At 35.4% G+C, this 62,014-nt stretch overlaps 1 protein-coding gene and 1 pseudogene across 4 annotated transcripts; both read right to left on the bottom strand.

Annotated features, from left to right (window-relative positions):
* Positions 1-19,290: 19,290 nt before the first annotated feature.
* On the bottom strand, positions 19,291-22,033 carry LOC142609063 (protein FAR1-RELATED SEQUENCE 5-like; annotated as a pseudogene).
* Positions 22,034-22,424: 391 nt separating this feature from the next.
* LOC142610698 (protein DETOXIFICATION 25-like) lies at positions 22,425-61,484 on the bottom strand. Of its 4 annotated transcripts, XM_075782603.1 has the most exons (11): positions 61,409-61,484; positions 61,193-61,284; positions 35,249-35,498; positions 34,563-35,104; positions 30,672-30,758; positions 30,526-30,582; positions 30,183-30,421; positions 29,915-30,033; positions 26,654-26,740; positions 26,238-26,332; positions 22,425-22,606 (listed from the first exon to the last, which is right to left on the bottom strand). In XM_075782603.1, exons 3-10 carry the CDS (start codon positions 35,492-35,494, stop codon positions 26,270-26,272), a joined length of 1,440 nt encoding a protein of 479 aa, XP_075638718.1. In that variant the 5' UTR covers positions 35,495-35,498; positions 61,193-61,284; positions 61,409-61,484; the 3' UTR covers positions 22,425-22,606; positions 26,238-26,269. The 4 variants fall into 4 exon arrangements, with proteins under 4 accessions (XP_075638718.1, XP_075638715.1, XP_075638717.1 ...); XM_075782600.1 differs by lacking the exon at positions 22,425-22,606 and having other exon boundaries at positions 25,880-26,332; XM_075782602.1 differs by lacking the exon at positions 22,425-22,606 and having other exon boundaries at positions 25,880-26,332; positions 61,193-61,266.
* Between the last annotated feature and the right edge of the window lie 530 nt (positions 61,485-62,014).

Raw genomic sequence — 62,014 nt, 5'->3', positions numbered from 1 at the left:
CATTTATAAATATCAAAATAAAGAGAACATGATTAAACAAAGAGAAATTGGCTAAAAACACATTCATTTATCAAAATTTAATTGTTTTTAGTTGGATTTCCATATCATTTTTTTTAAAAAAATGGGAAATACTTTGAAATCATCATCAATTTTTATTTTTATCACTATAGCTTATACCGCCCAAAATATATAGCAATAAAAAGACCTACAAATTATGAGTATTAACACAAAATAAAAATATAGCTTGCTTCATAAATAATCAATTAGAATGTTTCTTTTTCTCTTTCTTTATTTCTAAAACAAAATACATTGATGATTTTTCCAAACCAAAATGACAAACACCCAAAGACCCAAAACGAATCACAACTTTCACAAAATCCATAACGTCCGATTCCAACATCAAAACCATAAGCTACCGTCATTGAATAAAAAACGTAAGCTCCCTTCCTTAGTCATAGCCTACTCATACGGTTGGGATCAAATGATGCTACAATGTTGGAGTTATGTAGGTGTCATTGAAAGGTTGAAGATATATGACATCGTTTTTTGTCTGAATGTATTTGAGATGGGATGGTATGAAAGGTTGTGAGCAAGTGTATATAAAGGAGTAGAAGTGAAAAAGGTGAACGGAAATGCAAAGAGTTTTTTTTTGTGTATGTGAGAGAGGAAAAGTCTTGAAACATTGAATCAAATGAAACAAATAGTATTCTTAAAACATCGAATAAAAAATGTAACAAAAAGTAGTCTTAAACATTGAACCTAGGGTTGTAAATGAACCAAGCCGATCATGAACAACTCCGGCTCGGCTTGATAAAAAACTTGTTCATATTTGTTTGTTTATAAATAAGCCAAGCTTGAGCCTTAGTTTTAGGCTCGTTTAATAAACAAGTGGAGCCCAAGTAAAAAATTTGTTCACAAATAAGCTTGTGAGCTATTAGACTTGATACACAACAATTCAAGCATAAACTTATATACAAGTTTATATGTGTTAGTTAAATATACTCATTGCACATATCTTAATAATGACATGGCCAACATGAAACCGCTATCTATATTACCTTAATTTTTTCCTTCCCTTTAGACTGATCAAGAACCACTTTAGACTATAATTATATTTAAAAATAAATAAATAATTAAGTAGGTCACATATGATCCTTTCCTATCAATCATCTAAAGTAAAGTTATGAAACATGTTAATATTTTCTCATTCATAATAGTTACAAACAGACATTTTTTTTTTTAGTCCTTTATCATCTAACGTGAATGTAAAAATTGTATTTTGAACAATTGTTAATGCTGTAGACAAGGAAAGATGAATGAATGAATTTAATTATGTAAATTATTAATTTGAAAAATATGTTAGGACATATGTGATTCAATGTTAAGAACATATGTCATTATTTTATGTAACTGACTAATCCTTTGACAAAATACACTTTACTTGTAATTGAATAGATCTAGGATGTGTTTGATACTTCAAGAAACCTTGTTTCAAGTTCAAGTGTTAAAGCCATGCAAGTTTGTCCAAGATTCAAGTGTGAAAAGTGTTGTTCATTAAAGCTCAACAGCTAGCATCTATCAAGCCTTGAAGAGTTGTTCCAGCCCGTGGCTTGACAGCAGCTCGACAGATAGGGTATCTATCGAGGTTTATGAAACTCAGAATTTCTGGTTTGTTTTTCATCTAATCCGTGATTGTATGTTTGGGTTTTCTTTTCTCACATCCCTAGACATATATAAGTCTTATTTTGAAGGCCATCAAATAAGAGAATACAAGGAGAATATATGCAAAAGGTGACTGATGCCTTATTCTCTTTGAAAGAAGCTACTACGTCTTTGTGCCTTAGGGTTTTGTAACCAAGTGCTTCTTGATCTTCATTGTTGATGAAGTGAAGAACTTTGCAGCCAACATTTTTCTTCCTAAAGTTGGTGAGTGAGTCACGTACTAAGATTCATGCAAAGGAGTGAGTCACGTACTGGGATTCGTGCATCAAAAGGGTGACGTTCATATATTGAAGATTCCAGAGGTTTTGAAGTGGTAAAAGGTTTCTACTGTAAGTTCATCTACAGGAATTGTAGAGTCTAGGGACAAAAGTTTTATACTAGATCTGAAACTTCTCTTTACTATAGTGGATTGCTTTTCGGGAAGGTTTTTTTACTGTGAAACTAATTGCTTTCATTGGTTTTCCTAGGTTATCATATCTTGTCTTATTTACTTTTCCGATGCATTTATATTTGACATGATATTGATGTTTTTTTGTTTTAACAAGTTTTATTCATAATAAATCTAAATAACAACTTGGGTTTAAAACTTATTAATTCTATCAACCGGGGTCTAAATTTCCCATCAAATAGTATCAGAGCGGGCACACTCTAATTAGGCTTAATCTTTGTGTGTGATCCATTGACCCCTGTTTGTCATGGATAGAGGACAATATTTTATTATACTTCCATTGTTTGATGGTACTAATTATGCATACTAGAAAGTTCGTATGAAAGTTTTTTTGCACGCTCTAGGTGAACAGATATGGCAAGCTGTTGAAGTTGGCTGGATTAAGACAAAGAAATCGTTGGTGGATTGGAATGATGCAACAATTATAGCAGCAAATTTCAACAATAGAGCCTTGAATGCCTTGTTTTGTGGGGTGACCGATGAGGAATTCAAGAAAATATTATCCACGGAAGTTGCCAAGTTAGCATGGACCATTCTTGAGACCACCTATGAAGGTACTAAGGCAGTAAAGACTGTGAAACTTTAAAGACTCACTAGTAGTTTTGAAGATAGTAGTTTTGAAGAAATAAGGATGGATGATGAGTTTTATACTAAACTCAAGGATATTGTGAATTCTGCCTTTAACCTTGGTGAATCTATAGCAAAATCCAAAATTGTTATGAAAATCCTTAGGTTTTTACCTGAAAGATTCTATGTCAAGATCATTGACATTGAAGAAGTGAAGGATATTGATAAACTTCCTTTGATTGAGCTTGTAGGGAACCTTTAAACCTATGAGATGGGATTAGGCTTAAAGGGAAAAGGTGGAAAGAGTAAAAACTTGGCTCTTAAGGGTATAGAGAAAAAGATTGAGGACTCTAAAGATGAAGATGAAGATGAAGATGATGATGAGGAAGAGGATGAGGATCTAACCTTCATAACTGATGAAATTATCAAGCTTCTTCAATTTAGGAAGAAGAATAAGGGCAAACTTCCTAGGAAATCTAAATCCTCTAGGAAGGGTAAGAATGAGAAACCCCTCATCCAATGCCATGAGTGCCAAGGTTTTGGTCATATGAGGATAGAGTGCCCAAACTACCTTATGAAGGAAAAGACCAAGAAGTCAAAAGATAAAGGGTTTCTTGCTACTTGGAGTGACATTAAGAATGATTCTTTTGATGAGTATGTGAATGAATGTAGTCACGTTATGGCCTTTGCTACCTCAACCGATAAGGTGATTGTAGAGACTGCTAGTGACAATGAGAATTCTTCTGATGAGGAAGTACCCAAGAAGTTAACCCTTCAGAAAGCCTATGATAAGTTATGCACTGAATTCATAAATTCTGAAAAGACTTCTCATCATTGTAGAAAAGAGCTTAGTGAAGTAAAAACTGAAAAAGCTGATCCATTAGTCAAACTAGATGAAACTACAAGTTTAGTTGAGACTCTTGTTGTGGAGAACATCTCATTATAAGAGAAAGTCAATAATCTTGAGGTTGAGCTTAGTTAAGCTAGAACTCAAATAGAGAGGATGTCTAGTGCAAAGCTTGATGAGGTATTGAGTGCTCAAAAGCCTAGTTCTGATAAGATTAGCTTAGGATATGCTGTTTCCTTCGGCCCCTTCTCTTCCACGGCTTCTGGATCAAGGACTATCATTGTGCCTTAATCTGAGAAAGGTAATGAAGGTATGAAATCTAAAATTGATTTGGCTAATTCTAAATCCTTTGTTAGACCTCATGTTTGTCACCATTGTAGTGTTTCTAGACACATTCGTCCTAATTGCTATAAGTTGTGTCCTCAAAAGCAAGTGTTCAAATGGTCACATGTTTCCTTTTAAAGACTTATACCATTGTTTGGAGAGTTATTAAAAGTTTTGAACTTTTTAACTCAATTTTAGGAGAATTTTAATTCTTCTTTGTCCCTTAGTAGACATACTAGGACATGTGCTTATTCATCTTCACGGCCAAAGACTCGTGTTGTGTGGGTGAGAAAGGAGTCTAAGACTTAATTGTCTTTTCTGTTTGTCCTCTGCTTTAATTCTTTCTATTTAAAGTAGGGCTCTTTTTGCTTGATTTCTTATCTGCTTTGGAATCATGCTTTCATGCATATGCATCTTTCCTTCATGCTTTTATGTTGTTTGTCTATTTTTGTTTGGTTGTTTAGTTTTTATTTTATTTTGTTTTTGAAAAAAAAAAATACAAAAACAGTGTGTGTTTGTGTACATTGGTACTTGTGTACCTTGAATGGCCAATGAAACAAAGTTTTCTAAACTTTGTATCTTTTGTAACTTAGATGAGTATCTTTATACATAACTAAGCAAGTAAGCTTTGTGGCTTGTGTTTGTGATGAGTAAAATTAAGTAATCTCTTGTGCTTAACACTTGTATCACTCTTTTTGATGGGAAGGATTGAAAAATCATAAGAGAAAGACATAAATAACCATCTCACCACTATTGCCTGCCAATCATGAAATGACATCTGTATGCTTCGGCATAGCAAAAGTGCAATGTCAAAAAGTTTAATATAATTGGGTATTTCTTTTCTCTCTCATATATGCCCATGCATGATATGCTTAATAAAAGGAAATGTGCAAAGATAATTAAAGCAAAAAGAATCAAAATGCTTTATATATGATTGCAAGCGTGTCTTCTAGGAGATTTGAGAGTTATAGGATGTACCTCGAAGGTGATAGTCCCCATCAAGCAGTTATGATCGTGTGTGAGTTAAATTGATTTATTCATATCTTAAATCGTCATAACATGTAGACACTTGTGCAATCTTGCGATGTTTTTAACACACAACACGCAATATTTTTTGCTACTTTTGATATATGTGCAGGTACAATGTGATTTGGCCATCACAAGGAATATATGTGTTAATGTATGCTTATTAAACTGTCTTAACTTATTTTTGAAATATAAAATTGGTTAGACTTGTTTAGTGTGTGTGTGTGTGTTTTGGATCTATGTGCTTAACATTTTTCTTGATGAGAGATATTTTTGAGGGCTTAAAATGTTGCTTGGATCCTTGTTTGTATAGCGTGCTTTTGCATTCATGTTTGTGTTTTTCTCTTATTATAAAAACTATTTTTAAGCAATCTCAACAGCTGCTAGACACCTTTCGACAGTTAGGCTATCTATCGAGATTTTTTAGCTTCTTTTTATCGCAATCTCGATAGTTTCTCAATCCATCGAGAAAGTTCCTGTCTTCTTGATAGCTTCTCAATAGCTGTTTGATCCATCGAGGTCAGCTCGATATCTGCTCGACACCTCTCGATCCATCGAGATCCTTTTGCATGCATTTATATGGATTCCTTTTGCCCCCTTGATCATCTTTATGTTTCTTGGGTGAAGCTTTCTAGCTTCTTGTACCCTTTGTCAATCATGACAAAAATGAGGAGAAATTGTGGTTTCTTTTTAAAGATTCTACATGTTAGGGGGAGAAATACATGTCCTTGTAAGGGGAAGATGTGTTTCATCTTGTTAGGGGGAGTTTTTACCTCCTTGTTATTTTAGGAGCTTCTTTTAGCTTCTTCTTCTTATACACCGGTCTTGTGACCATGTTTACATACATTGTGCTTATCTTTGATATATATATATATATATATATATATATGATGTATGTCTTCTTCACTTACCTTTATATGTGTTGTTTCTTTTCTATCTTTATACACATGTTTCTTATTATTGTATGCAATCTATTATTTCTGTTTCACACTAAGATGCCGTGATAAGTTTTGTTTAAAGTGTTTTAGAAATACAGGTTGTCAAAGTCTACTTGCCATAAACTCTCTTCTTGCAAATTTTTTTAAGAGTTTGTGTTAGGATAGATTTTATTGTACTTAAGAAGTGAGTATGAGTTTAGTGATTTATGACTTCTCTCATATATTCATTTGTTTGTTGTGGTTTTGTCATGGATTGCCAAAGGGGGAGATTGTTAGGACATATGTGATTCAATGTTAGGAATATATGTCACTATTTTATACAATTAGCTAATCTTTTAAAAAAACGTATTTTACTTGTAATTGGGTAGATCTAGGATGTGTTTAATGTTTCAAGAAACTTTGTTTTAAGTAAACAAGTTCAAGTGTTAAAGCCATGCAAGTCTATCCAAAATTCAAGTGTGAAAAGTGTTATTCATTAAACCTCGATAGCTAGCATCTATCGAGCCTTGACAAGCTGTTTCAGCCTGTGGCTCGACAGCAACTCGACAGATAGAGTATCTGTCGAAGTTTATGAAACTCAGAATTTCTGGTCTGTTTTTCATCCAATCTGTGAATGTATGTTTGGACTTTCTTTTCTCACAACCATAGACATATATAAGGCTTATTTTGAAGGCCATCACATAAGAGAATACAAGAAGAACGAATGCAAAAGATGACCAATGCCTTATTCTCTCTGAAAGAAGCCTTTGGGTTTTGTAATCAAATGCTTCTTAATCTTCATTATTGATGAAGTGAAGAACTTTACAACAAACATTTTTCTTCCTAAAGTTGGTGAGTGAATCACGTATTAGGATTCGTGCGAAGGAGTGAGTCACGTACTGGGATTTGTGCGAAGGAGTGAGTTACGTACTGGGATTTGTGCATCGAAAGGGTGAAGTTTATATATTGAAGAGTTCAGAGGTTCTAAAGCAGTAGAAGGTTTCTACTGTAAGTTCATCTATGGGGATTGTAGAGTCTAGAGACAAAGGTTTTGTACTAAATCTGAAACTTCTCTTTATTATAGTGGATTGCTTTCCCGGAAGGTTTCCCTCTAGGTTTTTTACTGTGAAACTAGTTGGTTTCATTAGCTTTCCTGAGTTGTCATATCTTATTTTATTTACTTTTCTGATGCACTTATATTTGACATGATATTGATGTTTGTTTGTTTTAACAAGTTTAATTCATAATAAATCTAAATAACAGTTTTGGTTTAAAACTTGTTAATTCTATCAATCAGGGTCTAAATTTCCTATCATAATAGCTAATCATAAGTAATACTAGATGCATGATAAAATGAGTATACTATTTTCTTTTTCTTTTTTCTTAATTTTAGAGATTTAAGCATTTGATTATCTAATTTTTTTAGATCTTAAGCTCAAAAACTTGACCTGAGCTCGAGTTTGAAGTTGATATTAAGCTTAAGTTTAGCTTGACTAATTAATCAAGCCAAGCCAAGCCAAACTCAAACTTTTTGACTTTCCCAAGAACTCAAGCTCATACACTATTTTTAGGTTTGTCACAAGCTTAAGCTTTTGATTTTTCCTAATGAGCCAAGGTTGAACATACACTATTCGACAAAGATCAACTCGTTTACAACCCTAAATTTGAACCAAATGAAATAAAGAGTCTTTATTTTTAAATTTGTTATAATCTCTTATGTAATTTATGATTATTTCAATTCTCTTTATAGAGTGAGTCACATGGCAGAATCTCATGCTTCCCTGCATGAAGACTGCTTTTATGTGTGTGTGTGTATATATATATATATATAGATGATTGATGATTTCTTATTTTGATTTTATTTTCCTTTTCCGGTTTTTATATGAGAATATTCAAAATCATTCAGACTACATGAATCAAGCAACATGACTTTCTCAAAAAAAAAAAAAATAATAATCAAGCAAAATGTGACTACTCAGTCAGCAATGTATCTAAGCCACAAATGTTATTTATTTATTTATTTATTTTCCTTTTTGACGAATCAGTAAAGAATTTTATTCAAACACAAAATCCGGAGCCCCAAATGGCCCTACCCCCTAATACAACAAATGACAGTGAGAATTTGCATCACAGACACAAAACCAACACATCCACAAGGCAAACCAACCAGATATTGACAAATACTTACAATACCAAACTAAAACTACACTCACAGCCCCAAACAACAGTCATAGATGTAGACACCCCATTTTGTGACCTCCGTCTAACCTCACATCAAGGGTAAAATTGCCACTATAGGACATAAGGAAAAAAAAATCATAATTAAGACTTCTGAATTTTCACTTGATCGATTGAAAACAAATCTAGAAGTCTTTTCAATTAAAATGAAATGTTGTGTGCTTAAATCAGACCATTTGATTAAAACGAAATCAAGATTTAACAATTAATATGCTCCCTCATTATTAGAGATGATCACGCAAGATTATGATTGGTTCTTTAAAGAACTAGTCACAAACCTGTTGCATAAATATATAATATACTAAGAAACTGTAAATGTTAATAAATATTTAATAATTCTATTTATATGACTGCTCATGAATTAGCTAAATGGTCTAGGAATCAAGGTTGATTTAGTTCTTTTGGTACAAGCTGCTGCCCACCTAGTGTGTATAATCATGTAGAAAGGAAGGCTGCCTCTTTTGTTTCCTTCTAATTTTGCTTTCTGTTAAATATAATTTTCAGTTTATTAAAAAAAAAGCAGATTACAATTGAACATTGATAGAAATAAAGAAAAAGCTTCAAAATGATCTGTTGAAAAAACAAAATCAATATTAGAATGTTTGGTGTAGGGCAATATGCATATTAGTTGAAATATTTACTTATAACTTTAAAACCCTAAATAATTTATTATATGGTTTTTTTTATCACTAATATATATATATATATATATATATATATATATATATATATAGTGGTACCTCGAAATCAAACAGCATGCAGCGGTATGCCAAAATAGACAGGTACCAAAACATTCCATTTCAATAGACAAACCAAAACGGAGTCCAAAATAGTATTCATAACATTGGTTTAGACCCTTAGCGTAAATGTTGATTAGCACTTGCCCACTAACTGTGAATTTTCAGGCATTTTGCTCTTCTTCTTTTTTCCCAAATTTCAAACACTACCCCATCTAAATCTGACTTGTTATTCTTAAAATTCAAGCTTTGGGGAGTCTGAGACTCACTCAAACTCATTAATCAATTCACCCCCCCCCCCCCCTCCCCACCCCATACTTTATAAATAGAGGGAGGTTCACAGTATAAAGCACACAATTTTTCCTGGAGATCCAGAGGAAGCTTTTCAGAAAGGTACTGTGGTTGGTAATCCAATTGACTTTGATTTTAAATCCTCTACTTTTTGAGGCCCAAAAACACAACAAAATTCTGCTCATTCATCCTAAACAGGAAGCTAGTAAACCGAATGAAACTGGTATTTCTTATCCATTTGATTGTTCGACCATTTTTATTGCCATTCATTCAGTCAAAAACACATGTTTGTCTTTGATGATATGAGTTGAATAAGGATCAAAGCTTTCTATTTTTTTTTTTCCCCAAATATTCACATTTTGTGTTCAAACATTGTAAATTTGCTTCAAATGTGAATGACGTCATTTTTAAAATTTTTATTTTTTATTATTATAAATTCTAATGACACATTCAATGAATGGATAACATGACATGATGGTGTGGGCATCATACCCACAGGAACAACTGCAACAAGTGAGATGGGTGCTTAACACCTTCCCAACCTGTTACGTAGCCTCCGATCTTAAATCACTAGTTAATCAAATAGGTCTTATCAAACCAATTTTCATTTTTTAAAATGTAACTAGGAAATCAAAGCCATGTATTTTTTAGATTGTACCTAAGAACTGAAGCATTATAATTTTCTTTTTATCATCCATCAAATATAAATTCTCATTTCAATCAATAAAATGAAGAACTTATGTTACTGTAATTTTCTTAACTTTCCATTCAACAAATAAGTGGTAACTCCTAAATATACAACTTTGATCTAGGGGTCAAAGATATTTTAGAACACCGACAATCTGAAGGTGAAGTAAAGGATTGACATTTGACAAATGAATTACGACCAATCAGAATCATAACCCACTTCTTATGTATCTTGAGTCTTAGTTACAAGTGTATTCAAGAATAACGAGAAATTATTAACAAGTAGCGCAAATTGAGCACACAAGGCTGCTCAAGAAAGACTGAAAAATAGGACTTTGATACATGCCGAGCTATCAGAGAATAAATGAATTTTAATACCTAGCTCGACACCTCTCAATTTATTGAGCTACTAAAAAACTGAACAATAATTTCTATTTCAGCCCATGATGACTTGGCCCATCTTCAAATTTGTGCACTAAGGTTGCAGCACATATAAAAAGTATATTTTCTGGTCTTTATCATACATATAGAGAGACACATACATACCAGGAGCTGCTACGACATTTTGTGCACTTAGGGTTTTGTACCAAGCTACTTTTGGTTCATCAAAGTGTGATTTGAAGAACATTGCAAAAGTTACAACAATCAAGCGGTTGTTGTGGTGTTAGATAGGAATAGGAGATTCGCGCAAAGAAGTCTTTTGTAAGAAGTAGTCCAACAAGGGATTGGAGCTACACTTCCTTATTGATAAATAGGTTCTAATGAGGTAGTTACTTCAAAATAAGATAAGGGATTCCTTGTACTTGTGATCTCTATTCTTGTTAGTGTATTCTCCAGGAGTTGTGGCATAAAATTCATTTAGTGGGGTTTTTCCTGCAAGGGTTTTCCCCATCGTGATCAAATTGTCATGTTAAACTTATTTTTCGCTGCATATAAGTTAGTTTGGTAATTTGATTATGCCTTAATTGGATTTTCATGTAATTTTATTAAATTAATCAAATTGGGTAATTAGTTAATTTAAATAGGGTCAATCTATAAGCCAACAGAAAGTTTGCTGGATACTAAAATTAGCTTTGGCCATACCAACACCTTCCGGTGTGGTTCCTTGTTACAACTTTACTCCAGTCACTAGCCTTGCCTTCAACATCCCCTTCCTTGTGGTTTCATAATTGGACTCCGTACATGTTCAAAGGAGTGCAATTCATTCGATTACAAGTAGATCAAAGATGTGTCATTGTTTAGATAAATGAATTTCGGTGAACTTGGAGGAAGCCTCAAAAAGCTAAGAAAGAAGTGAATGGATACAAGGTCCTTTGAACCAAATTATGAACTCAAATTTGAAATGAGAGGTCGAATACATTAGCTTGTTGCTAGTAACCAAAATGTCATCGAAATACACATGGTCGATTTGATTGGATGGAAGGCATTGGTAACAAGAGAGCACAATACGGATGAAAGTCATTGGTAACAAGCAAGGTTTGTATCTGTTAATGGTAAATACGTTGTGAATTAAAGATAGGGAGGGGGAATGAGTTGGGCAAGAGAGCTAGTTAAATCAGCAATCAAATTAATCCCTTTTGCCCATCACAAAAAAAATTAATTCCTTTTGAATTTTGAAGGGAAGAGGGAAAAGGGGATAAAGAAATTGTTATGTGTCGAGAGTTGAGAGGAGAGTGAAGTCATGAGATGTGGAGTAGAGTGGGTGGGAGACTTTAGAGAGTTCAGGCCGAGAAAGGGGTGAAAAATTAGCAACTGCTAGATGTGGATTAGATTAAGTGGAAAGTCCTAAGAAGTGAGGACAAGCCCGGTGAAGAGAGTTGAAGCCAAGAATGGGGAGATTATAGTGTGGTGTAGGAGACCATTTATAGGGTATGGATTAAATTTAGAATTTGAAAGTGAGGAGTTATCAAATTTGGAATTTGAATTGGTCCAGAAAGAGGACATTTTATTGCCAAAACATAAAAACGTATTGGAGAAAATAATTTGATGAAGAACATGATGATGAGGATACCCATGCCTGCAATGTCATCATGCAGATACCACACATTTAGAAAGATAAGCACAAGGGTGGAAGGTGCAACTGAGAAGTTAGGAAGTTTGTAAGGCCAGAGTCATTCTCCCCTCCCCTTAGAGCAACACTATCTTGTTGACCTGATCCTTGATAAGAAAATATGAGGGATGAAATTCAAAGACTCTTTACTAGACTAATGTACATAAAGTAAAGATTTCATGTAGGGAACATGGATAACATTAAATAACTAGAAAGAAGAGAAAGGACAGCAAATAGAAGTAGAGCCAATGTGAGAAATTCGAAAGTCTTTACCATTACAAATTATTAGAGGTGTTAAATTTTATGAAGTGCAGAAAGAGTATAGAGAAGAGAGAGAACACAAGGCTTATGTAAAGGCCTACATCCACAGAGAGAAAGCCTTGACGGATACATCTTCACTATAATATTAATTCACTTAGTTACAATGAACCCTAAGTAGGGTTTATATAGGGAGAGAGAGTTCAGGTTAGGCATACATGGGCTTACAATAGAATTGGGCCTATACACACAAACTAATTGCTAGGGCTGTCCACGGGTTGGGCTAGGTCAGTTTTTGACCCAACCTGGACTCGACCTACCATAAAAATCGGTCGAGTCGCTTTCGGGTGATGGTGAGCGTTGGTCGGGCCAGGTTGGTCGCCATAATTAAAAAGGCATCGAAATTTGAAAAAAAGCGTCATCGAAAATTGGAAAAATCTCGCCAGAAAATGGAAATCTTTCCAGAAACTGGAAAACCTCACCGAAAACTGGAAAAACTCACCAGAAACTGGATTTTTTTTCCTTTCTAAAATCAGCTTTTTTCCCCCCTTCTAAAAATTGTTGGGATTTGGCTGGATCTAGCTAAATCCCACTGGATCTAGCCAAATCAAGTCGAGATCTTGCTGGATCTGGTTGAGATCTCGCCGGATCTGGCTTATTTTTGCAAGATTTGGTCGGATTTTTTAAAACTTCGATCAGGTTCGGGTTGCTCGAGTTTTGGAGATGCAAACCCACCACTTGACCCACTAGTGTCGGTTTTTAAGAATGGAAACCCGCAGCAGACCCACAAGACCTTCGGTTCGGGCCGAAATTAGGTTGACGTCGAGCGGTTTCGTCGGGTTGTCAGGCTCTGGTCGGGTTTGGACAGCCCTACTGACTACCTCTAACACCAACACATAGTTGATCAAGGACGTGATATTTTCCATGATTTGTTGAACTACTTAAGTTTTGGCTTACATGATGAGTGGTGATGATATTAGAAAACCAATCAAACACTTAAGCAACATGGGTGGATGGAAGCATGGTATGGGTATAGTACTAGAATTGGAAGTAGATAGTTGCAGTATGGTTAATACAATTGCAGATTTGACATTGTTGACGTAAATCACGATTTGTGGTACTTAGTGTTGCGGTAATTAGAAGATCGAGAGAGCCACTATTTTATCTACGAATTTATCAACGAGAATTACGGCCACATCCAAGGCCATTATGGGCTGGACCAGTGGCAAAGCCATAATTTTTTTCCGAGAGGGCCAATCTAAATATAACAAAATTCTTAAGTACAAACAAAATTATACTTAAGAAAATACTTTTATTCCATAAATATAGTTTGCCCCAACAAAGTTGTCTCATACATTCTTTCATAGTATTACAATAATTTATAATTGATTTTGAAATAAATTTTCCTAATAGTCTATTTTTGTGTATATACCATTAGGCATTCATTTAAAAAGTATTAAGATGATAATTGAACAATTCAAACTATTATTAACAACTTCATTCATATTAAAATATTGGGTAAATTTCACTAACTACCCTTTAGGTTTGGACAAATACCAAGGAGGTCCAGAAGATTACAAAATTGACCATTTCAGTCCTTAAGTCCAAATGGACTCTAACGCTATTATTTATTTTTAGTTTCTCTCTCACCCTCACACGGGTCCTTCTTTCTTCTCACTCTCTTCTCACCTTTTCTTCTCATCACTCTCTCTAACTCCCTCATCCTTCTTCCACTCTCAAACCTCTCTTTGACTCTCGTGTACCTTTCTTCTCTCTATCGTGTTCTTTGCGACGTTGTGGTGGTGTGGGTAAGTTGTTTTGGTGAGTTTCGGTGTGGATTAGTGTTGGTGAATTTTGGTGTGGATCAGTGTTGGTTCTTGTGGTCTTGGCAACATTGTGCTATGGCTTAGTAGTGGTTCATGGGTTTTGGTGTGGGTTGGCGGTGGAGGTTTGTGATTTTGGTTTGGATTGGTTGTGGGTTGGCGGTGGTGGTTTATGATTTTGGTTTGTATCGATGGTGAGTCGGTGATGGAGGTTTGTGGATTTTGGTTTGGATCGTTGAGGTGGGTTTGCTTTGGTTTGAGCAAAGGTTTTGTGGGTTTCAATAAGTGGTGGCTGGTGGTTGTAAGATCCCAATTTGGCAGAGCTTGCCGTCATGGGTATAGGTTTTTTTAAAAAAATTGTTGATTTGGGTTTGTTTGGGTTTGGGCAGTGAATCATATGATGTTGGATAGTTGGAACTATTTAGGTTTGAGGAGGATGAGTGGGTAGTGATAGGTGGCGTTGTGGTGGACGGCAGTAGTTGGGTTGATCTATGTTATTGGTCTTGCTTTTGTTTTGAAATGTTTTTGATCTAGGCATGTTTGAGGTTCGATGTTGGATGGTTGTTTGTTTGGGTTGATTTGTGTTTGATTGTCTTATTGGTCCTTTGTTGAGTTTGAAATTGAAAGCTCAAATAGTGTGTAAAACACTAATGAATGTTTAGACCCCCCAATTTCAAATTGAACCAACACAAGCTTATACCAAAACAATAGATGTGCGAAATAAAAGGTACAAGAAAAAACCCAAACAAATAAACTCTACACCATAATTAATCACAACACAACAACAATTAAGAGGTAAGAGTAAGGGTTAGAGAGATGCAAACACAAAGATAACATCGGCACGTGTTATCGAAGAAGAAACCAAAGAACTGGGTGAAAAACCTCTCCGCCGCCCTCCAAGCGGTAAAATGATCCACTAGAGAATAAAGTTGGAGTACACGAATAACAAAAAACCCTTTAAGCCTAATCTACCTAATGTACTTGAGCCCTCCAAGCTCCTGCTACCAATTGGTTAAGTTTGACCGTGTCTTCTCTAGCTTTCCGGATCCCACAATAAGCCCATTGCATTAACCAAGTGTATTGGTCATCTCTGAACTGCAAACACCAAAAAACCTCCTTACAGATATGGGTATGGTGAGATAAGGATTTGGCTAATGAACCTCTCAAGGGTATGCTAATGGAGAGGGTAAGAGTAGAGGAATTTGGAAAATCAAAAGTCTAAGATTGTGGATGAGTCAATCTTGGTTTTCTCTAGGGTTTTTCTCTCAAAATTCTCTCTGGAAGCTCTTTACATTTCGTGGGTATAAGAGTATTTATAGTAGGGTACGTGAGGAATGTGAAAAGTCATTTTTTTTTGCAAAATAGGGCATTCTGGCAACTCACTCTCGTGATTGGAACGAGTTGTGAGTTTGAGTCACGAGATAACTGCTAGGCCAGACTGTACTTTTTGTCCTGTAGTGCTCCAACTATTGTGACCTTTTAGCTTCCTGCATACTTCACATGTATGGTATTTTGGCGAGTTGCCAGTCGCGAGTCACTTGCGATATCCAGTCGTGAGAAACCTCTAAATGCACACACACTTGAATTTCTTCACACTCTCTCACACACAATCCTTACATTAATCCCACCTAAATACAGGGTATCTAATTGTTGAAATTAAAAGCAAATTTGGAATGGAATAAAGCCAACACATAGTTGAATAAATTCAACCTTACAAAAACTTTATGGCTAGCTTGAGCTTGACATAGAGAGAGAGTTTCTAGCATGAAGAAGAGAGAGCAAAGAGAAAGGAATGAGAGGATTGAGGTTAACGGTGTTAGATTCCATTTGGACTTAAGAACTGAAATGGTCAGTTTTGTAGTTTTATGGACCTCCTTGATATTTGTCCAAACCTCAGGGTAGTTAGTGAAATTTACCTTTAAATATTTCAAGAAGCAGCAGTATTAATTTAGCCAAAAAGGAAAGAGAAAACATTAGGTCCGGAGCTGGCGTAATACATTGTTTTTACGCCAGCCAATAAAAAAGTGACACGTAGACATTTTTAATAAATTCCTCTCCAAACAGCCAAAAGCTCACGCATCACCTCAGACTAAACAGAAAAACCACTCAGACAAAAGCTCTGCTTCCTCAACCTTCACGCCGAACCTCCACCACCGCTAAAGCCTGATCGCCGGAGCAGAACGACCAGCCCTCAGACAAAAGCTCACGCCTTCACCTCTGCTTCCTTCACGCCGAACCTCCACCACCGCCACCGCCGAACTAGAATGATTTCGAAGAAGAAAGTTCACGCTGTGCCGTCCTTTGCTTGCCCAAACCTCCATCACACCACACACTGAAGCTCACCGCCACAGAGGTCGCCGGAGCTGTGCGTGGAGCTTGGAAACATGCCGGAGCCTCCGTGAGCCACGATCGAAAGGTTTTTTTTTTCATGATTTTCCCTTTTCCCAATTTGGATTTTGAATTATTTTGGTTTTTCTGTTTTCTGGGTTTATAGGTTCATTGTGTTTGGGATTTTGGGTTTTGGAATTGGAGTTTAAGGGTTCTGGAATTGGATTTGGATTTCGAATTATTGATGGGTTTTTCTGGGTTCATGGGTTTCTTTGGAGCCTCATGAATTTTGCTCTGTTTGTGTTTGTGTTTGTGTTTGCTCTGTTTCTTTGAATCTATGAACTGGGATAACTTTCTGTGTTCTGAACTATTAGGCTGTGAATTGATGACCTTGCTCAACTGCCTTCTTTCTTTTTGGTATATGATATATGCTTCTTGTTTCATCGACCGAGTTCTTTTTAATTTTTATTGTTTCTATGTTCTGAACTATTAGGCTGTGTTCTAAACTATTAGGCTCTGATATATGAGTGTCTTTAATTACTATTATTATGATGATGACAATGATGGGGATTTTATAGTTAATTCATGTTAATTTCATGGCCTTGATTAATTTAGGGGCCTCTGTGTTGGTTGGTTGGACTTGGGAGTCTAGGCTAGCAATTAACTGTCTTGTAGTGAGCCACTATAGGGTCATGAATTATACTGTCATTTAACATAGATTAGGCAAAATTTTCTGCTTGACTGAATTGAATCTGAATTTATTTTTTATTTTTTTTATTTTTTTGGGTTGGTAGTTATCTAATCCATTTGTTGAAGATTCAAAAGAATGTTACTTCTTGTATGATTGGGTTTCTGAATTGTTTGATTTCTTTTATAAAAAGAAAAAAAAATTGCTTCTAATTTATATTAGAGAAAGGGAATGTAAGTAAAATGTTTCCTATATATATTTCTTTCAATTTTTCATGTTTCTTTAATTTTCAGTTTGTGTTTCCCTTTTTCTTTTTTTTTTAACCTTGACTTAAAGTTTTGGATTTGCTTTTCTTGGGATCTTGTTCAATTAGTAATCCAGCACTGAAAAGTTATATATTTTTAGTCTCTATATTAGTTGTTTAAGCATTGTACCACTAGGTTGTTTATGCTATCCTATTTGTTGTGTATGGCTCTTCTATGGCAGCTCAATGCTCAAGTCCATGGCATCTAATGGTTCCATCCCCTTGTTCCTTAGTTCTCTCCCTATTTGTAATTAATTTCTTCTTTCTTCTTTTTTGCTTTCTTTTTAATTTTTTGGACTGCTTTGTGCTCTTTGCATAAGGTAGATTTTTATATATACATCTTTCTTGCTAATTATTATATGATGTCCTGTTTGTTTATGTTGTCCTGCTTGTTGTGTATGTCTCTTGTGCTCTTTGTGCTCTTTGCATAAGGTAGATTTTTTTAAAAATTGTGTGTTTGATCCATAAAAGATTCCAATAAAGATGATGAACTTAATAGAAGATAAAATATGTTTTAGCAAATTTGTTAGATGCATGATTGGCTATTTTAGTACACCTAATGCTAAATTTGCTATATGGTTCATTGGTGTCTTTAAAAGAACTTTACGTAAATTTTTATTTAATGAATTAGCTAAAAGTTCTCATTTCAATTTCTCAGGATGTGGAAGACCAAAAGCAGCTGGCAAATGTTTGGCAAAGGACTAGAGATCTTGGTGTCTACAGCTATTAAATAGTTTTCTCTCTTGGAAATTTATATTCATTTTGGCTAAGATTACTGCCTGGTTTGGAACAAGGTCTTGGATTGGTTCCTAAAACAGTCGTGGCCTCTTCTAAGCTTTGAGACAATTTCACATCTGATTATGTAGTAATAGTAATAAAAAGCTGCTCTAAGCTTTTGTCATGTGTGTGATTAATGTATGTATGTTGGAGGTAATTTTGTTACCTTGGCTGGGCTGTTAAAAAGTTATAGAGAACTGTTGGAATAATTTTCAAATTGGGATTTGGAAATGAATGGATTACTTTGAGAAATATTTTATGTATAAAGTTTATTCTAGTTTTTAAAATAGAGTTACAAATGCAAGATTTTAGATTTCAATTTTTCAAGTTCTAGTACGGGAAAAAGGGAAGCTGATTTTTGTTTGCTCAAATAGAGTGATGACCGACGTCCTGTGCAAGTAGAGCTAATGCTATTTTGTGGGCGGGCTATACATTTATCTTTACTGCAAGGCTTATAAACTTAAAGAGTAAAAATAACATCTTAGGCTCTACAGACAGTCATGAATTTTCAAATAATTCAAGTCAACTAATGCTCCTCTACCATACAAACTAAAATACATCTAAAATAAAATCTTTCACAATTTTCTCTATAAAAGTTTCTAATTGAGAATACATTTACCTGAAATAAAACCTATTACAATTTTTTCTATAAGAGTTTCTAATTAAGAATACATTCAACTGAATAAAACCTGTCACAATTTTTCTATAACAGTTTTTAATCGAGAATACATTCACCTAGATAAAACCTGTCACAATTTTTTCTATAACAGTTTCTAATGGAGAATACATTCACCTGAAATAAAACCTATCACAATTTTTTCTATAAGAGTTTCTAATTGAGAATACATTCACTTGAAATAAAAACCTGTCACAATTCAATTCATAAAAGACCATATGATTGACCATACATCTTGAAATAAAATTTGTCACAATTCTTTTAAGAAATTTCTAATTGAGAATACATTCATCTAGAATAAAACCTGTCATAGTTCAATATACAAAAAAGAGGACACTACGTTGGAAATACAAAAAAGAAGATAGTTCTATGTCTATCTACCACAATTTAAACATTATATAACCAAAAAATATTTGCTTTACAATCCACTCTCTTGGACACAAAACTTGTTTGTACATCAACTTTATTGGAATTGTTGTAATGGATCTTGCATAAAAGAATGTACAACAAAATACAAAAAATAAAATTAGAATGAACATAGTTAAAAAAAAATTCAATTTATTCTAATTAAACACTAAGTGATCATACCGTAAATGATGACGGATTGGGATGTATATGCATAGTAGATGATGATGTAGAAGGATATGTCACAGTTGGCAAAGAGTCCTAAAGATGATTGATAAATAAAAAAAAATGAATAAATAACAAAAACATCTATTACAGAACAATTTATACTAAGTAAAAAAATCAAATACATCATATACCTGTACAAAACTTGTGGAGCACAATGTATTTGCTATGACTAACGGGTTCAACCTTGCCATCGAAGACTCCTAATTTAAAAAAGTCAAGGTTTATTTTTGAAAATATCAGCAAATGTATGTATTATCTTGAAATTGAATATATTGTAACTACATAACCTTAGTTTGACTTTGTTGTTGATGCACTGACTCCGAATGTGGTGTCAAGCTTGTATTTGCAACATCTCTACAAGAAGTAAGTTTATAAACCACAAAATTTAAATACTAAATTAATAATACAACTCAATAAAGTCATGTAATTACCTGGAATGTTTATGTGTTGGACAATTGGTTCTCACATGACCCGTTTCTTTGCAAATGCTACATTTTCTCTTCTTCATCAATTGTTTTTCTTTTGGATGCTTTTGTCTCAAAGCTTTAGGCCTTCCTTTTGATGGAACATGTGGAGAGTCTCGCAAAGTCATTGGAAGATTTGATAATACTTGACTATTTAATATAGTATTATCAGGACTTCCTAAATCATCAACATCCTGAACATCTTGCATGGCTAGAAGCTCCTCATGAACTTTTCTTAAAGTTTGTCCAAGATGCTTGTATTGCTTCTCTGATTGTGACCCTACCTCTGCAACTTCCAAAAATTGAAGCATCAAACTATTTCTCATCATGGTAGAAGAAACTTGAGGCTCCACTTGTACTACATCACTAGATATGTCATGCACAATATGCTTCTTGGCATTAATTGTCCATCTTTCTAAAATATAATGTGATGGAAGAAAATGCACAAGAGATTTCTTCACAAAAATAGCTAGGATATGCGTACAAATAATACCAACAAACTCAAACATATGGCATGTACAAATAGCTTTTGTCTCAACAATATCAAGAGACACTTCATAAAATGGACTTTCTCTCCCATGAGCTACCACCTTGTATATCTTCTTCACTCCTTCTTCATGATATTTGGATGCCTTGTATTTTTTACTACAAAATAACTCTTCTTGAAATTTCATAAACATCTTTCTTGTATAAACTTTTGCTGCCTTTGCTTCCAGCTTATAACATGTTTTCAAAATTGGCACTGAATTTTTTGTCTTTACATCTTGCTCTTTCTCTTTAAGATAACGTGCATTCAAAGCTAGCTCATATTGATATACAAAATCACTTATCGTTGTACTCGAACGAACATAATCTTTAAAAAATTTATTCATGCTTTCACTCCTTTGAGTTGTAGACATCCCGGCACAAAATGAGCTTCGTAAGTAAGCTGGAACCCATCTTTCACGCCGCATATAAAGATTTCCCAACCAATCATTATCCCCCAATCCATATTTCTCCATAATCTTACTCCATTCTAACTCAAACTCTTCAATAGTGATTGTATCATGGATGCAATGGTAAAATTCTTCCTGAAAATGTGGATATTTATTATATACATGGGACAACTGTTCTGGAACTTTTTGTAAAAGATGCCACATACACAATCTATGAGTTGCATTTGGCAATACATCTGCAATTGCCTTAGCCATAGCCTTGTCATCGTCTGTTATAATTGTAGAAGGAGGATTTCCAGGCATTGCATTAAGCCAAGTCTTCAACAACCATGTATAAGATTTTGCTGTTTCATTGAAAAGCAAAGCACATCCAAACATCACAGATTAATGATCGTGGTTAACCCCTGTGAAAGGAACAAAAGGCATCTTATAACGATTTGTTTGGTATGTAGTGTCAAAGGTAACGACATCTCCAAAATATTGGTATGCCATTCTTGACCTAGCATCTGCCCAAAAGCAATTACCCATGCACCCATATTCATCAACTTCAATTGCATAAACAAAACCTGGATTTTTACATTGACTCTCAATAAAATATTTGTACATTCCCTGAGCATCTCCATCTTGAAGCAACTTTCTTCTTTTACTACCCAAATAATTTTGAATATCAACTGGAATACATCCAACATTATAATCACCGTCAGATTCTTTACTTAACACATACATTATCTTGCTTGGGGCTATACCTGACTCATTGAGTGTATCTATAACATTCTTTTGGGCACTTGTTATCACTCTATGCCCACGAAGCAAACTTGTACTCTTAGGGGTAAGAAGCTCATGATTATGACTCTCCACAAATTTACATACAATCCATATATCGTCGACTTTCTTTAAACCTATCATTGCTTTGCATCCCACTCTTGTTTCTGCACGCTCTGGACCTGTTTTTTTATTGTCTTCATTACATTGACGCCGGAATCCTTCCTTCGAACAAACATATTCAATTCCAACCCTTATTTTATCTTTATTCTTTCGAGTATGATTTACTCGTATACTAAAACCCTTTTGCCTTGCATATGCATTATAATATGCATGAGCAGCCTCTAAGTTTTCAAATACCATATCAAGATGTGGTTCTGAATGCCTATTGCATGCAAAAGGTTGATTTGAGTCATCCAATGACAAGTCTACATTATTTTGATCTTCGTTTATTTTTGACTCATCATGTACTAAGTCATCCACCATATCACAAAGTGAGACTGTTTCAGGTTCTTTGTTGTTCACACTCATATTTTCAATTCAAGTAATTTTATATTTCAATATGACCTATAAAAAAGAAAAGAAAAGAAAAATTCATAAGCAACAATTAAGAATAAATTTAAAATTTGTACTATTACAATACTAAACTTGCCCAATTTGGCAAACTTGTTCTATTACAAAAATAAAGTTTAATTGGAAAATTTTACGCTAATATTACAATTATCATTGTCAATAGGAGAAAATTGACATTGGTACATATAGCTCCAAGTACATAAAACAGCTATCAAATAGCTCTAAGTACATAAAACAGCTATTAAATAGCTCCAAGTGGTACATATAGCTCCACTCAATAAACTTTATTACATAAAAAAGCTCCAAGTACATCCTTATTTGCACTTTGGTACATATAGAAAGCAAATTGACATTACAAGTAGGAGCAAATTGACATTACAAGTAGGGAGAAAATTGACATTACAAGTAGGAGTAAATTATATTTGAAACTAAAAATATTTTAATGACTATCAAATAAATGATACCAGCTGTGTCCCAGAGGTTGAAGTTGACAGTAGAGAATTCAATTGTGTAAACTTGTTGAAAAGGCACCTGTAAGAAGCAAAATTGAAAGAAATACAAATCCAAGAAAAAAAAAGGAAACAATTCAATCAAGGTTCTAAGTCAAGCTTTAAAAAAAAAAAAAAAAAAAAAGGAAACACAAATTGAAAAATTGAAAGAAATATATATAGGAAACAATTCAGCAAGGATATGTCACAATAAGTAACAAACTCGACTCTGCCCTTCATATAGTGAAGCAGTATGAAAAACAGAATGATACCAAGTCAGGAAAAAAGCAAGTGCTTATAATTCTGACTATCATTGAAGGGACTCTTATACCCAGCTTTACAATTGGTGAACATGCAAGAAAATGTAGCATTTGGTTCATTGGTGAAGTTCTGACTATCATTGGTGTCTTTACGTGAAGTTCTTTTAAAGACACCAATGAACAATATGGCAAATTTAGCATTAAATATACTAAAATAGCCAATCATGCATCTATACAAATTTGCTAAAACATATTTTAGCAAATATTGAGTTCATCATCTTTATCGGAATCTTTTATGGATCAAACACACAATTTTTTTAAAAAAATCTACCTCATGCAAAAAGCACAAAGAGCACAAGAGACATACACAACAAACAGGACAGCATAAACAAACAAGACATCATATATATAATTAGCAAGAAACAGGACAGCATACACCTTATGCCATGGACTTGAGCATTAAGCTGCCATAGAAGAGCCACAGGACAGCATAAACAACCTAGTAGATACAATGCTTAAACAACTTCATTCTTTATATTACTTCCAATCCAACATGTAGTAATTGATTTCCAATTTAATTTTAGGCCTATAGAATGGTACCCATTGTTTACATCTAATTCAGTTGACAAATTGTTCAAAGACTAAACAAATAAATAGACTGCAATTCTTATTCAATGCCTAAAGAAATGGTTATCTTAGACAATTTTGCCTAATCTATGTTAAATGACAGTATAATTCATGACCCTATAGTGGCTCACTACAAGACAGTTAATTGCTAGCCTAGACTCCCAAGTCCAACCAACCAACACAGAGGCCCCTAAATTAATCAAGGCCATGAAATTAACATGAATTAACTATAAAATCCCCATCATTGTCATCATCATAATATTAGTAATTAAAGACACTCATATATCAGAGCCTAATAGTTCAGAACACAACCTAATAGTTCAGAACATAGAAACAATAAAAATTAAAAAGAACCCGGTCGATGAAACAAGAAGCATATATCATATACCAAAAAGAAAGAAGGCAGTTGAGCAAGGTCACCAATTCACAGCCTAATAGTTCAGAACACAGAAAGTTATCCCAGTTCATAGATTCAAAGAAACAGAGAAAACACAAACACAAACACAAACAGAGCAAAATTCATGAGGCTCCAAAGAAACCCATGAACCCAGAAAAACCCATCAATAATTCGAAATCCAAATCCAATTCCAGAACCCTTAAACTCCAATTCCAAAACCCAAAATCCCAAACACAATGAACCCATAAACCCAGAAAATAGAAAAACCAAAATAATTCGAAATCCAAATTGGGAAAAGGGAAAAGGGAAAATCATGAAAAAAAACCTTTCGATCGTGGCTCACGGCAGCTCCGGCATGTTTCCAAGCTCCACGCACAGCTCCGGCGACCTCTGTGGCAGTGAGCTTCGGTGTGTGGTGTGATGGAGGTTTGGGCAAGCAAAGGACGGCACGACGTGAACTTTCTTCTTCGAAATCGTTCTAGTTCGGCGGTGGCGGTGGTGGAGGTTTGGCGTGAAGGAAGCAGAGGTGAAGGAGGTGAAGGCGTGAGCTTTTGTCTGAGGGCTGGTCGTTCTGCTCCGGCGATCAGGCTATAGCGATGGTGGAGGTTCGGCGTGAAGGCTGAGGAAGCAGAGCTTTTGTCTGAGTGGTTTTTCTGTTTTGTCTGAGGTGATGCGTGAGCTTTTGGCTATCTCAAGAGGAATTTAATAAAAATGTCTACGTGTCACTTTTTTATTGGCTAGCGTAAAACCAGTATTTTACGTCAGCTCCGGACCTAATGTTTTCTCAAAAGGAAAAGACCAGCACAAACACAAAGAATCCATTCGTATATAATAGATTTAAATATAATATAATCAATATTATATCCAATAGCACACATCCACAAGCCACTCACACAGAAACACAAATCCTAGCCTTTCATTAAGCACAAATCCATAAGCACACACAAATCACAATGAAGCACAAATCAAAGCCATTAACTACTATTGTAAATTCAAAGATTACAACAAATAGAGATGGGGAGGGAGACATACGATTTGATTTGGCTATTGGTGAGCATTACCACTGATGTGGTCCTCTTGGGTCTTGCCACCCAATAATATTATGCCACCTAGCCATTTTATAAAACTCAGCTCCACATCATCTTACCCATTAACTTAACTATAGTTAACAAATCAAACCAAGGTTAAAACTTAAAACTCAGCTTCACTTACCCACAGCCGGATTTAACCCAAAATCAAATGCCCAAATCAACTCTATTTCCTCTTTCTGCCTCTTTAACTCAAACACTTAAACCCTCTCTGCCTCTTTCTTCCTCTCTCCCTCTAACTCTATTGTATCATGTATTGGGCAAATCCAGTTGAAAACATCACCGGCGGATTCAACAACAACAGCGATCCAGATGGGTGGCCCGTCAGATTCGTGTATCGGAACTGGGAAATGTCCTCAGAAACCATCACCGGCGGCAACAACAACAGCGATCCATCTGCTGCTACTTCTCTGCCTCTTCTTCTAACCACACGTGTCTGGGCATCTCGGCTGGTCGCCACTAGAGCTTCACGAATTCCTTGTGACGATGTGTTTCAGTGACGACAACTCTTCTTTGTCCTGCTTTTCTGTTTCGGAAAGGCTGGAGATCTCGACAATGTCTTGAAGGACCACTGATGAGATGAAGGCATACAAGAGTTCTTTTCAATTTGTAATGTGGGGAACAGGGGAAGATTGTGATTGTGAGTCTTTTAGTTGCTGGGTTCCATGATTTTTGCATTTGATCGTTGTTGTTGATGCTGCAAAGATTGATGTCCCAAAGTTTTGAATAAAGATTGTATTAGTGGTATTTGGTTGTTTATGAACTAACAGTGTGGATAGAGGAAGTTTCTGTTTTTGTTCACTTGTATAATGCCTAATTTGGCTTATGATATTTAATCAAATTTTGTTCAATAAATTTTTTTTTTCCTGAGTGTAAGGCATTAATGCAATTAATTAAGTAGTTCAAGTCATGTTAGTTGTTACTCCTTGATTAATTCACTACCGTTATTAAAAAGTACTTTTCATTAAGGCAAAACAAATAGATATCCTTGTCAAAACCAAATCAAATTACAAGATAAAGAGCATTAATAGAAGTCTCCTCAAATATTTAGCTAAACTAATCCAAAAAAAATTCTACTTTTGCTAGTTTAGTTATCTATTATTTTCGTACACATACATTAGTCTCAATACTTTATCAATATTAAAATTTAATGTAGTGAAGATAGAGGTCCATTCCATGTAGAAATGAGACTATCCTCTTTAAAAACTTTAACTAATTTAGTGAGGCTAATGCATGCTTGTTTCGATTGAGTTTAGATAAATTTTTGCCGAAATATTAAATTAGTGGGAATGCTGTGAACACTCTGAAAAGCCGAAAGAAAGACCATCCATGCTTTAATTAGTTTCCTCTGGCGAATCCAAATACCACCGATTAAGACGTTCAGATGCCTTTTTAACCTATAGAAAAGAAGGCAAAAATAAGTTGTTGATCATATATATATATATATATATATATATATATATATATTGCATGATTGTTGATCATATGTTATAGATATATATATATATATATATATATATATATATATATATATATATATATATATATATTGCATGATTGTTGATCATATGTTATAGCGTGTATATAATAGACCGTAAATTAACACCAGATATGCATTGAACAGTCACTGTGGGAATTCATACAACAATGATAATTGGAAACTACTGTTGACTTCAAGTCATTTGTATAACTTTATTTACTTTCACAGTTTAACTTACCTGGTCGTCCCAATTTGTTCTCCATATAATGAAGGAAAGAACAATTGTCTGCATCAGCACTCCACATAACAACCCAATCCATAGACCCTGTAAATAAACAAAGAAAAGTGAACTTTAAGCATAGGAAAACAGAAAGTAGAAAAAACAAAGTGTTTTATTTTGTTCTCTAATTTCCGAAAAAAAAAAGAAAATTTATCTCAGTTTTAAATCATAGTATTGATTAAATTCCGTTAAAGATGTGACATCATTAGGATTTAGTCCAAAAACCCTTAACCACTTCATTTTAATCTAAACGTTAGGAGGAAAAGTTTAATAATTGAAACAGTTAATTAAACAAAATTATAATAGGGTAAACTCACAAAAGGGTAAATTGTAATTGAAAGTTTGTTAGCAAAATGTAAAATTTGCCATCTTAGGTAAGGATGGCCATGGGTAGGGTATATCCAATTATCCATACCCAACCCAGTTAATTTATTCATGGATACCCAATTACCTTACCCAATTAGTACCCATACCTAATTGTTACCCTATTTGTTTACCCATGTATATCCATACCCTACCCAAACCTGATTTCTATAAAATCACCAAATATGCTCAAAAACTACTAAAATGACCAAAATATCCTCAAAATTTCTAAAATGAAATGAGCAAAATACCCATGAAACCTCTAAAATGACCAAAATACCCTTGATATCTCTAAAATCACCAATTATACTAAAAACACTAAAATGACCAAAATATCCCAAAATCTATAAAATGAGAAAAATGCCCCTAACACCTCTAAAATGACCAATATACCCCCGAAATCACTAAATATGCTTAAAAACCACTAAAAATGATCAAAATATCCCCTAAACCTAAAAACTACTGAAATAGCCCCGAAACCTAAAAAATAACCAAACTACCCACAAAACTTAAAAAATTTCCAAAAATTCCCCCGAAACTTTAAGATTACCAAAATCCCAACGAACCTAAAAAATAACTAGAATACCTTCGAAACCTAAAATTTGACTGAAATACCTTCAAAACATAAAAATTACCAAAATACCCCCTAAACCTAAAAAATTACCGAAATACCTCCGAAACCTAAAAACTAGCCGAAATACCCCTAAAACTAAAAAATTACCAAAACACCCCCCTAAACCTAAAAAAGACCAAAATACCCCCCGAAACCTATAAAATGACCAAAATAACCCTGAAACCTATATGATGTAAACATATACCCTAAACCTAAAAAATAATCAAAATACCCTCAAACTTGTAAATGACCAAAATACCCCTAAACATTGAAAATGACCAAAATACACCAAAAACCTTTAAAATGATAAAAACTAACCCCCAAACCTCTAAAATTACCAAAATACCTTGAAACCTATAAAACGACCAAAATAGTCCTAAACCTCTAAGATGACCAAAATACCCCCTCAAAATATCAAAAATGAACAAAATACTCTTGAAACCTTTAAAGTGACCAAAATACCCCTAAACATGTAAGATGACCATAATACACTTGAAACCTCTTAAATTACCAAAATAGAGGTTTGAGGTATTTTGGATATTTCAAGGGTATTTTCGTCAAAGGAAAGGTTCTAAGAATATTTTAGTCATTTTGTAGATATTGACAAAAATTCGGTAATTTTTTAACTTCGTGGTTATTTTCGTCATTTTTTAGATTTTAAGAGTATTTCGGTCATTTTTTAAGGTTAGGGGGCATTTTTGTCATTTTTAGGTTTTAGGGGTATTTCGGTAATTTTCTTTTGATTTTGGGGGCTATTTTAGTAATTTTCTAGATTTTTGAGGTATTTTGGTAATTTTTAAGTTTTTGTAGGGATTTTGGTAATTTTTAGGTTCCGGGATATTTTGGTCAATTTTTCTAGATTTGGGGGGTATTTCGGCTGTTTTTGAAGCTTTGAGGGTCTTTTGGTCATTTTTTAGGTTTTGGGTTCTTTTGGTCATTTGTTAGGTTTCTAGGCGATTTCCATCATTTTTTTAGGTTTAGGGGGTATTTTAATCATCTTATAGGTTTTAGGGGCATTTTTGTCATTTTATAGGTTTTAGGGGGGGGGTATTTTAGTCATTTTTTAGTTTCAGTGGTATTTTGGTTATTTTATAGGTTTCGGTGGTATTTTGGTCATTTTTTAAGTTTAGAGGGTATTTTGGTAATTTTCAGGTTTTGGGGGGTATTTTGGTCATTTTTTAGGTTTCAGAAGTATTTCGACTATTTTTTAGGTTTAAGGGATATTTTTGTAATTTTTAGTTTACGGAAGTATTTTGGTCATTTAAAGGTTTTAGGGATATTTTGGTAATTTTTAGGTTTTAGGGGTATTTTGGTCATTTTTTAAGTTTCAGGGCGTCTTTTGGTCATTTTTTAGGTTTAGGGGGTATTTTGGTAATTTTAGGTTTTAGGAGCAATTTGGTCATTTTGATTATTGGGTAATGGGTTGGTTGGGGGTTTACCCATACTAATTTGGTTGAGTTGGGTTTTGGTTAGATTTAATTAGTTAAATTGAAAATAATGGGTAAATGGGTAATATCTAAACCCTACTAATAAAATTTGGGTAATATCCAAACCCTACCCAATTATCTTCTACCCATTAAGAACTGGGTATTACCCAAAATATTTGGATCGGTAATATTGGATATCCATTACCCAATTAATGGGTATGACCATCCCTAATCTTAGATGTGTCAATGGCGGTTTTGTGGCAAAGGCTGAAATGCAAAAAGATGCTATATCTACTCTCAAGTTCTTTAAAAATGTGATTGTTTTAAGGGGTTAAGCCCAAAATTCTAAATGTATAATAAACAAAGAATAATGATGCTTTCAAAAGACTGAAATCAAAATGATAATAGCAAAAATGCAGAAATAGTGACTGGAACACTAGTAAGGTAGATTGTAATTTTCTTTAAATCAAATATTGTAATATTTTAGCATATAACCAAAGAGAAATTAAGGGGGAAACATTAAACATGTTAAATAAAACTAAATAAATGTAGAGAGATTAATTAAAAGATGATGAGAAACCATTGTCGTTGTTCTTTTCAATCGATCAACAATTAATGGTGTTTGAACCTATTCAGCTACTATACATTTTATGTTCTTTTCTCATGGTTGAACAAAACAGATAGAATAAGTTTTTATCTCCAAGATCAATTTCCTTTTTTCCATTAATCAAGCATATAAAATTATAATTTACAATATATCTACCATTGACACAATTAACTGATATTTGTAAAAATATATTGTTAACCACTTCTTACCTGCACTTCAAGATCGGCCACATAAGCAAGCAGAATTCCAATTGGCACGCCAACCACATAATAGCAGCAAATGTTAACAATTGCAACAATACCTTGTAAACCTGCACCTATGGCCACACCTGATGACAAGAACCTAAAGGTGAGTAAACGTTGAAAACATGTTTACATATATCAATGTATATATGTATATATGCTTGCTAAAAGTTCAATATGATGAAACAATAGAAAATACGGTTGCTCTCAGCTAATCAGAAGATGAAACACTCACCTGTAAGTACTGGTTGAACACTATTTAGTAAGACTGAGAAAGCAAGTAGAGTAGAAAGACTTGACACAGCTTCGGCAACCTCTTCATCACTTGTAAACCAGTATGAAATTTTATTCCCAAAAGCTAAAAACAAGGCCCAAAAAATCACTCCAATAGTTATTGAAGTACAAAGAATAACTTTAATGGAAAATTTTGCAGCTTTAGCATTTCCTTTGCCAATCTCATTCGATACGCGCACACTGTACAGTTACATAACAAGAGGATTGAGTTTGGAGACAAAAAGTGGCAGCTTCACAATTGAGAGAGCGAGAGAGAGAGAGAGATGAAATCATGAAAACCTTACCAAGCAGCACCTAAGAATCCAAGGCACAACATAAATTCCCATGCAACGATATTAAGGCTACAAAAAGGAGTTAAAAGTTGAATTCTATCTTCCAAGTAAATTGAATAGAAAAAGAAGATCAATATGGAAAATGAGATAAATCTTACCAGATAGAGAAAGCTGATATGCTTACAGTTGCATTTGTCATATATCCAGCCAACAAAACCAAGACAGCATTGTACCAAAGCTCTAAGCTGTTAAAGATATAATAAAAATCATTGAAAGCATTAGATATTACTGCCTGAACCACACAACAGTGTGTTTGTTTGCACAGCAACCTCATAATCTGTTGGGTCCCAAAAGCCCTCAATGATTGAGGCCACGTGAAATTTTCAAATTTTAAATGGGGTAGAGTAGAGATGTGGAGGTTTGAACTGAGAATCACTACTATGATATGATAAACTATATTTATTTTAAAATTTTAAACTATTAAAAAAGATGTAATATTTAGTCATTAACCATTATTTGAGTATTTTATATACTTGGAAGGCAAGAATTTTAGATTTACTTTTGAGTATGGGACCACATTGTATATGATCCCATTGTTATTGCGTTTCCTGATTGTTATGCCTTGTTTTATTGTTTAAAGATGATTGATGCATTGGATATCGCTTAAGTGAAATGCAAGCCAATTTGATCGCGGATAAGAGTTTCAGTTCTAGATTTGGTTAGGTCATGGTCATGACATTAATAATTGTTAAAAAGTGATGTAAAATCTAGAAAACCCCCAATTGAAGTGGAGAAAATATAGTATAGTACAAATAATATGAGTAAAAGACACGTATGTTAAAGTGGGCCTAAAACTGAGGCTTATACATCAATAGCCCTCTCAAACTCAAGGATGATGAGAGAATAGCTTAAGTTAGGAAACAATGGATCACAAAATGTTCTATAAGATGAGACTTGGTATCGATGTCGACAAATTGATCTTGAGAGGAAGTAGAGACCATTCAGAGAAACTTGAAGGGGTGATGCTAGCCAAAATGACAATCAATTTCAATGTGCTTAGTACGTTCGTGGAAAACATCATTACGAGCAATCTAAATGGCATTGCAGTTGTCACAATAGATAGAAGTCGTAAAAGAAGTAGCGACACCTAAATCCTTGAGTAAGCAACATAACCAAATGAGTTCATATGTGGTATTAGTTAAGGCATGGTATTCTTCCTTGATACTGGAATGGGCCACAACATAATGTTCATTTGCCAATGAGACCAAAGAGGAGCCAAGGAGAAAGTAATAACCAATGACGGACCATTAATTTGTGGAGTCCCCTGCCCAATCAACATCAAGTTGACTTGTAGAGTGAAAGGAGATTGGACAAAGAAGTGTGGACCATGGAAAAGAGTGCCTTTAAAATACCAAAGAATGCACAAGTCTGCAACATCATGATTCAATTGTGGAGTGGACAAGAACTACCTCACTTGCTGTACAACATAGAAAATGCTTGGAGGACTGATTGAGATATATTAGACTGCAAACCAATTGCTAATAAAGGGTGAAATTAGGCAGTGGTTCTCCAATGGAAAGTTGCGCATTAAGTTCAAGATCATTATTGTTGAGGTCATCACTGATAATTATCATATCATCAACATAATGAAGAAAACAAATGGTGCCTTTATCAGTGCAATGAAGGAATATAGCAAAGTCATAAGAACTAGTAAAATAACTCAAACGAGAAACCATGGAGCTGAACTTAGCAAACCAAGCACGAAGAGCTTGCTTAAGACTATAAAGTGCACAAAAGAGTTAACTGTTGTTGTCTTAAAATGAAAGAGACTAAATGGAGGTTGCATATAGATTTCTTCACTCAAATCCCCCATCAAGAAAGACATCTTTAACATCATCCTTGAAGAGGAGCCACCGTCGAGAGGCTACAACAACCAATAGTGTGCAAAAGAACAAGGGACAAGCAACCAGAGCAAAGGTTTATTATAGTCAATGTCATACTTTGGTGTGAAACCTTTGGCAACCAGACAAGCATTGTATCTCTCAATAGACCCATTGGATCAAGTATTGATCTTGAAAACCAACTTACAACTAACTATAGACTTGTTAAGAGGTACATAATAAGATCCCAAGTATGGTCTTTAGCTAATGCATCAAGTTCCTCATTCATTATAGTATATCATAGAAGGTCACCTCAGCTTTTGCAATGTAGCAAGAGTAGTTTAGCAATGGAAGTCATGCTAATGGGAAAGACAAGATCATGCCCAAGAAGAGTAATGAAGTGTAGGGTTTGACATAGGAAGGGACTCAATAGTAGTGTGAGGCAGCTATTGGAGGGTAGTTTAGGAAAATGCTCAAATGTTCAAAGAGTGATCAGGTATAAAAAGAAGAAAGTAAAAAGGAGGGACAAAATTTAAATACCTTACTAAAAAGTCAATGTTGTTAGAAGACATGTCAACAATGAGTAACTTGATCATAATAACAATAGACCTTCTAACTTTCGCCATTCTTAAGGAAGCAGGAAAGACAAGAGTGAGGCTCACGTTTGGTATGCTTATAAGCCTTTAGCTAGTGCTTTTGGCAGCTCATGTTGGATTGATTGGTTTCATTCTCGCAAAGTTGAGTTGATTGGCTTGAGTTCGTTCCAGCAATATGATTGAAGATGTGATTGGATGATGGAAGATGATGGTTTTGGAATAGACAATGATCTTGGTAGTAGTGAGCAGCTTTTGATAGCAACAAAAGCACCAGAAACGTCTAACAACTACGAAGTGACTTCGAATAGCTTTGATGGTGGCAATGGCCGACTAGAGAAGGCAGGGGTGTTGGAGGAATGCCTAGGAAGACAAGACTATTCTTGGAAACCAAAATGTTAGAGTGATTGCTTTGATAATATTAGAATTGTAAATCAATTATATTGTATTCAATGTGTAAAAGTATGCAAAGGGCTGTCTTTATATAAGTAGACATAGGAGTGAAGTGCAATACGAAGTATGTGTTCGGTACAAGAAATATGAGTGCAAGACATGTAAAATATGGTTGGCCTAAAACAATTGGACTTGTATCCTAACAAGTTACTACTGTAATTAATGTATTCCTTTAGGAACTGTTTTTTTTTTTTCTTTCTTTTTTTGCTAGAGAATGTCATGTGCCTTAGCAAGGGAGTAATAAAAAAAAGGGCAGGTAGTGAAATAAATTTAACTTTATAAGGCATTAGCATGGATGAGCTAAAATTTTCTCAAAAATCCATTTTATACCACCTTAAAGACATCCAACATTAATTTTTTTTTTTTACCACTTCGATTAAAATAATATAAGAACTCATTAAAAAAAAAAAAAATCTACCACAAAAATTTAGAAACTAGCCACAACTTCCTCCACCACCAATCCACCAGCCACGTCCATAACCACCATTGTGGCAACCACAACCCACAGAAGAAGAAAAAAAACAAAAAAACAAAACACAACCCATCACCACCAACCACTACTACCACTAGCCATAGCCCACCATCTCAACCACAATCCACTGCCACAACCAAATTCACTACCACCACCACCAACTCTGCCACACTGACCCACGAACTCACAACGACCCACCGTTGATACAGCCACACCGACCCATAACGACCCACACTGATCCACCCAACACTGGCTCACACCAATTCACCCAACATTGATCCACCGACCACCACCATGAACCTAAATGAAGAGGGAGGTGAAAGAAAGGAGAAGACCAGAGAGAAAGAGAGAACAAAAGAGAAGGAAAAAAGAGAGAAGAAGACCAGAGACAGAGAGAAGGAAAAAAAATAGAAGAGAAAGAGGAAAAAGAGAGATTTTTTTTTTTTTTTAAACGAGAGAAGAGAGAGATAAGAATAATTTTTTTTTTTTTTTAAGTTTCATTTTTATACCTTTGTTGAATTTTTTTAACAATAGCACCATTGAAGTTGCTTAGTTTTTGTTGTTTGTGATGCTAAAAATAGCAATTTGGCAATATATCTCAATCAATGCTAATGCTCTAATAGTCTAATGTGAAAAACAACTTGTAATTACCAAAGCATCACGCCAGAGGAAATTGACAGCTTTACTACAGGCCATAGATCGATGAAGGCAGCAGTAGAGAATCCTTTCCATGTATTTGGACACCAACCTCCGAAAATGTACACAAACTCTCCCGCGATTAGTAACCAACTAGATATGTTGAACGCACCCATGGCACCAGCAACCCCCAAGTCAAGTATGCTCACGAATATCCAAGATAAAAGGATATGAAGTATAAACGAGAAAGCAGATAGCCATCCAATAATCGAGTTTTTGAGTTGCGCTTGCAAGTACATTTGGATGGTTAAGGCAAAAACAAAGGAATATAATGTAGGAATGAACCATAAGGAGATTTCTTCGGACGCTACTGCTATTGCTTCATCCTCACCTAGTAGCCTAAATATGGGAGTTGTGAAGATGAAGAGTGTTACCATGATTGTTGCTGTAACAGCATCAACGATCCATGAACGTTGCAAGTAAATACCCATCATATGATACTGTCCTGCTCCAAATGCTTGCCCACATAAAGTCTCAGTCGCACTTGACATGCCCAACTTCAAAAAAGAAAATAAAAAATTATAATAGTAGAAAAAAAGAATTTTGTTTTTATTGTATATGACTATACAAATTGATTATATCTGCACTCGATGGTAGCTCTTAAGTAAAGGTAAAACAAAATCAATAGCTAACTAGCTTACCACTATCCCATTTACAAATCGTAAAAGAACACTCTGCACAAGTGCATATGCAGCAAGGTCCAGTTCAGAAACATGTCCAATAAACACTTGTGTAACCACTATCATTCCAAATGCAGTCACTCTATACAAGATGGATGGTAATGCTATCCTCCATATGAGCTTTGATTCAACCCAAATCCTTCTTTTAAGATCAGTTGGCACTTCTGCTTCTGATCCAAGAAGCCTCTCCTCCACTGCATTATCCATTGTTCTGTATAATAAAATAAAATTGAAACAGTTTTGAGTACACTTGGGTTTTCTACTTCTTATACGATTCATATAAAAATGTAAAGAGAGGAGGCTATCCCATATCGAAATTTAGTCCTATCATACCAATAATATAATATAATATATAGACAATGAAGAAGAAATATTAGACCTCTCTATCTCTGAAAATATAAAGTTTTTTTTTTTTTTTTTGAGAAAGTTAGCTAAGTTATTCTCAGCAAAAAAGTTAGCTAAGTTATAACTTATAAGGGCTAATATTTCGTTTTTCCTTTTCCAAGCCCGAGGGATTACAGAATTAAAAATGGAACCCAAGCAAAACGAGTTTTCCAAAATTGTCTTAGGTTATAAAGAATCTCAGTGGCTTACGATAAATCATAAAATAAAAAACGAAAAGTGCAAAGACTTGTAATTTAAGAGGTCGGTACGTCCAAACTTTCTTAAGCGAAATATTTAAACCAATTTCTTTATGGAATGAATCTCATTTTCCCCTTTCAAAAAAAAAAAAAAACGAGGAGCAACCAATGCAGGTCCCAAAAACTTTTGACGCGAGTCCCTAAAAATTTAGTAAATGTTCCCTTAACCAATAATGTGGAGCAACCAATGCAGGTCCAATTCAGCAATATAAAAAAAAAAAAAAAAAATGTTAGCCAATGTCATAAGGTGTTATTTTCGCGGTTCTAATTTGTTTGTCTTATTTGAAAAGTTAAATTAATTAAAAAAATATCATTTATTATCTTGTATATTTTATAAAAATGTATAAGTTTACAAAACTACTCTTAAATAAATTTATCAACTTTTTTTAAAAAGAATTATTCTTAATGAGACAATTAAAAATGTACCCAAATCAAATTGATTTTTTTAAATATTTGTTAATTTTCTTTTCAAATAATTTTGAAAATAAAGTAGAAGTATAATAGAAATATTAGTAAATTAATGATTTTTATTTTAGAAATAGGACAATATTTTGAGACATCTCAAATTAGAATAGAGAACAAACAAACTGAGATGGAGGAAGTAGTTCAGGAGCTATTTTTAGAAACATTTTATTAGAAAAATGATAAAATAATAAATATTGTTAATAACTTTTGTGGGGGTAACATGGTCAAAATACGGATTTGGGCCTTGGGCCTGATTTGGTGATATGAGTCTGTCCAAGCAGAGACTTTGGGACCCACAAGCCAACTCATACCAGAAAGATTGGTAAGGTTGTCCGAGAAGAGGCATCTCTTCGAACAAGTCAAATAAAGATCGTATGACATGTCATGAGTGTTTGGGGAGAGAATTCCGGAAGGTTTGGTGGGTAAAGATGTGTTTCACATAGTTATAGAGTGGAAGAACGTATGAGAAATATTTAGGGAAAAGACTGCTACCACCGCATTAAAGACTCTGCACCTACCTCCCTGGCCGCATTAATGGGGAAATGACTTCTGAACAGTAATGTTCAGCCTTCCAGCTATTGTTTGAAGATATCAAGAAGGTGATGGATGTGACAAGTATCTAATAGGGTAATTTGTGATACACATGGAGGATAAAGGGAAGAAGAAGAATGATATAAAAGGGAAAGAAAGGGTAGGAGAAGAAAAAAAAAAGAAAAGAGAGAAAGATTAGTCTATTATTCAAAGAAAGAATAGCAATATAAGACTTCCTCGGCTTACGTCCGAGGAGGATTTCTCACTATTTTCATCCTTTGATTGTGTGTGAAATGGTAATCTAGTCTTCCATCTGTAATCCAATATCGTAAGGTCTAGGTTTCAAGCCCACACCCTACAAATTTGATTGTATAAGGCCGTTTGGGTCTGAGCCCATCACGCGTTAGGGCCCGGGTACCAATTGTGCACTTACAGCTTTTTATATTTTCTATAAAAGTGATATTGAAACTTTTCTATTATAGTTTATGGGTCCTGCTAACGAACGCCCTTAGGGCATTGATTAAGAATCTATTTTAGGAAAATTTTGATATTACTTTTATGAGATGTGAAAAAACTGTCAAAACATTAATTGTTTTTTTTTCTTTTTCAATAAAAACTTTTTTTAAATGAATTATTAACCAATACTCTAAGGGCATTCGTTATCATTTCCCATAATTTATTAACAATTTAGTAAATGTTCCCTTTAATAACGTGGAGCAACAAGGCAAATCCCAAAATTTTTTGATACAAGTCCTTAAATGCGGCCAACTACCTTTCTCTGTGGCAACATTAACGAGGCAAAAAATTTAATACCACAAATAAATTTACAATTATTTTCATTTGAATAATAATTCACAACTTAATTATTAGGTTATTAGATATCTTCCCTCTAAAAAAACGTGAATCTTAATAATAATAATAATAATAATAACACACGTGCATTGTATATGAAAATTATTCAATGATTTATATAGGACAATGAGAAATCTTTCAAATTCCTCTTATATATATATATATTTTATTGAATGTGAATTTTAAAATTTTAACTATTAGATTTCATATTCTTTATTTTCTTAACACGCATGTCAAATTTCGTTTAAATCGAGTGTTATTTACTATTTGATCAATAAACTTATTTTTTATTTATAATTTTGTACCACAAAAACTTGAAATTTAAATATGCCTTTAATGACATAACTATTGATATTTGATTTTCTTGAAATCTTGCAAGCATAAAACATACCATAAGAGCATAAAACATACCATAAGAACATAAAATTTAATGGTTAAATTTTCAAAATTCACAACCAAGAAAAAGATAGAGGAGGAATTAGAATGATTTCTCTCTAAATCAGTTTGAAGAGAAACATTTTTCATTTATACAGCTTTTTAAAATCATTAATGAATTTTTGATAATTCAATCTAGCTTTAAGGAGTTGATGTTTTTATATAGTAACATTGATTCTCTTGTTATATTAAATACTTCAAAGTATTATAATAATTGAAGGGTTGGGTTTAAGTGATAACCCAATACTAATAGCATCATTTGTGATGTCTCATATCTATAATTTGAACCCTACCTTCTCCTCTTCCATTGTGTGTGTGTGTGTCAAAGAGTCCTAGGCTATTGTACATCTAACTCTTTGTAAACTCTCACTAAAAGACAAAATAATAATAATAATAATAAAAAACTAACAAAACTCTTTATAAACTACTTTACTGCAATATAGGTTACTATTTCGGCATAAAATGATAATTTTATAATTTAGAAAAAAAAATGTAATAAGTCCTTAAGCTACCATAATAGAGTAAAATAGTAAATGCACTATGAGGTGTTGGAAAATTTTAGTGCCAAAAAAGTCAAAAATGGGTTTTATAGGTTTCTATTTGTTCAAAGATGAGAAGTTGTTGCCCTTTTGTTAATATTTAAGACCAACAAATAAATTTCTGAGTGACGATTCTTTAACCCAATTTCAATTTGAAACGAGCAAGATATAATCAATTGAAGTTGATATAGCAATGATGTCCTTGAGAGTCCACTCATAACTCCCTTGAGTGAAAACGGTAAAGTTCTAAACTTTTAGTTCTAATACTATTGTTTGCACCAATGTAAAGCACCTTTTGCACAAATTTTAGAGGGGCCAAGTGCAGCCTTACCAAAGCAAAAAACTTTATATCTTAAAATCTTCTTCCTAAGCCTAAATAAAGAAAAATCAAACTTGTACCTAGAGCAAAAACAAGAAAAACAAAGTGTGTTCTTGATAACATCTTGAGTTCTAAACTTTTCTTTAAACCATAGAGATCTTTTACAGTGAATTTGCTGCAACAAATCTTCAAGGAGGTTCCCCGTAGTGTTAGAGATTATGGTTCATGTGGACGAGAAATTTATGGAAGAAATCACTATATTAGGAGTTCAGAAGTTCTAAGATTACTGTGGTAAAAAGACAAACAAATGCGTTTGCAGTGTTTAAGCTTACAATATAGAGTCTAAATGTGCAAACGTTTTATAAGTATTCAATTGTAATTATTCTTTTATAGTATATTTTTTACAACATTGCGACCCCAGAGTAGTCTTTCTATTGAAGATATTTTTTTAATTGGTGTTCTACTCTGTTATGAATAAGAGCTAGCTCACAGATTCTAAGAGTTCAAGTAGTTGTGATAAGTGATAACTATAATATGAAATGCTATGAACCTGGATTTGATGCTCTTCTTAAAAATTCCATATGGACTCTGCTTCCACCTCATGTTGCTTGCAATGTTATCAACGTTAAATGGGTATTCCGGCTAGTGGCCAAGGGCTTCCATTAATTACCTAGAGTTGATTTTGGTAAGACTTTTAGCCCAGTTGTTATACCCACTACGGTATGTACAGTTTTATGTATTGCGATTTCTAAGGGTTGGGTTATATGACAAATTGATGTTCAAAATTTGTTCTTGCTTGATCATCTCTCTAAAGCTATTAATATGATTCGATCCCCGGGTTTTACTTATCCCCAATTTTCCAAGCAGGTTTGCAAATTGCAAAAGGCTCTATATGGCCTAAAACAGGCTCCTCATGCTTGGTTCTCACGACTCTCTGGTCATTTGCTTAATTTTGGTTTCAAAGGCTGAAGGTCAGATTCCTCTCTGTTCATTTATCACGGTACTGCATTCACCATATTCTTTCTCATTTATGTGGATATTATTATTATTCCTAGCTCCAAACCCTTTGCTATTGATGATCTTCTTTGGCAATTGCGTTTGGATTTCGCTATTAAAGATTTGGAGAATCTCAATTTCTTTCTTGGTGTTGAGGTTGTGCCTATTCTACGGGCATTATCTTGTCTCAAAAACACTATATTCTTGGCCAAGCCAGTAAGCTCTCTTATGGCACTATTAACTAGTCTCTTTGCCTTTGAGGGTGATCCTCTTGATGATGTAACTATTGTTAAGAATATAAAGTGAGAGAGAGAAAGACTGAATAGTCTGTATATTTTATATGAATAACATTGTACAATAGAGAGTCTTATATAAGCTAAGTATGTATGAAATACAAGTAATATGAGTGTATTACAAGTACAGTATACTGGGCTAGGCCCAATGGGCTAGACTAAATTAAGCTATATACTAACATCCCCCCTCAAACTCGAGGTGGCAAGGAGTAAGCCAACTGGAATTTGGTGAAAATATTAGCAGGTTGGTCTGTAAAGGAGATGGAGAATAACTAAAGATTGCCTTTCTTGAGATGCTGGCAAGTGATGTGGCAATCGATCTTAATGTGCTAGGTGCGTTCATGGAAGACATTGTTATGAGCAATGTAGATAGCACTATGATTATCACAATAAAGAGGAGTGACAGTGGGCTGTGGAGCATCCTTGTTAGCCAAGAGCTATTGAAGCTAGACATGCTCGCAGGTGGTGTCAGCAAGAGCATGATACTCAGCCTCAGTATTGGAACGGGAAACCACGTCCTACTTCTTGCTACGCCATGAGACAAGAGAAGTACCCAATAGGAAACAAAAACCTGTGATGGAGCATCAATCGGTTGGATCACCTGCCTAATCCGCATCTGAATAAGCATGGAGCTTGAGAGAAGATCGAAAGGAGTAGTGAAGACCATGATAAAGTGTACCCTTGACGTATTGGAGAATCCGAAGAACAACAGTATAATGGACAGAACAAGGGGCGTCCATGAACTTACTAACCATACTCATGACATGTTAAATATACGGGCGAGTGATAGTGAGATAGATGAGACTACCAACCAGATGACGATAACGAGTAGTATCTGATATAGGTTCACCATCCAAGGGTGTGAGCTTGGCATTGTATTCCAAGGGAGTGGAAACCGTTTTGTTGTCTATGATACGGCCTTAGGGAGAAGGTCAGAAGCATATTTAGTTTGGGAAAGATAGCTTCCATCAGAGGATGAGGTAACCTCAAGCCCAAGAAAAAAGCTGAGAGTGCCCAAATCTTTCATTTCAAAATCCTGACTAAGGAAGTGTTAAAGAGAGTGGATACTTGTAGAATCATCTCCAGTAATAATCATGTCATCAACATAAAGAAGAATAAGAGTGATACCAACAGATGATCTTTGAATAAAGAGAACAGTGTCATAAGGACTCGAAGTGAAACCCTGCTGAGTAACAATTAAGCTAAACTTTTCAAACCAATCCTGAGGAGCCTGCTTGAGGCCATAAAGAGCACGATGAAGGCGACAAACTTGACGGCCTGAGTGAGTATAGCTAGGGGGTGGTTGCATGTACACTTCTTCTTGGAGGTCTCCATTAAGGAAAACATTCTTCACATCTATCAAATAAAGAGGCCAATGGCGAACGGTAGCCACAACAATGAGACATCTGATAGATGTAAGGTGAGCAACAGGAGCAAAAGTTTTCTCATAGTCAATGCCATATTCCTAAGTAAATCCTTTCACAACGAGGTGAGGCTTGTATTGTTCAACGAATCCATCAACCTTGGTCTTGATCTTGTAAACCACCTACAACCTACTACAGACTGACTGGGAGGCAAATCAACCATATCCTAAGTGTGATTTTTGTGGAGGGCATCTAATTCTTCGGACATAGCTTGCTACTAAAGAAGGTCAGTATGTGCCTCATGATAGGTATGAGGCTCATAGAGGATGGCAAGAGCAAAAAAACAATGATAATCAGTGAGATAAGAAGGAAGAACGCTTACCTGAGTAGAGCGACGAAGGTCAAGACCAATAAGAGGCTCATGGGACGATGATGCTACAGGATCTAGGATAGGCGGGTCATATGTCGGGGACAAAATTGGAGATGAGTCGTCTGGATAGGCAGTCGATGTTGAAAAATCCTCCACAAATTCGGGGTAAAGAGGGAGGAAAAGATTAGTAAAATGGGATACTTTGAGGAAAAGGACACAAGAAACTGCTGAAGACTTGTGAAAGAACGATGTTCCCAGAACTCTACATGACGGGAGACATAAAGGCGATGAGTGATGGCGTCATAGCAGTAAAAACCCTTTTGGGATACACCATATCCAAGGAAGCAACAGAGACGAGCATGAGTCTGGAGCTTTATTCATTCATGAGGAGGAAAAGAGACAAAAACAAGCACAACCAAAAACTCGAAGAAATGAGTGGTCAGGGGTTTGACCATAAAGGAGCTTAAGGGGTGATTTGTTGTGTGTGGTCGGTGATGGAACACAATTAATGGTGTAAACAGAAGTGAGTGTTACCTTACCCCAAAAGCGCTTAAGAATAAAGGCAGAAATGAGAAGGGTGTGGATAATATCAAGAATGTGATGATGTTTTTGCTCTGCACGACCATTTTATTGAGAGGTGTAACGACAAGGCCAGTGGAGGAGAGTACCTTTACTATCTAAAAAGGACAAGAAAGATTTATCATTATATTCTTGAGCATTATTTGGCCGAAAGATCTTAATAGTGCAATTGAACTGTGTTTCAATTATTCTATGAAATGTTTGGTAAATGGACACAAGTTCACACCTATGTGAAGTAGATAAATCCAAGTATATCGAGAAAAATCATCTACAAATATGACAAAATATTGAGATCCCCCCTCAGTGGGAACTGGTGCCAAACCCCAAATATCAGAATGTATAAGATCAAAAGGTGCAGAAGAAAAACAGTCACTATTATTAAAGGGAAATTTAGTTTTTTTACCAAAATGACAGGAAGACGAGATAAAATGTATGACCAAGATTAGCATGCCATAAATCAAGGGAGAGGGTGGTAGTAATAGAAGCAGCAGAAACAACTTGTGAAGGAATCTTCAAGTCGTGAACCTCAAACATATGTCCAACCTTACGGCTTGTCCCAAGCACTTGACCCATTCGGGGATCCTGCACATCCACATCATGATTAGTAAATAGAATATCTACTCCTAATTCACATAGTTGACCAACAGAAAGCAAATTGAGGGACAATTTTGGAATTTGAAAAGTGTCACTAAGGGATAAACTAGGAGTAGAGATTGTTCCTTTATGATTAACAAGCATAGGAGTTCCATTAGCAGTGTAAATAGAGATAGGATGTGCCAAGGGTGCCTTATCAGAGAATTGTGATTCATCAGAGGTCATATGGTTACAACATGCATCATCAAAAAACCAAGAATGGTTACCTAAAGTGACAGAAAGGGCAGTGGAAGTTCGAGATAAAACCTGTTGAATTATTGCCTCGATATCAATTGTAGTATGTGAGGAAGTAGAAGATGGACTTCTAGGAAATGATAGATCTAAGGGATACATAGCAGCTGCCCAAGGAGGAGAAACTTTATTCTGCTCTTGCATGAATTTCTATAGTTTGTGACAAACAGAGATATCATGGCCTATGGCATGGCAAAACTCCCAATGAGTGCCTTTCAAAAACTGAGAGGAGGGACGCCCAGAGGTTAATCGTGGAGGGGCAGTGATAGCAGCAATGGAAGGCTGTGGAGGAAGAGAGGGTGTAGCCAACACATGGTTATAGGATGACATGTGATAAATAGGCCGACGATTCTCCTTAGAGGTGAGCTCCTTGACTGCATTATCAAGAGAAGGAGTAGGAGACTGGCTAAGCAAAAAAACTCTAGTAGGCTCAAAATCCTCATGTAAACCCATCATGAAATGCATAAATCTACGATGATCCCGATATTTGGCAAAAAACTTAATGTCCTCAAGATACTGTAATGGAGGATTTGCAGCAGAAAGTTGTTCCCACATAGAAGAAGTTTGAGAATAATAATCAGAAATAGACTGACCTGTCTCTTGGCGCATTTGATAAAGCTTTGATTCAATGTGAAACTCCAGGCTTGAATCATTAGTGCAATTGTAGCGATTAGATAAAAATATCCAAGCAGCTGAAGTAGTACCAGGACGAGGAAAAAGACTATGAATGGAAGGTACATAGGTATTGATAAAGATAAGATTTTACTCTGAATACTTTCTCATTCCTCTAGGCGTGCTTCATAATCATCCTCTGCAACAGTAGTCTTAGAGGCATCGACATTAGTTGCAGCTTTGGACTTAGGTATTGGCACTAGCTTGGGAATCAAACCAGTTACATAACACCATAGTTTGTGACCCTTGAGATAGACATTCATATTCTGAGACCATGCATGATAAGTAAAAGGACCATCCAGGATAACGGTGATAGGACGTGTCTTGTTCGTTTTCTTGAGCCATAATGAAGAAAATCACCAAAAAGAGGGATTTAGGGACCTCAAATGAAGAAACTGAACCCAAAAACGGAATCTACGTGAAAAATTGAGCAAGATAGGCTGAATCGAAAATTTTGACTTTGGTTAAAAAGTCAACGGTTAACAATCAAAGTCAACGGTCCACAGTCAAAGTCAACTGTTGACATGTGCTGACATAGGCGGATGATGCAATACGCTGACATGGTAGGATGATGTCACTTAGGGCTGGCGTGGCTTCACGCGGATTGAATTAGGAGCGTGGCAACACAACATCAGTGCGTGGAACAACATCAGTGCGTGGAAGCACATCAGTGGAACTGGCAGTACGTGTTCAACTTGTAGAAACTTCTGGCAGCGCGTGTAGGTGCGTGAAAATTCGTGGCTGTGGTTCAACGATTTGATGAGAGAACAGACTGAATCCAAGGATTGTAGTGGCTTGATGGCGGTAACTTGCTTCTAACAGTGGTTACTAGATGAAGGCAAGGGCAGCAGAAGAATGCCAGAGATAACCACAGATACTAGAAAATTAGAGGAATGGCTCTGATACCATGTTAAGAATATAAAGTAAGAGAGAGAAAGATTAAATAGTCTGTATATTTTGTGTGAATAACACTGTACAATAAAGAGTCTTATATACACTAAATATGTGTGAAGTACAAGTAATATGAGTGTACTACAAGTACAGGATAATGGGCTAGGCCTGATGGGCTAGACTAAACTAAGCTATATACTAAAAAGTATGTATAGAAGCATTGTTGGAACCTTAAAGTATCTTTCCCTAACTCGCCTCGATATTAATTTCATAGTTAACAAGCTTTCTCAATACATGCATTGCCCCACATCTATTCATTGGCACTATGTCAAGCGTCTTTTGCATTATCTCAAACAAACACTACATTACACTTTGGTTTGCAACTCAGACGCTCTATATTCAATTCTCTTCAAGCCTGTTAGGACATATATGTTTCACTTGTTAAGAACATATGTCATTTATTTATGTAATTGGCTAATCCTTTGACAAAACGCACTTTACTTGTAATTGGGTAGATTTAGGATGAGTTTTATACTTCAAGAAACTGTGTTCCAAGATCAAGTATTGAAGTCATCAAGTCTGTCCAAGAAATAAGCTGAAAAGTGCACATTCATTAAAGCTCGACAGTTAGCATGTGTCGAGGTTTAAAGAGCTGTTCTAGCACCGTGGCTTAACAGCTACTCGACATCATCTCGATACCTCTATCTATCGAGGTTTAAGAAAAACAGATTCTGAGTTCTGTTTTGATTCCAATCCGTGGATGTGTCTTTAGGCCTTCTTTTTACCTAATCCTAGACATATAAAAGGATTATTTTAAGGGCCGTAAAAGGTACGCAAGTTGCACAAGTATTGAGAAATCCTTGTTCATGCAAATTGTGACTTGAGACAAAGTTCTTGCCCTAGTTCATCTCTCTTGTGAAGAAGTTGCTCTGTAGTATGCATCGTAGGGTTTTGTAATCGAGCATTTTCTTGATCTTCATCATGTGGATGAATTGAAGAACTTTGCAGCCAACAATCTTCTCTAGTTGGTGATTGAAGTCGCGTACTGGGATCCGCGTAATTGGTTAGTCACGTACTTAGGAGCCGTGCATTAAAAGGAGAAATTGTCACTACAGAACAAGTCCAATTGGGTATTGGGGTAAGGGTTCAACTGTAGGTTGGTAAGTTACTTGGGATTCCTTTACTTGTAACTATTTGTTGTGATAATAGTGGAATTTCAGGAGTGGTGATTTTAAAATCACCCGGTGGGGTTTTTGCCGAGTAGGTTTCCCCCATTTCGTAAACAAATCACCGTGTCATTTATTTTCCACTGCATACTTAGTTTAATTGGTGATTTGTTTGTGCTACCATGCTTTGCATGTTAATTTTATTAATTAATAACTTGGCTAATTAATCAACTTAATTCATCACAAGGGTCAATTCGTATTTGGCCTATCAAGTAGTATCAAAGCAGACACACTCTAATTAGGGTTAATCTTTGTGTGTGATCCATTGACCCCTGATTGTCATGGATAGAGGTTAGTCTCTAATTATACCTCCATTGTTTGATGGTACTAACTATGCATACTGGAAAGTACGCATGAGGGCTTTCTTGCAGTCTCTAGATGAGAAGGTGTGGCAAGTTGTAGAGATAGGTTAGACCAAGCCTAAAGAAGCGTTGGCCAATTGGGATGATGCTAAGATCAAGGCAGCAAACTTCAACAACAGAGCATTGAATGCCTTATTCAGTGCGGTCACTAATGAGGAGTTCAAGAAGATATCCTCCACTAAAACTGCTAAGGAAGCATGGACCATCCTTCAGACAACCTATGAGGGAACACAGGCTGTCAAAGATTTGAAGCTATAGAGGCTCACTACAAGCTTCTAAGAAATTAAGATGCAGGAGGATGAGTCGTTCGATGAATTTTATGCCAAGCTCAAGGACATAGTGAACTCAGCCTTCAATCTTGGGGAAACTATTTCTAAACCCAAGATTGTGAGAAAAGTGCTCCGATCTCTACTCGAGAGATTCCATGCCAAGATCATGGCAATAGAAGAATTAAAGGATATTGACAAGATTCCTCTAACTGAGCTGGTTGGTAATCTGCAAACCTATGAGCTAGGGTTAACTAGAATTGGCAAGTCGGCTAAAGGCAAGAGCATGGCACTGAAGGCCAAGAGCAGTGAGATAGATGAGTCTTCAGACGATGAAGATTCTAAGATGAAGTCCTACATCACCAGAAAATTCAAGAAATTCATGAAAAATGCCAATGGAAAAGGCTTCGACAAGGATCGTAGGCAATCCAGTTCTTCTTAGTTCAAGAGCCAAGATAAAGGGAAGAAGGATGTTAGGGATGGTGGTCAGTACACTGTTCCTGCAGGACCCAAGTGTTTCGGGTGTCAAGGTTTCAGTCACATGAAACAAGAGTGTCTCATATATCTCAAGAGCATTGGGAAGAGTAAGGCACTTGCTACTACTTTGAGCGACGCTGAGCCTGAGGATGATTTCGACAATGAGGATGACGAAATTTTAAATGCCTTCATTGCCACTGTTAATCCTACTGAGGGGATTGTGGAAAACGTGGATGGCGAAGAGGAACTGGTGGAATCCAAGTTTGAAAAGATGGATGATCAAGATGATATCCATACTACTTATGAAAAACTGTACAAGCTTTCTGAGAAGCATGAGAAACTCTACAGGCTAGCCACCAAGAAGCTCAGTGATGTGGAACTTGACCGTGAAGAGCTTTCCACTAAGTTTGATGAAGCTAATTAGACAATTGGGGCATTGAGATTCGAGAACAATTTCTTGGCTGAGAAGACCAACAAGCTTGAAGCGGAGTTGTTTCAAGTTAGAGCTCAATTGGAGAGGACTTCAAGTGCGAAGCTAGATGAGATGCTTAGCATTCAAAAATCTGCTTCTGATCGAATAAGATTGGGGTATGAATTCTCTTCCTCTAATATTGCTTTTGCTAGTACTACTGTTTTTGTTCCTCCTGTTAATAACCTTAATTTTGAGAACAAAGATGTTAAAACTGAATTAGCAAGCAAGAACCTAGACAAGGGTAAGTCCATTTTAGGAGCACCCCTTAAGCTTGAGAAGAAGGAAACTAAAAACCCTAGGACTAAAAAGGCTAACTTTCAAAAGCCTAAACAAAAGAAGCAACATCTCTGTCATCATTGTGGTATTGCCGGTCATACTTGATCAAATTGCTTTAAGTGGTTAGCCACTCAACAGAGCAATGGCATGATAGCATCTAGGAACCAGAATCAGCTTCAAACCTCTCTTGCTCCTCTTGGAGATCTTCTCAAAGCCCTTATGTTCCTTTCGAACTTAAACGGTTTTAATGCTTCCCCCTCATCACTGGTTTAAGGATTTGCAAAAAAGAAAGGTTCTTCCAAGGTGTAGAAGGAAAAGGATTCCAAGTGATTTATTCACTTTTTCTCTCTCTCCCCTTCGTGTTTTTGTTTTTGCATTACTTGTGTGTTTTGCTTTACCGTTTTGAGTCAGTCTAGTTTTATGCATTGTTTTGCTTTGTTTAACATGTTTTTTTTTTTATTTACTTTCAGTTTGTGTTTTATTTTGTTTTTCAGAAAAAAATAAAAATAAAAATTGAAAAATACAAAAACAGTGTGTGTATGTGTACATCGGTTCTTGTGAACCTTAAAATGGCCATTGAAACAGAGTATTCTAAACTTTGTATTTCTTGTAGCTTAGATGAGCATTCTCTATGCACAACTAAGTAAGTGAGCTTTGTAGCTCTTTGTTTGTGATGAGTAAGGTTAAGTGATCTCTTGTACTTAACACTTGTATCATTCTTTTTGACGGGTAGGACAAGAAAATCCTAAGAGAAATGCATAAATAACCATCTCACCACTGTTACCCGTCAATGATGATATGACATCTGTATGCTTCGGTATAGCAAAAGTGCAATGTCAATGACATCTGTATGCTTCGGCATAGCAAAAGTGCAATGTCAAAAGGCTTAACATAATTAGGTATTTCTTTTCTCTCCTTTGTATACCCATGCATGGTTTGCTTAATTAAAAGAAAATATGCAAAGAAAATAAAAGCAAAAAGATCAAAAATGCTTTAAACATGATTGCAAGCGTGTTTCTAGGAGATGTAGGAATTATAGGATGTACTTCAAAAGTGATAGTTCCCATCAAACAGTTATGATTGTGTATGAGTTAAAGTAATTTTCTTATATCTCAAATCGTCATAACATAGAGACACTTATGCAATCTTGCGATGTTTTCACACACAACACGTAATATTCTTTGCTACTTTTGATACATGTGCAGATACAATGTGATTTAACCATCACAAGGTTTACACGTGTTGATGAATACTCACTAAATTGTCTTAACTTGTTTTTGAAATATAAAATCGGTTAGACTTGTTTAGTGTGTGAGTGTGTGTTTTGGGATCCATGTGCTTCAGATTGTTGTTGAGAGATAATTTTGAGAGTCTAATATGTTGATTGGATCTTTGGTTGAGTTGCATGCGTGATTGCATTCATGTTTGTGTTTTTCCCTTCTCGAAAAACTGCTTTTAAAAGCTAGCTCGACACCTCCTCGATACCTGGTTGTCTGTCGAGCTTCCTACCTTTTTCTTATCACAATCTCGACAGCTTCTCAACACCTTCTGGATTGATCGAGAAACCTTCTGACCTCTCGATAGCTTCTCGACACCTGGTGGATCGATTGAGCTTCTGTTCTCGTGTCCTTGCTTTGGTCCTTGACACCTTCTCGATAGCTCTATCTATCCATGATGTTTTGCTCGACACCTTCCTCGACAGATGTCTCGACACCTCTTCACACCTATATCTATCGAGATTTACTAAACCTCTTTTTAAAGGCTCTGTGTGATCCGGTTCTTCATTTCTCTCGATCTCTCTCTCGGTAGCTCTGTCTCTTCACCTTCTAAACCTCTTTCTCTCATTCCAAACCTCTACCCAAGGTTTCCTCATGCTTATTCAGGTTTTTCTTCACTTGGTAAGCATCTAATCTTTCTCATTTACATGCATTTCATGTTTTGAAACCTAGGTTTTGAGGTTTTTGAAAAATTTTGGGGTTTTTCACATTTGATGAGTTATTATTGCAATTTTTGGGATGGGTTTTGTAGATTTAATCTTAAAAACTCCATGCATTGCATCACATTAGCATTCAAACAGTATTCTCATGCATTTAGATGTGTGCACACTGTTTGTGTGCTGTTAGGATTGGATTGGGCTGAGCCCATGATGCTGTTTATATTGCATGTCACATGTTCATGCATTTCCCATGCATGCGTTCTCTCTTATCACTATACTTGTTATATTTGAATGATTTTGGGACTTTTTTGAGTGTTTCTTTCTCCCCCCCCCTCCTCTTTCTGTTTACGTTAGTAGTGTCTATGACACCAAAATGTAAGTCTGTTCCGTCCCAGAACCCTCTTCGCTCTTGGGGCTCTTCATCTTTTGATCCTACTCCTCTTTCTGTTCGGTTCCGTGATGAGAAAGCCCATCAAGACTTCTCAGAGAACTTTTTTAAACGAGGTGTTCATTCAGAACCCCAAGTTGTTCTGGTGGACTTCGCCGACACTGGCCTTCCTAATGTCTTTCACAAATGGGAATGAGAGTCACTGTGTGACGTCCCGGTCACTTGTCCTTCCGTGCTGATCCAAGATTTTACTCCAACATGCATGGATTTGATTCTTCAGTACCTCTCTTTCACACTCGCGTTCGAGGTACGCACATAGTTGTCACACCAAAGTTGGTATCTGATGTGCTTCAGGCTCCGAGGGTTGCACATCCTGATTACCCCGGTTGTGAGCGTCTACGGACAGTGTCCAAAGACGAGATGATCACAACTTTCTATGAGCGCCTTTCTGATTGGGGTAAGCACTAGTTTACGTCATGTCGACCTTTTGCTAAAGGTCCTCGTTTCTTAAACATGGTTATGACTTTTATTTTGTATCCTCTCTCTCACTAAAACTCTATCACAGAGCCTCGTGCTCGCTATTTGTTGTCTCTTCTTGAGGATCTTGCCATTGACTTTCCTTCACATTTTATCTTCTCTATCATAGATGTGTATAAGGATTCGGCTACCCGTGATAAGCTCATTTTTCCTTCTGCTATCACGAGGATTTTACGCCACTTTTCCATCCTTTTTCCCTTCTCCGACCCTTTTCATGTCATGGTTGCCATAGACGCCGCTACCGTCAAACGTAATAAGGCACAGTTTAGGTCGCGACAGACGGATTCAGCAGCTCCTTTCTCCCATTCCGCTCCATCTAGATCTGCTTGAGCCTCATCCGCTCCCTCCTCTTCTACAAGCAATGTGTCACTGGGAGACATCATGGTGCAGCTTCAGCGCATGGATGCTCGCCTAGATACACTCTCTATAGAGTTGTATCAGGTGAATGTTCGTGTTGGTCGCATTGCTCAGCGACAAGCGACCATAGGTGGTTTTGCTCCTGAGGTTTCTCCTCCACCACCTCCTATGGCTTTCGAGTCATCGGATGATGATGGTGATGACGATGATGCTTCGGATGATGATGATGGAGATGCTAGCTCTACCGATAAGATGTCCACTTGACGCTTTACTCTTTGTCACTCGTGACAAAAAGGGGGAGTAGTTTTAGGTTATGAGATTAGTCATACTTAGGGGGAGAGCTTGTATAGGGACATTTTTGATAGGGGGAGTGTTGTTGTTTGAGGGATGTAGTGAGGATTACTTGTATCTTTTTCTTTTCTCTACTTTAGATACATTGTCTTCTTATACCTAGGTCTTGTGACCATTTTATGACATACATTGGACTTATTATCTTTATATGTTGTATGTTTCTTTCACCTATTTCTACATGTGTTGTTTCTTTTCTTTCTTTATACACATGATTCTTATACTTGTATGCAATATATTATTTTTGTTTCACACTAAGATGCCTTGATGAGTTTTGTTTAAAGTGTTTCAGAAATACAGGTTGTCAAAGTCTACTTGCCATAAACTCTCTTCTTGCAAAAATTTTCAAGAGTTTGTGTTAGGTTAGATTTTATTGTATTCAACAAGTGAATATGAGTTGAGTGATTTATGACTTCTCTCATATATTCATTTGTTAGTTGTGGTTTTGTTACGGATTGCAAAAGGGGGAGATTGTTAGGACATATGTGTTTCACTTGTTAAGAACATATGTCATTCATTTATGTAATTGGCTAATCCTTTGATAAAACGCACTTTACTTATAATTGGGTAGATTTAGGATGAGTTTTATACTTCAAGAAACTATGTTTCAAGATCAAGTGTTGAAATCATCAAGTCTGTCCAAGAAACAAGCTGAAAAGTGCACATTCATTAAAGCTTGACAGCTAGCATGTGTTGAGGTTTAAAGAGCTGTTTTAGCCCCGTGGCTCGACAGCTGCTCGACAGCATCTCGATACCTCTATCTATTGAGGTTTAAGAAAAACAGATTTTGAATTCTGTTTTGATTCCAATCCGTAGATGTGTCTTTGGGCATTCTTTTCTCCTAACCCTAGACATATAAAATGATTATTTTAAGGGCCGTCAAAGGTACGCAAGTTGCACAAGTATTGAGAAATCCTTGTTCATGCAAATTGTGACTTGAGACAAAGTTCTTGCCCTAGTTCATCTCTCTTGTGAAGAAGTTGCTATGTAGTATGCACCGTAGGGTTTTGTAACCGAGCATCCTCTTGATCTTTATCGTGTGGATGAATTGAAGAACTTTGCAGCCAACAATCTTCTCTAGTTGGTGATTTAAGTCGTGTACTGGGATCTGCACAATTGGTTAGTCACGTACTTGGGAGTCGTGTATTGAAAGAAGAAATTGTCACTACAGAACAAATCCAATTGGGTATTGGGGTAAGAGTTCAACTGTAGGTTGGTAAGGTACTTGGGATTCCTTTACTTGTAACCGCTTGCTGTGATAATAGTGGAATTTTGGGAGTGGTGACCTTAAAATCACCCGGTGGGGTTTTTACCATGTAGATTTTTCCCATTCGTAAACAAGTCACCGTGTCATTTATTTTCCGCTGCATACTTAGTTTAATTGGTGATTTGTTTGTGCTACCACGCTTTGCATGTTAATTTGATTAATTAATAACTTGGCTACTTAATCAACTTAATTCATCACAAGCGGTCAATACGTATTTGGCCTATCAAAGCCTTTAGTGATGTAGATTGGGCTAGTTGTCGACCATGATGATCATCAATCTAATGGAGGTTTCTACATTATTCTAGGTGATAATCTCATTTCATGGGGTTGTAAGAACCAAGTCACTGTGGTCACTCCAATACAGAAGGTGAGTACAAAGCCCTTGCTAATGCTGCTGCAGAGGTTAAATGGCTATGAGTTCTTTTATTCGAATTTGATGCTCTTGTGTCATAGTCTCCTATTCTCTGGAGTGACAGCATTGGAGCTACCTATCTATCTTCAAAACCTATTTTCCATGCTCGCATAAAGCATGTGGAATTGATTTTCACTTTGTTCATGATATGGTTGCTGATGGCTCTCTTGTTATTTGTTTTCTATCTAGTCGAGATCAGATAGCTAATATCTTTACAAAGCTATTATCTTCTTCCAAATTTGCTCTACTTTGGACCAACCTCACTGTAGTTCCCATACTGTTGAGCTTGCGGGGACATGTTAAAAATAAGAGCTAGCTTACAGATTCCAAGAGTTCAAGTAGTTGTGATAAGTGATAACTATAATACAAAATACAAACTCAAACAAATCTATAGATTGTGATAAGATAAGATAGAGTTATTTGTATTTCAAACTCCTTTTGTATCTCAAACTCATTGTATCTGTACATTCTAATATAAAATGTAGAGCCTTCCCTGTATTTTGGCAAGGTTGTGTAGAGTCCATATTTTTAGGTTGGAAAACCGTGATAAAATGTAATCCATTTATACTGTTTTTGGTAAGTCTTGATTGTGTTAAATGTGCACTTCAATGTCCAGGACAAAGACCCAAGTTCAGATCAAGAAATAATCAATTTAGAGTAAGAAAACAAAGTTTCTTCTAGTTCAACTTCTGGCTCGATTGATCAATAATTTTGATTGTAGCTTGACACCTAGTTTGATTGATCAAGATTGTGATATCAACAAAAATTTGAAACGCGAAAAAGCCTATAACCTACGTGTTTTAAGCACAATTCGTGATCATTTTTTGTGATATTTAAAGGACTTCATAAGCTATCCCTAGAGAAGCTTTCAGAGAGAGAAATCACCGTTTTAACGACTTAGGTTTGTATAACTGAGTTTCTATCAATCTCACTATATTGGAGACTTTCAAAGTAGATTTGAGTCTCCATCTATTCAACCCATGAGAGTTCAAGAGCACATAAAGAAGAATCAACACAGTGTTGTTGCTGCTTTAGTGCAGATCTTGTATGAAGTCATATAGAAATCTAGTTTATAGCAGTTGCTAGTCAAAACCTTCAAGTCGATTTCTTGGAGCCACAAACAGGGAAGTTTGTGTGAAATTAGTTAACCACAATTATTGATCTAAAATGTTCGAGTGGAGATCTCCAAGTCACAAACAAAAAATTTTGTATGCAATAGTTTCACTGTAGAAGAGTATAGATTTAGAGCTATGTATGGTCACGCTAGTAAGTACTACATGAAGTAGCAATAAATTTAGGGTTAAGTCTATTGTACAAACTTCAATTATATTAGTAAATTGTTGTCTTGAGGATTTTTTAAGTTAAATCTTCTCTAGGTTTTATACTTTGAAACAATAGTTTCAAAAGTTTTTCTAGATTATCATTCTTGGTGTTCATATGATCTATGTTTATTTGATTTAGATCTAATGCATAATTAATTTAATTAATTATTTGGCTAAGATTTGATAGAATTTGAGACAATTGAGATCTAATATCCTAATAGACTGAAAATTCAAATCAATTTTCTATTATGTCTTTACATACTTCATTACCAAATTTGTGGGTGCTTTTACTGCTTTCATTTTTGTTATTTGTCTTAGATATGGTATTTTATTTATGTATGTAATTAATACATGTGTTTGTGTGTTACTGAATTTCATAACAAACTTGTTGAATTCTTTTATTTATTTTACTGCATAAATTGTTTCTGATCAAAATAAGAATTTTCAATTGGTATTAGAGTATTTAGAACACATATGAATCTAAAACATATTTTACAAAGGGTCTTTTTAAAAATAACATCTAAAACAATATATATATATATATATATATATATATATATATATATATATATATATATATATATATATATATATATATATATATATATATATATATATAAGAGCTGGTTTGATAACGTTGTTCTAGTAATATTGTTTTAAGTGTTATGAAAATATGTGTTGTGTTGTTTAAACAACAAAATCAATTATTGAACCCTTATTTTTTATATTTTTTTTTAGTATGAATGCTGTAATAAATTTTCGTAACAAACAGCTTTGAATTTTTTGCCATTTTTTGTACGAACGCTGTGTACTGGAGACTGTCGGGGGTAGTTGGCACTTGTGAATAAGCAAGCCCCACGACGTAGAATATCGAGACAACAGAACTATAAAAGTTTTCTGCAGGTGGCCCTTCCACAAATTGTTGGTTCTTTTTTGACTGAAAAGATAGAATTTATATTTATATTAAAACAATGACAAGGTACAAGAGTAAGTACGGGTCCTGAGACATTTCAGGCCTACACAGCTAGCCTGACACCCAGGACAAAGAAAAAGCAGGGAAACCTCACATCACCAATCCCTTCTAAAGCAAAATTTGCCTGTTGGTTTCCCACTACACCCCCGCCTAATAAAACCATGCAAAGATTAGCCATGTCCAACCATGCGAAACTTACATAGCCCCACTAAGGCCAATATCGTCCTTCTTTGAGCCACACCAACCCCTGATGATCATGCAATAAGGATATTGCACCTCGTCAAAAATTCAGGTTGTACTTGAGGGAGGCTTGGCTAACCGTTGGTACTCTTCTAAAAACTCAGACGCTTGCCTATATATATCAGTGGGGTCGGTCTGCACTTGCTTGAATTGGACACGGTTCCTTGCATTCCATATAGACCACGCCGTAATAGACCACACTTCGAGCTCCTTTCTGTCAAGCCTATCCATCATTTGACGTGCCAGCATAAGGAAGTTGACAGTCACTGCGTTGCTCTTTTGAAGCTTTCCCCGTACTAAGGCCCACACGTTACGGGCTAACGGGCATTCCCATAATATGTGGCACGTAGTTTCACTTTGTTGACAACATATAGAGCATCTGTCATCTATTCGCACCTTTCGCCGAGTGAGATTAGCTTTGGTGGGGAGGACGTCCAGGCATGCCCGCCACATAAAGGTGCGGACCTTTGGGGGAATATTGAGTGACCATAACTTCTTCCACATGCGCTGGTCATGTGCGTCCAAGGAGTGTTCCCCAATTGGAGGTTTGTTTAGTCTGAGCGCCACCTGATATGCTGTTCGAACTGAGAAGACCCGGTTTTTGCTTTCCTTCCACTTCAAACTATCCCTCGAGTTCAAGTCTCCCTTCTTACACCGCAAAATGTCCTTCATTGTGGACAGGGTAAACGTGGCCGCCAACAAACTGTGGTTCCACTCGTTGGTTTCTTCACTAACCAAGTCTCGTACCTTCAAGCATGTATTAACTCCAACCAAGAACTGTGGGGGTCGGGGTAGCCACTTGTGAGAACTGACCCCAATTGATCTCCCATGGCCCACCTCCCAAATCGAACCCTCTCTGATCACCTCGTGGGCCTAAAGCAAGCTTCGCCATACAAAGGAGGGGTTTGTTCCCAGTTCGGCCTCCATAAAAGTGCACGACGGGAAATAGCAAGCCTTGTAAACTCGGTAAAACAATGAGTGGGTCTTTGTGAGTAGTCGCCATGCTTGTTTGGCGAGCATCGCTATATTGAATGCATGTATATCCTTGAATCCCATTCCCCCTTTCCACTTCGGTCCACAAAGCTTGCTCCAATTTATCCAGTGGATTGTTTTCTTATTACGGGTCTGCCCCCACCAATATTTAGAGAGGGCAGAGTTTATCCCATCACAAATTGTCTTAAGGATTTTGAATAAGCTCATAGAATACGTTGGAATGGCCTGAGCAACATTTTTTATTAAGACCTCTCGTCCGGCCTTCGATATATTCTTCTCCTTCCACCCCATCACCCTCTTTGTAATCTTCTCTTGCAACTCCTTAAATGTATTGACTTTTGATTTCCCTCCCACCATAGGCAATCCAAGGTATTTATCAAAATCAATAGTCACATGGGCACCCAGCATGCTCTGGATTTCCTCTCTAGTCTCAAACCTTGTATTTTGACTGAAGAAGAGGGAAGTTTTATGTCGGTTAACGACTTGCCCTGAGGCTGCTTCATAAGCACCGAGGATGCTCAGGAGTTTGTGACAATCGTTTGGGGTGGCCTCGCAGAAGAGAAGACTATCATCGGCGAAGAGGAGGTGCGAAATCTGCATTCCCCCCCCCCCCCCGACATGAAGGGATGCCATGCAACTGTCCCGATGAGGTGGCCTGCTTTAATAAAGAAGAAAGGCCTTCAGCGCACAAAAGGAAAAGATAAGGGGAAAGAGGGTCACCTTGTTTGATCCCCCGGGTTGGTGTGATATGCCCCCTTGGCTCGCCATTTATGAGGAAAGAATAGGAGGACGTTTGCACCGTTTCCATGGCCATGGCCATGGCAACCCATTGTTCAGGTAGACCGATCTTTAGCATAATTTGTTTGAGAAAGTTCCACTCAACTCTATCGTAGGCCTTGCTAATATCGAACTTTACTGCCATATGTCCTATTTTTCCTTTTCGTCTGTTTCGCGTGCGGTGCAACATTTCGTATGCCACCGAGGTATTGTCTGTGATTAGTCTACTAGGGACAAATGCACTTTGGGAGTCAGAGATGACGCTTAGCAGGATTTTCTTTATTCGATTTGCTAATACCTTTGAAACCACGCGGGCAACCACGTTTCCCAAGCTAATGGGCCGATATTCGGTGATGTACTCCGGGTTTGGTTTTTTGGGTATGAGCACCACGTGGGAGTGTTGCATCTTCCGCAAGCAGTGACCTGAGTGCAACACTGAGAGAACCGCCGAGGTGACATCCGGCCCTACGATGGGCCAAAACCGTTGGAAGAAGAACGGAGACATTCCATCGGGCCCTGGTGCCTTGGAGGGATGCATTTGAAACAGGGCCACTTGTACCTCATCTCCCGTATATGGTATCAGCAAAGAATGTAAATTCTAAAAGTTTCTAAATAAACAGTCAAAATCGAAAATCCCATGACCAACCAGCTCGATATATATATTTATTCAAAATAATGAAATTTGCTAGTATAATATAATATTACTCGAGAATAAGCATCGACTGGTTCTATAATACTACTATATATAATTTAGATGTTCAAAGCAACTAATAAGTCTAAAACTAATTCCATTAGTATTTTATAACATAACATGACGCAAACCAAGCGCATCCACTGTCGGGAATCTCGTGATGTCCACGCTTAGCACGGTCGAGGCTTCCAATCACCACGCTGTCTTGTGATCTTGATTCTTGTATATTATATTATTATATGATAATTATGACAAAATTTTAATTTTTTTTGCTTCTGTATATTCTTATAAAAAATATATATTATTATTTTATTATTAGTTTCAGGCGCTAATTAATTTTAGTATTAATATTCGAGTTCAAAAACTTCACTTGATAATAAATTTTTTTCACCAATTGAGCGAATTACAACCCTCCCCATTCATCATGTATGTTGTACGTATTCCCTCCCAATTTCATATAATAATCTATATTTATTTTTCTATGAATGATTTTACATAATAGTTAATTTAAACATCTAATTTGATTTCTTAAAATAAATTGAGAAAATAAATAAATAAAATTATTCATAGTATATAGCAATATACCTACAAAATAGAATATACATCAATTTGGGATTATTGCAAAAATCCAGAATTAAAAACTTTGGAAAAAGCTAAGAGATAGAAGAGAAAAGAGATAATGACAATTTCTAAGGTTCTAGTAACCTACAAAGTTATTAAGTAGTTTTTCAAAATGTTATTTTGGGTCAAATATGGGACCGCTAATTAAAATGTTATGAACCAAAAAATAAAATAAAAAAGATAGGCAAAAGTTGTTGCGAATGAGAGAATACAGCAAAGATGGGACACAACAAAAATTGACAATAATTTTACAATCTTTTTAAATTAGCCTATTTTCATACTTATAGTGGGTTTATGTGTGAGATTATAAACTAATTTTAAATTATTGTGACTTTTTGTCAAGTAAAGTGCTTTGTTTAGACATAAATAATTTTTTTTCACAACATCAAGCAAAAAGTGGAGTATGTTTTCTAATTAGGCCCCACCTTTGCTTTGAAGTGGCTAGCTGTGGCAGAAAAAAAAAAAAAAAAACGACTGATAGGCAAATACGTGGCTAGCTAAGATATTTTGTTGATTTAATTTAAAAAACCAGTTATATAGTTGTTTACATTTCGGACATTTAAGTGATAATTACATGGTTCGGTTATATGACAAAAGAAATTAATAAAATAATAAAGGAAAAATTTTCCACGCACGTTTTTCTTAGTAATTAATGACACTGTCGGAAAGGCAATTACACTCTGAAAATAGGCCCACCCTACAAAATTTTTGCATAATTGAAGGGGCAAAAACCCTAAAGAAATTCATTTTATTATATAGTTTAATTTGATTAAATTTGTACATACAACCTCATTTCATAATTTTATAAAATAATTTGATAGTTATAATGATTATAAGGGAGATTTGAACCCTAATTCTTAATAAACGAGAACAAGTTATCTATTGAATTATAGAACTTTTGATATTTCTTCTTATTAATTAAGTATTAAAATCATTTAAAATATTATAATTTTATCCTATAAACTGTTCATTTAACTTGTTATGTTTGTAATTTTTTTTAAGGAATTATTTTATGGGCATAATAAATTCAAAACTTTTTCATAACAAGTTGAATTGATGACCCATCATAGGTTGATATATATATAACACACACTTGGACTTACCATATATAATTCAAAATAAGGATATTGTAAAAATCTTATAAGATCTTGTTGTATCCATATATGTTTTTTTTTTTTTTTTGAATAATTGACGGGAATTACAATGAAATCTATGTGTTTTAAAATTTTTAGGTTGAAATTATAAGTTTAAAATTTTGAAATACTAAAAGGGAATATAAATTATTTATGTGCTTCTTTCAAAAAAAATAAAATTATGCGCTTAATTTGGTATTTGTTTATGCATGTTTCAAAACCAATCTTTTTTTACAAGTTCAATTGTACTTTTTTGAATTTTTCCAATTTATTTTCTAAACAAAATAAAAAATAAGTTATATCAAAACAAAGAGATAAAATGAAATAAATAAAGTAAAATGAGACGTGGATGTGGATCATTACCCAAAGGAAAAGGATAGAAGTCTGATCAAGTCTCAACTACCAGCCCTGGGTCCCTATGACTGGTAGTCACAAATTGAATAAAGAAAAAAAAAAAAAAATTTATTCATTGACTTATACCTTCTACTCGGCCAGCCGCCAGAGCATTAAAATCAACCACTCTACGGCTTAGAAAATAAGAGAAAACTGTGAGTAGGTGTAGCTACCTTAACAAGCTTTAGTAAGCTAAGTACAGCTTTTTCTACTGGAAAAGAGGTTACCTTATGGACTATAGGCCAAGGAATAATATTCACTAAGTTGAAATAAATATAGTATGATTAAGATGTGGAATTAAAAAGATTCATCAAAAAAATAAAAATTCATAAAAAAAAAGATGTAGAAATAAAAAGGGGGTCTTGTTCTAAAATCAATCTTGATGTGGTAGCTGCAGTGTTTTTTCAATAATCAATCTTGATTGTCTAGCTACCATATAGATACTACTGTTATATAATCTTCAAATAGTACTAAGCAAGGTATTGTGCTCTGATTGAATCCTTACAACTTAAAGCAGTCCAGTGAGTCCAAAAGTTCACTCGAACTTCAGAGATATAGTAGTGCAACATACTGTAAGCTAAAAGAAGAGAGACTATGGTAGCATACCTTGGCCTTAAAGATTGCTGCCTTTAGAGACAGTGAACCGAGGTAGACTTCAAGTGCCGTGCAAATGTTCCAACCTTAGAGGGAATGAGAGACTGTCATGCGAAGAAAGATGTAATCGTTAAGGAAAAGAACTGGGGTTTTTTTTATTAGCAAGATCTGTCTTACAAATCTTTCATGAGCAATATCAAAAGAGAGAGAGAGAGAGAGAGGCTTTACTGTCTGTTTTTGAAAGTAACGAAGATCCTGCCAAACACTGGCCACAATGTTTGTACATTCGTGAATCTTTATGGCCTGTTCCGTTAGCATGGTCAGTGATACTTACAATTAGGGGTGGCAATTCGTGTTCGCGTGTCGGGTTCATGTCGTGTCAAGTCATGAGTATTCGACTACATAGGTCAACACTAACCCGACATGTTTATTAAACGGGTCAAGATTCCTCAACCCTAACACGACCCATTTATTAAACGGGTCAGTCGTGTCGACCTGTTTATAAGATTTTATCAAAATGAAAAATAAAAATTAATGAAAAAACAAACAAATAAATATTTTTAATATAAAATTCAAAACTAACGAAAGTAACTGCATCACAAATAATCATTCAAAATTAAAGCATATCCCAATATCACAAATAATCAATCACAATATGTCAAAGAAAATAAATCACAACAACTAATAAGTTTATATACCTAGAGTTTGAAGGGTATATTGGTAAAATAGAATTTAATTAAACGGGTCAGACGGGTCAAACGGGTTCTATGTGTTCAACACTAACCCAACCCATTTATTAAACGGGTTAGTCGTGTCAACCCGAATATGACACGA

Source organism: Castanea sativa, chromosome 9, assembly GCF_040712315.1.
Source record: "Castanea sativa cultivar Marrone di Chiusa Pesio chromosome 9, ASM4071231v1".
Classification (NCBI taxonomy): Eukaryota; Viridiplantae; Streptophyta; class Magnoliopsida; order Fagales; family Fagaceae; genus Castanea; species Castanea sativa.
The sequence above is the reverse complement of the archived record's forward strand: the minus strand, read 5'-3'. Positions and strand labels throughout refer to the sequence as shown.

Coding starts and splice junctions, on each gene's coding strand:
- LOC142610698 (XM_075782603.1), bottom strand. CDS start 35,494: ATGGATAATGCAGTGGAGGAGAGGCTTCTTGGATCAGAAGCAGAAGTG. Junction 35,105..35,248: donor GATTTGTAAATGGGATAGTG/GTAAGCTAGTTA, acceptor TCTTTTTTGAAG/TTGGGCATGTCAAGTGCGAC. Junction 30,422..30,525: donor GGATTCTTAGGTGCTGCTTG/GTAAGGTTTTCA, acceptor GTAACTGTACAG/TGTGCGCGTATCGAATGAGA.